We start from the raw sequence: 60,948 nt of genomic DNA, 5'->3' as shown, positions 1-60,948 counted from the left end.
CACATATGTTGCTTCTCTATCTTTTGGCTATTGTGAATAATGTTGCTAAGAACCTTGGTTCATATTTGTTCAAGTCCTTGCTCCAATTGTTTTTGGGCATATATTCTGAAGTAGAACTGCTAGATTATATAGTAATCCTATGTTTAAATTTTTGAAGAAGCATTATACTGTTTTCCATAGCAACTACATCATTTTATGGTCCTACCTGCAGGGCGCAAGAGTTCCAATTTCCTTCCCAACACTTGTTATTTTGTTTTCTTCTACTTTTTCTCTTTAAAATAATTGCCATCTTAATGGGCATAAAGTGGTATCTTGTGGTTTTGATTTGCATTTCTGTAATGATTAGTGATGTTGAACATCTTTTCATGTGATTATTGGCCATTTGTGTATTTTCTTCGGAGAAATGTCTATTCAAGTTCTTTGTGACTTGAGCTCTTTGTTTCTTTTGTTATTGAGTTTGGAACAGTTCTGGATATACAAGAGGTGTCCATGGTGTGAGAATGTGTTTTAGAGTGCTATGAGTATACTAGGAACCTTGGAAAAAGCAGTAGAAGGAAGTGAGGGTGTTAAAGAAAATTTTTAAAAACTTCACACACACACACACACACACACAAAATTAAAGTGTTACCTTTAGGGAAGACTCAAGAAAGCACACTCTGTTAGGATTCAAGGTTATTTTAGTATTGAAATTTGTCAACATTATTAAGATTAAATAAGCACTGATGAGCTATCCTTTGAACCTAAAACTATTTAAGAATACTTCTTATATTAAAATAAAAAGCCCTGTATTATAATCTAATTTATAACCAACTTTTTGGTATATAATTCATATATACACTGATGACTATGGACAAACATTAAACTCAGAAAGTATGCTGCTTGCACTAATGGATAACAAAAACAAATTATTCATATAATCTTTAAGTTGGAAATTTAATAAATTTCAATTCCCCAAATTGACTTACGTGAATCACTTGTGGGATACCATTATAAGAAAATACATATGATACAAGCTACAGAACCAATACTTAATCATAATATAATTGATAGAAACGTGAAAACAAGCTGTTATCTATAGATAAGGACAAGCATTGAGGAAAAGGAAAGAATATATAGAAATCTGGACTGTTAACTGAAGCAGTTAGAGAAAATAGTATTACTGAAAACTGGTAATAGATAACTAATCTCCAAAAGTAATATCAGGTTTAAATTACCAAAATTTAAAATTCATTTTTTGTGGTACTGGGGATTGAACCCAGGAGCTCTACTACTGAGCCACATCCCAAGCTAGTTTTGGTTTTTATTTTGAGACAAGGTCTTGCAAAGTTGCCCATGAGGGCCTCAAACTTGTGATCCTCCCACCTTAGCCTCTTGAATTCCTAGAATTATAGGTGTGCATCACTATGCTTGGCTAAATTTTATTATTCTGAAAGTAGCCATTTTATTTAATTCACAGAAAACTGACAAACTCCTGGATTCTGAATTTTTGGTAAAATGTTAAAAGACCAAGGTTAAAAAACCTATACTATAGATATCAAATGCAATTTATGTATTTTAGAACAAACATATTGTTTTGAAGTGTATTTTTGAATTCTACAATCTATATTCTCTCCACATAACCCACATCTAAGAAAACATACCATCCTCTAAAAGCAAAACAAAACAGAACTTTCATCAATTTGAAACTAAAGTGCAGCTCTCCACTTCTTGTTAGGATCCGTGTTGCTAACTGTGGAAAGAAAATCAGGGTAAAAATTTAAGAAGGTAAGTAAATTCACTGAATTTTATTTGTGGCTTGAAAAAGCCCTCAATCTTAAGTAAGTTCATTGCTCAATATAAGTTTAAAATTTTGTTTTTAGTTGTAGATGGACATAATATCTTTACTTTATTTATATATTTTTATGTGGGGCTAAGGATCAAACCCAGTGCCTCACATGTGCTCGGCAAGTGCTCGATGCCCAAGCCCCTCAATATTCAGGCTTTGAAAATCTTTTGATTTTAAGGATTTAACTTCAGTAAAGATTATTGATTTGAGAACTTATCCTAACACTAGTAAACAATCACAGAATTACTACTATGGTATCTTTGAGTTCACTACATTCACTGTTGCTTAACCTTTCCCTGGTCCCCAATCTTCCACATGCAGAATTCTTTGTGGTCTTGGGGTTTGGGAGAAGAGAAGCTATCCTCTTGATGTACTACTACTCTTAAATGTCATTCTGATGGGTGAAGACTGGAACACTATGCGAGATTCTAATTCCTGTGGGAGCTTCTGGCTCCAATTTGTAGCCAACTTGCCATGTGTTGCCAACTTTCCTAGTGCCTTTCCACCTTAATATGTTATTCAAGGGAGAACCCTCATGGGTGCTGTTTTCCTAAAAGGAAACTAGTGCATCTGTAGAAATATGTTAAATGCAGATAGTAAAAAAGTTAAAATTTGGAAATATACTTACATATTTTCCCTTCTTTTTCTAGTTTTTTCAAATGAAGCAAGACGTTACGTTCAGCCATTTTATGTAAATTCTCAGGAATATTCTAAAAGAACAAGGGTGAAGGAAAAACTTTTTCTTTTTTTAAGAACACCTTTTTTTTGGAAAAATTTAAAGAAAAACAAAATACAACATAAAAAGTTTAAGTTAACACATTTTTACATAGTTATAACCTATAAAATTTCACTTTGTAAATGCCTTGCTTTAGGATACTATATTCCTATATATTTCTATGGATAAAATACACTAAGGCCTAATAGTAGCAGTGTCTGTTTTGTTCACTACTGAATTTCAGTGTTCAGCTTACTGACACAGTAGGTATTCATTTATATTTTATGAATGAAGGAATAAATAAATGCAAAAATTCTCAGTTTTTCGACAGTTGGCCCTATAGTTTATTTATTAGGTTACATGATAATATCTTTATTCTTTGTGACATAATTTTCCCTTATTTTTGCCAAAATAATATAATAATGACAACTGTTACTTGAATGAAAATCAAAGCAAATATTCTTTTTATTCTTTAGATACAGAATATAGTTCTGAAGCCAAGCTTCTTGTCTAAATTCACTCTCTCTATTTCTCAATTCCCTGAAAATATTTTGCCAAGATCATCAAATAACTTCAGTCAAAATGCAATGGATTCTTTGCATACTCTTTGTACCTGAAATCCATCAGCTACTCTCTCTCTTTTGACGATCTCTTTTCTCATTTATTCCACTGCTGTAATAATCAGTCTTCATCTTGGATATTTTTCCTTAGACTTCTCTGTAGTATTGATGTTTACAGTATGTTGTACCATGGGTTCTTTTCTCTTTCGTACTCATCAAATCACCACCCAACAATACAGGCACTGATTGGTCCCAATCTGAACATCTAACCTCTAACTCTCCGTGAGATCCAGTAACAGGTTATATATACCAATTTGAGTTTCTAGATTTCATCATGTGAGTTCCCTACCACAGATTAATAATTGATTATTCCCAGATTACTGGCTAAAGACCAAATTTGTTTAGCTGGCAATGAGCCAGATCTGATTGTACCTCCTTTTCCTGCCTCATTTCCTGGGACTCCTTTCCTATGCATCTATATATGTAACCTGTGCTTCAGTCATGTGGTTTCTTTTTGCGTTTTCAAACACATAATGATCTTTAACTGTGTTTGAATGCAACCTTCCCTCTGTCTAGAGTAACTTTTTCTCCTCTATCCTGATACAGAAAATGTGTGCACCTTCTTCAAGGTTCCATAAGTTTCTAAAGGTTTTCCAGACAAGCATCATTAACCCTGAATTTTCACTAGGTAGAAATGATTTTTATTTTTGTGCCTTGACAGATTTGGTATAGGACTTGGAGGAAGTGTGGTGTAGAAAAATACAAGATCTGAATATTCAAAAATGTCTAAAGTCTAAAACCTTTTGTGCATCCGCACTCAGAAAGTTTCAGATTTTGGAGCATTATTAGATTAGGGATGCTCAAGCTGTATAAAGCATTTAGGATAGTGTCCACGAGCATGCAGTCATGTCTCAATAAATGCACACTAACTATTATGATAAAGCCAGTATTTCGAGTACCTGTTGAACATGTGTGTCTTCACTAAACCACAAAATCCCTAGAGGTCAGGGATCCATAGTCTTCTTTGTATCTCTGCACTTCATATAAAAGTGTTCAACAAATGCTGAATGAATATGTCACTCTAGAATACCTAATGCCATCCTATAATCATAAGATGTTTAACACTCACACAGGGAATACACTTCTGAATACACCTCTGAATGCAGAATTGACATTTGTTTAGGTCAGGGCAATTTCTTGATAACTCATTTGTGAGGGTTACAAGTGTTTTTCTATCTGTACTTAGGTCAGAAAAAAAATAAAAAGAAAAAAAACCCCATCCTTTATGTACCTATATAGAGGTTACACTCTAGAATTATGAGGAAATGAACTGTTTCATACAATTTAAATATTTACATTACTCTTTTGCAAATTAGTATTTTTTCCCTGCAGTGCTGGGTGTAGAGTTCAGAGTTTAGTACATGCTAGGCAAATGCTCTATCAGTGAGCTCTACCCACAGCTCTAGACAATGACATTTAAAAAAAATCTTTAGCTGTTTTAATCATTATCCCTCTCTTTTAGAACAAAACATGATGAGTATGAACTGTTTCTTGATGACTTAAGACTATAGGGACATTAGGTCCTTCCCTAATTCTAAATGGCTCCAGATTACATTTCTAAACTTATCTTTAGTAACAATCTCATGTATTTTATGGCTGTATTTATTGTGGAAATAAAATTCAGGTAAAAAATTTTTTGTCTCTTTTTGGTACTGGGAATTGAACCCAGGGGTGCTTTACCACTGAGTTACACCCCTCAGTTTTTTATTTTTATTTTTTAATTTTGAGACAGGGTTTCATTAAGTTGCTTGGGGCCTTGTGAAGTTGTTAAGGTTGGTCTCAAACTTGTGATCCTCCTGCCTCAGCCTCCTGAGTTGCTGGGATTATAGGCATGCACCAAAGTATCCTGCAAACTCTGGTAATCTAACTCCAATGCCTATGTTCTTAACTGCTAAGCTATTTCTACCAACACAGCAGATATCTAAAGAACATTTGCTGAAAAACTAAAAACTATTTGATTGCCACATAATGCTATTTATTCAGTGATGGGCTCAGACATCACACTCGGAGGCATGGGGCTCTTTCACTATATATAAAATTATTCATATATTTTGATGGGTATTTTTTTCCATTGTCAGCCATTGCTACAACTTCTCACTGCTATTATCTCAATATCTGTCTCTAGCAGATCACCCCACCTCCTCTGTTGCCAGTCAGAACACCAAATGATAGCTAGAATAATACTTATCAATATAAAATGGATGCAATTTCTCCTGCAGAGAAAAGTATATAAAGTTTAATTAAGATGGCTCAATAAAGTGCTTTTTGTTCTCTATGGCCAGTTTTTTTTTGTTTGTTTGTTTGTTGGATGTTCTATTGCTCTCAAGTCTAGACAGGTGGCAGTACCTACAAAGTTAACAGACTTGTCCCGACCTGGGCTGTAGTAAATTTACCTACCATTTATAGTCCTTTTGTTTTTATTTTTTGCAGTGCTGGGTATAAAACTCAGGACTTCACACATTCTAGGCAAGCACTGGTATATCTCCAGCCCTATACAGTCTATTAAGTAGATTCTTTATTCTAATAAATTTGTTGTATGTACCAATAAGATAAATGAAAATTACCTTGTAGATAATTTTGACAAGATCAGTTACTGTAAATGCTTTTTCAAAATTATCACGAACTATTGTAAGAATTTGTTCTTCTCGTTTATTTCTGTGAGAAATATATTGTAGAATTGTAGCTTCAGCATTAGGGATTACTGGGCCATGTCCTGAATTAAAGTAATTATACAAATTACTCCACCATATAAAAAACATTAAGTACAACTGAAGTTACTTCATTCTATATAAAAATACTTCAGATGATATATTGGAAAAGCATACTAACTCTACAAATACATATTATTTGGAAAGCTCTACAAGTATAAGGTGTTAAAAATTATGTGCAATCCCAAACAGCCTTAGAGAATTATATCAAAATCTAATCTATTAGATATTATTAAAAATACAAAATAGATTTTAACAATAAAGTATAGCAACAAAAACAGCAACCATAATAACAACAAATGTAATATTTATAGAGTGCTCACTATGTGCCAGGCCCTGCTCTGCATGCTAAACATACATTATTTTTACAAGAACCCCATAAGGTAGGTATTTTTATTATCCCTTTGTGATAGCAGACACTGAGTCACAGGGAGGGTAGATAACCCACCCAGAATAAAAGAACTAAGAGAGGTGGAGCTGGGATTACGATTTGGTAGTTTTTAACCACTCTGTGCTCATAACCACTATGATAAGCTTACTTATAAAGAAAGACTTGTAAAAAGGGGGAATGTAAAAAGTGGATCAATGTAAGTGATCAATATCTATTAAAAGTTCACAAAACACTAGTAGCACTTTAAGAATATGTCTAGGCTAGTAATTTAGAAATTTTGACCATAAAAATTAAATCGTACTGAATTTTAAATAATACAAATTTAATGTGTTATACAAGTCTGTAAAAGAGATGTTTCAAATATTTGGGAACAAAACATCCAGAAGCAGGCTAACCTGCTATGATGTAAAGACTCCTGGGCTTTAGATAACAGACTATCACATATTAGCTGCATGACTGCAAGGAAGTGTCCAAATCTCTGTTTCCTCAGCATTGTAATGGGTATACCATTACCTACTCCAAACAGTTTTTGTGAGGATGATAGCTAGAAAGGCCTCTGCATTGAACCTGATGGGTAGCAAGCTTTATTATTTGGTAACTATGGTTACACAATATAATTTACCTGTGAACAATTGCTGTGCTAATAGGCCAGTTCACTGCACTTACTAAAGCAAACACTCTTAAAACCCTTTGTAGGCAACTTGGCTTCAATGTGAGTGTATCCAACATCTATTGTCTTCTCTTTAAAAATAGCTATGAAGTGTCTATTCATTTTAAATCATAACATTAATTTAAATGCCCATCTCCAGTGTATGTTTCCTATTCCCTCAGATTTAGGAATTAATGAGAGAATGTCAGCACACAGATCTTTCCATGGACATTTGGTTAGGAGCAAATTAGATGGACTTGGAAAATTAAGTAACCTAATCCACTTTTCCTTCTCAGCTTTCTTATTGGGTTGTGCCTTTCTTAGCTTTTAGGATTGGAGGAGAGATTCATATTGCAGAGCAGTGCAGTGATTTCTGAGACACTAACAAGAAGTTTCTTCTTTTGGAGAATGGAAATAAAAATACCATTTTACGGTTTCTACGGAAACTATTGATTTTTTAATATTGTGAGGTCAAATGTAATCCAAAGTTACAAAGCTACAATGTGATCCACAATAGAAATCAAATTAATAAAAATGATGGGAAGTTATGGGATAAAAAAATATTCCTTTTCTAACGTAAGCTTATTTTGTTTTTAATTAACAGTTCTATCAACAGCTGTGTAGATGCTGAAAAATAATTCTCATAGATTTTTAAGAGGTTATCAATGTAACTCTTGGCCTTGTCTTTAAATTTAACTATATGGCTAAATAAAACTTAGGAATATAATTTAAGGAAATAGTTTATATGTGTTTCTTCTATGCAAGCTAAAATGAGCCTTTATCATTTGGTAAGAACAACTTTCTAGGTTAAAAAAATTACCTACCTGGATATATAATACTGGCTTTGATTTTTAATAACTCTTTCAGGGAGTTCATATAATCATAGAGGTCTTCAAATATAGTTGTTCCTTCCCCAAGAATGCAATCTCCAGAAAAGAGGGCATTTTCCTCTTCTAAGAGTAGAGCCATATGATCATCAGTGTGGCCAGGTGTGTATATAACTCTTGTTGAAAAAAGAATAATAAATAATAAAATAACAAGTGTAAACTCCTGAGCTTAGACGAAATGCTGGGAACTCAATTATTCTCTGTCCTTACCTTTGTAAAAGATACAAATAAATGTAACAATGAATTAAAAAACTTATTTCTTGTGCCCACTGAAAATTATCAACAAATAATTCTTTATCTAAATCACATCTATGACTTTAAAGTGAAAATTTAATACTTTTCCCATATTTTTAAATTTTATAAATAATAAGTACAGATTATAACAAATTTGGAAAACAGAAAAATTAAGTACTTAAGGACATAAAAATCAGCAACATTTCTATTACTTTTGTTATTTAAAAACATAATTGTTTTTGACAACACGGTGATGCAGCCTTGCAATCCCAGCTACTCAGAAGGCTGAGGCAAGAGGAAGTACAGTGCTTCTGGGTTCAACTGCTGGGTAGGCACGTGGCATGTGTGCACACACCCCCCCCCCCCCAATACTCTGTTTGAATATGATTTTATAACATCTTTAAATATTTTTCAAAGACAAGTATTTAAGTGCTTTGCTAAGTAACCTGGAACAAAGTTACTCCATAAATGATAAACACCTTATTTTAGTAGTTTATAAAGATTTAAAAGAAACAATCTTTCATTAGGATGTAAAAGAAAATAATTCCTGTGTATTCTTTCTGCCTTTGTGGGTGCCCAGATGGAACTGAGATATACATCTGTAGGTTTAAAAAAAAATGACATTTTAAAAAAATCTATTTTTCTTTTTTTGGTTCCAGGGATTGAACCCTGGGGCACTTAGCTACTGAGCCACATCTCCAGCCCTTTTTTATTTATTTTTTCAATATTTATTTTTTAGTTGTAGCTGGACACAATACCTTTATTTATTTTTATGTGGTGCATGGAATATTTTTAATAATAGTCTCAATAATGGAATGGCCTCACATGTGCTAGACAAGCACTCTAATGCTGAGCCTCAACCCCAGCCCCTTCCCAGCCCTTTTTTTTATTTTGAGACAGGATATCAGTGAGTTTCTTAGGGCCTAGATGCTGAGGCTGGCCTTGAACTTATGATCCTTCCTCAGCCTCCTGAGCTGCTGGCATTTCAGGAGTACACCACCTCGCCTGGTTAATCTATTTTTTTCTAATTAAAAAATTTAAAAACAAAGCAGTTTGGATTGATTTCACTCTATAACATGCTTTTATTTTTTATTCTCTTTCAATTTTCAATTTTTTGTTTATAATCAATATAATTGATATTGTAATCAATACTTTTAAAGTTATGACAAATTCTTTATTTCAAGAATTCTTATTTATTTTATAACTATATCTACAAAAAACTCATTAAATAAAGAACTAAGTCTAAATAATTTGTTTACAAAAGCACATAACCCTTGATTTCTGTCACATAAAGATTTAATTCTTTGTACTAATATTTCTTCTGTATTCATCTTATACTTTGGATTATAATTCTTTTACATGGGTTTCACATTGTTTTCTTATTTATCATTGAACTTCACAAGGTTAAGTTCCTGAAGGGTTGTCTTGTTCTTAACTTTACATTCCCAGTTCTGGACACTTAGTGGAACCTAATTTATTTGCATTGCTTTCTATGTGTCGGGCACTGTCTTCAGGGATTGACAGATATTACACATTTAGTACTTACATTACTTTGGGGTGGGTACTTGTTATGGTTTGGATATAAAGTGTCTCCAAAAAGCTCTTATGTTAATGTAGGAATGTTCAGAGATGAAATGACTGGATTGCAAGAGTTGTAATCTAATCAGTCCATCTGACTTTGAATGGTCTTGGTGGTAACTGTAGGCAGGTAGGGTGTGGCTAGAGGAGGTAGGTCACTGGGATTCTGACCTGAAAGGGATCATCTTCTCTGAGTCCTGGTCACCATGAAGCGATCAGTGTTCCTTTACCATGCCCTTCTGCTCTAATGCCTCACCTTATGCCCAGAGCAATGGACTCAGCCAACCATGGACCAATTCTCTGGAACCATGAAATGAAATAAACTTTCCCTCCTTTAAGTAGTTCTGTTGGGTATTATGGTCACAGCTATGCAAAGCTGCCCAACACAGTACTAGCTACCTCTCAATTTATATTTTAGAAAAAATGAATCATAGGAGATAGCAAAAAATACTGATGGAGTATAGCTTAATTATATTTAGCTTAGGAAATTAATTATTAAGTGTGTGCTGCTGCTATTTTTTTTTTTTTTTGGTATGAGGGATTGGACTCAGAGGGGCTTAACTAATGAGCCACATCCTCAGAGTCTTACTAAGTTGTTTAGGGCCTCCTAAGTTGCTAAGGCTGGCTTTGAACTTGTGATTCTCCTGCCTCAACCTCCTGAGTGGTTGGGATTACAGGTGTGTGCCACTGTGCCCAGAAGAGTATTGCATATTTATGTGAATGGAATATTTTTAATAATAGTCTCAATAATGAAATATTTTTTGGGGAAAGGGTTAAAACAAGTGCCACATTTGTATTTAATACTTAGGAACTAAACACAGGTTTTTGATTAAAGATAGTAAACACCTGTTTTCTTTGTCCTAAAACACCAATAAAATTACCCTAAAGGAGTTTTTTTTTTTTTTTTAATGACATAAACCCACAAAAATGAGAAGAATGGGAGAGGCAACACATCATCAAATATTTAGAAGCTAAAAAGAAAGATGAGTGATAAGTGACTTATTCAGCCATGAGAAAACTGAAACCTAAACAGGCAGTGGTGAAAGCTGAGAAGCAATCAGATTTATGCTGCAGAATCCCCCAAAGTCTAAGGATTTGGGACATAAGGTATCTGGAAGCTTGTCATGCTTGTCATTCATGAAGCCCTAGGTTCAATCCCCAGAACTGAACAAAAACAACACCCCTCTCCTCAAACCCAGAAATAACAACCACCCCTCTCTCACAAATAGATCTTCAGATTCTCTTCTTTGAACAGTGAGACAAATGTCTCACTCCTTTTAAGGGAAAGACAGCAGATTTATTTGAAGAAGAGAAAACAGGCACAGATGGAGGTAGTGACAATATACTAAAAAATAAATTACTTCAAATACAGGTAAATTTTCAAGATGACTTTCAACACTAGTTTTCATAGTGCTAGCAGTAAGGTCTTTCCCCTACATGAAATTAGAAGAGTCTTCTAAGTTACTTCACAAGCTCAGGAGTAAAGACTCTAAGGTAACAATGCTGGAAGTTTCTCAACTAAACAGTTCATCCAGATTACCTTACAGTGAGGCTCAAAATCCACAAAAGCCTCTCTTCTCAGAGGTCCCAAATAGCTCTATAGTTTCTATCAGATGACAATCTGTAAACATCAGAGGATAATCAGGATTTCTAGAATCTAAGGAAAGCCTCTTACATGGAAGACAGTGAATAAAAATAAGCAAAGAAATTTAGAGACAAAAGAATTATGAGAAAATCTTTCAAAACAGACAGACAAACAAAAACATCAAACCTCACAGATTATAAAGTCCTCAGTGTGGTAAAAGAACAAGAAACAAGATAGGTTAGCATACAATAAGCATTTAGGGAACAAAAAATTTCATTGAAAATTAAAAATTTGAGAACAGAAATGAATGAAAATATAGGATTAGGAGATAAAATTGATGCAGATATAGTTGATATAGTAAAAAGGCAAAAAGAAGGAAAACAGAAAAAACATGTTAGATGATGAGTGCAGAAATTCTAACAAAATAGAAGTTTTAAGTAAATGAAAGCAAATGAAAAAGAACAAAACAGATGAGAAAATAAACAACAAGCAATTTCAAGAAAAAATTCTAGGACTGAAGAACAGACTGAAAAGGCTTATCAAGGATTGACGAAGACACTTTTACGTGGCCAAAACTTTGTTCAGGCTCCTTTCAGTTTTTCTGATTATAGGGTGTAGAATATTCTACTCCAAAATATGCCACCTTGTCATACTGAGTATTTTAAGCTGAAGGAATCTGAGAAAACTGAAAAAGCATGAAATTCTGTCTGACTTCCCTGCTGTTGTCCCTTGAAGTAGGTCATAAAACAGAATTCTGACCTTCCTCCAAAATAGGTCACAAGTCCCTCATATGAGAGATGCCTTCTCCATATCCTGATGAAGGAACATCTTTATTTTTGAAGACACAGAGAAGAATATGAAAAATTGGTTTTGCTAAGTTCCCTTAGACCATACCGCCTTTGTCCAATCATGCTTCTTCATGACTATCTACTTCACCAAACTTAGCATAAAAATGCACAGGTTTTCAAGTTTCTTTTGGTCTTCATTTTGAAGACTCCTATGCCATATAAAGCTTAATAAAGTCATATGCTTTTTTCTCTATTAATTTGTATTTGCTAGTTCTATTTTCAGATCTAGCTGGGGGACCTTAAGAAGGGAAAGGAGTGCTTACCTCTCTGTCCTAATTTGAGCAAGAATCTTGCTAAGTCAGTTTAAGGAAAACCTCCTACCCTTGTTATCTGACTGCCATCAATATCTTATCACCCTATTGCCTTTAGCAATAATCCAATCTAGTTGGTTTAGGCAGAAATCCCTTTCCCATTTCTACTGTAATTTTCCATCCACTCAGCCCTACCCTGCTCCTTCATTATAAATCACTACTTGATCTTGTTGGAGTTACTGTCGTGTCTAATCCCTCTAACACACAGCAAGATTCCATTGCAATGGCCCCTGTATCTATTGCCATGGGCCCCCTTTAATAAAGTCTGTAAGTCTGTCTATGTCATCAGCAAGTATCAAGAATAGTTTTCTCCTTAAGAGGTCCCAGAACCATAAACTTGAGACATATAACTTCAGAAATTTCAGAAAAAAAAAATGGACAAGGAGAAAAAACAAAAACTACATGATAAAAAAATCAGATTTAGATTTTTCAACTGCAGTGTTGAAACTAGAATGAAATAACATCCTATGTACAAAATGGAGAAGGGAAAAGTTTCAATTCATGTTTTATACCCAGAAAATATAAATTTAAAAAATTAAATTCATTTCTCAACTGATGCATCAAAATATTTATGGGGTACCTACCATGTGAGGTTTTGATACATGTATACAGTATATAAGGTTTAAATCAGGTTAAACTTATCTATATCCTTAAACCTTTATCAAGTCCTTATGATAAAGACAATTAAAATCCTTTCTTTCAGCTGTTTAAAATATATAGTATATGATCATTATCTATGGTCACCTTATTCTGCAACAGCACAGCAGAACTACTTATTCCCATCTAACTGTAACTTAGTACCCATACAGCAAACCTTAAGTTAGATTTTAAAAAGACACATTCACCAACTGCAAGGGAGGCTGAGGCAGGAGGATCACAAGTTTAAAGCCAGCCTGGGCAACCTAAGGACCTTGTCTCAAAAGGGCTGAGGATGTAGCTCAGTGGTAGAGCACTTGCTATGAGGCCTGGGTTCAGTGCCAGAAAAAAACAGTAACAACAACAAATTAAAGTCTCAAGTCTCTTTCTATCCTTTCTCAGGAAACTTTCAGAGTGGGGTTTCCAAATAGAGGGGGTATAGAAATTTATTGATTATAGGAAATAGGTGATCCCGCATTAAAATTTATTGGTTATGGTAAATACAGAGGCAAAGAAAAGCACTCCCTAAGAATGAAAGGAACTCTGATGATAGCTGCACCAGACTTGGAGGAAAACCAGTTCACACTGGAAAGGGCAGAGGGGAAGCTGCTTCTTGGAAGATGAAACTGAGAGAATCCCTGATACATTTAAACATCCTGAGAAAAGGTTTATATAATCAGATTTGAATTAGTGATAAGTGCATAGAAAACTATGCAAATAAAACAAAGTAATAACCATAGGGAAAACAGAAAAAATAAACATAGTTTACTATATGTTTCAGCTGTATAATAGTCATAATATGTAATCATAATGCCTATAGTCATAATAATGTAATCATTGAATATATGAATCCCCTTCTTCTTTCCTTCTGCCCCTCTTTTTGATTCTCTCTGGAGATCCTTGACTACTACCCAATTCACTAATATTGTTATAAAAATATTAGCTAAAATATTAACAGAATAAAAAACACATTCAAAAATAATAATATCATGACAAAATAAAGATCCCTGAAAATAATAAAATTATAAGATCCCTGAAAATAATAAAATTATGGTGAAAACTAATAAGCTTGTTTCCATATGCTTTGAAAATGACATTTAACAAAAGTCAGTTCTTATTAATTTTTTTAAATATTTTTTTTTTAGTTGTTGAATAAGCTATTTTATTTATTTATTTATATGTGGTGCTGAGAATTGAACCCAGTGTCTCACACATGCTAGGTAAGTGCTCTACCACTGAGCCACAACCCCAGCCCCACTCTTACTAATTAATAAGTGAAATGACTACAACTTAGAGGAGTTTCTTCTTTGCCAAAAGAAAAATTAATCAAACATTTAATATTAAATGTTGAAATAGTAAAGTTTTTTAAAAAATCTGTTAAAAACATGATAGAGTTTAAGAATACAAAATATTAATTAGTGGGGAACAATTATTATTATTGTTTTTGGTACTGGGGATTAAACCCAGGGGTACTTTACCACTAATCTATGTCCCCAGCCCTTTTTATTTTGAGAAAGAGTCTCACTAAATTGCTTAGCCTCTTTAAATCGCTGAGGCTGGCCTCAAACTTATGATCCTCCTGCTTCAGCCTACCAAGTTACTGGGATTACAGGCATGTGTCACTGTGCTTGGCAGGAACAATTATTTTTGAAAGATCAAAGCCTGACCTTTAATAACCATTAGGCTTTTCTGATTTCTAAGTGTATGCTTCACATATTGCAGATAATTATAATATTATACTTGCTTCAATGGTGAGGTATTAAAGAGCTGTTTGAAATAATTTGTGTGATTAAACTTTCAACCACCTGATAATAGAAGCATTCAATGTTATATGAAAATAATTCCAGGAGGTCGTTTTCCATTTAACAAAAGTCAGTTCTTATTATACTATAAAACTTTGTCAGTGCGTGAGTGTGTATCATCTCTTATGGACAATTTCTGAATACACAGAATGCATTAATAAGCAGAACTCCATTCCTTTTAATTTGTAAAAACTCACTTGGAGCGCTACTCTGTTTTCGTCTGCAAACTGTCTTATATGTCAACACACTTGCAATACTTTCTTTATTATTACTCACCTATACCACACCAGAACTCAGCAGTTTTTTTTTTATTTTCTAAGTCGAAGGCAGTAAGGTATCTTAATCTAGGGGACTGGAAATTCTAAGTCACTTGTGTGGTTAATGTCTTAATTTGCATAAAACTGTGTTAAAATTCAACTCACACAAACAGGAGGAGAAAAGGAAATGACATCAGAGGTGCTTTGCTAATCAGAAGAAATGTAGCTGTATTGTTCCCATTCATCAGTTATAAAGTCCACTCTTCTGGACAGAGTGGACTTTATAAGGATGGCACTCAAGACAGTCATCTGGTCAACTTTTCTTTAAGAAATTAAATTTAGTTTTTTAGAAAATTCCTCATAGTGATATCCAGAGTCAAATTTTTGCCCCCCCCCCCAAAAAAAAAAAAAAATTCTAGCTTTCTACTTTTTACTACAAAAGTTCTTGGTGAATATTATCTGTGTCCTCTTGTTTTTTTTTACAAAGTTGGCATGTAGGCAAGATTAATTGGACAATGAGTACTTGAAGACTTATGCACATTTTTAACCATCTATTTATGGAACTTTTGCTTAAGAACAAATCTTCAGGCAAATACTGAAAACAACTGGGTTTTACTGACTATAAAAATGGAAATTTGAAACCACAGTCATCAAGCTTTATTATAATTGGAAATGTATATTTTAAGAAAAGATTTACCAAGTCATTTTTAAAGAATGCGAATGCTATTTATTTTTGATTCTTTGTGTTGTTTTCTTCCAATCTTAAAATAGATTTCTACATTTAATTTGTACTAACCATATATTTAAAAACATCTATTTAATGAAATTATACAATATTGAGATTTGCTCTACAAGTCCAAGGTAGTATTCAACTAAGGGGGAGATAGTGATAGGATGCTAGCCTGAGGGAGACTTTTGGGGCACTAATACTGTTCTGTTTCTTCATCTGGTGCTGCTCATATGGCTTGTTCAGTTTGTAAGAAGTCATCATATTATACATTTAGGATATGAACATTTTTCTGTTTACAGATAATACTTTAATAGAAAGTTTTAAAAAAATGTGGTCCTGCTTACTTTGGTAGTAGTTAACTTGCAAGGGCTGAATATTCTTAATATATAAGATTTGATATAGATCTAATATCTATATTCTGTAATGGGTGATAACCAGTACTACTATTCCCAAACCTTTGAGACAGAAGACTCAGTGAACCCTTTGCTGTCTCCACCTCTTTCACTAGCTGGCCCAGGGCCAGTGTGCTATGAACGAAATTCAGTATTGTTCAGAATGCTTTCTGAAGAAGTAGTAATGTTTATTCTCCTCTGATATCATGAGAAAAATTATATGAGAGCCGGGTACAGTGGCCCACGCCTGTAATCCCACTGACTAGGGAGGCTGACAGGAGGATTGCGAGTTCAAAGTCAGCCTCAGCAATGGCGAGGTGCTAAGCAACTCAGTGAGACCCTGTCTCTATAAAAGTTACAAAAAGGGCTGGGGATGTGGCTCAGTGGTCGAGTGCCCCTGAGTTCAATCCCTGGTACCAAAAAAAAAAAAAAAAAAAAAAAAAAAAAATTATATGAGATGCCAGTGTATTTTAACGACAATACTTTAGGACAACTGCCCAGTAATTAGCTGGTGTGTAAGTTATACCGTGATTTTGTAAATCACTAGTATAGTGGAAAAAGGTTTTGGCTTGAAAGTAGACACAGATACCCATCACTTTAATTTTTTTCTTATTCAACTGTTCATCTATTTGTCTCTTTATAGACATTTACTACATGTAGGATGAATGTTCAGTGCCTTGTATGTGACAGGGATTGCGATTAAAGGAAGAATCTGGTATCTGCCTAGGTTGGAGAATAGCTAGCTACTAACCAAAGCCGTTTCTTCTTTTTCCTGGACATGCAGTTGAACTAAATTTCCCAGCTTACCTATGGTTAGGGGTGGCATATGACTGAATTTACAGCCTATGCAACAGAAGGCCTGGTCCATAAAAACCTATTACATAAAAACCTATACAATATCCCTCTGTGCTCTTTTCCATTTGTTGAATTGATTGATAGGAAGAAAAAGCATAAAACATTAATAATGGACATGAAGAAGGAATAGCACTGACAAATATTTTTGAGACAAAAACTAACTTGATTAGATGTGGAAGGTGATTGCGGGAGTACAGGAATGGTAAAGGTGAATAGTAGTTACAGATTAAAGGTAATACTGAAGTGAATATTTCAGAAGAAGGGGTAAAGTCTCAAGTACAGAGAAAAGTAGATGTTTGGAGGTCAGAAGGTCAGTATAGATTGCAGGGGATAGAAGAGACCATGATTAGTTCAGTCATAAAATTATTCAGTTTGAAATACCTTTCTGAATCCCTCATGCAGGTCATGAGGGATTACAGATCTGGCCTAAAATGTACTTATTGTAGGTACGGGTCATCTTTTCAAAGTAAGAACAAGGAAAGTCCTGAATTGAAGTACAAGTAGATCATTAAGCCACCCTAAGAAGAAACTATTGGCTCTTAAAATTTAAATATTTATGTAGAAAAAAATGGTAGGATTCAAACAAATAAAAAGGATATACAGAGGGAAGTCTTCCTGTATTGGTTTCTCCAGCATCCATTCCCCCCACTACCCCCAGGATACCTCAAGTTACCAGATGTTTTTTGTATCTTTCCTGAGACAGTCTTTGAACATGCAAGCAAATAAACCTAAATCTGCCTTCCCTTCTTTATCACACATACACCCCCACCCCATCTTTCCCAAGGGACATTAACTTACCTTAGAGTGGCTCCCTCAGTCTTAATCACATCTCCATCTTTCAGATAAACATATTGTTGCTCTCCATTTCCTATAATTTCTTTTCTGTGAGGATTCCGTGGGAGTTTTTTAATACAATAGGTAGTTTCTAGCCACAAAACATATAAATATATTAGGTCATACTTTAAATGATTTAGGCTTTTAAGAGATCAACTTTAATACAGCTTATAATTGTGAATGACTACATAAAATACTCACATTAAGACAACAGAAATATGGGATGAGTTGTAGCTTATCCCTCTGGATGTAACTATTTAATATAATTTAATGAAAGAGCTTTTTATTCTTCCATGCACCTCTCATGGAAGCCTGTGTGATTTTTCTAGTCATTCCATATAAAAGTTTGAAAGTAGTTCTTCATAATCTTAGTTAGCTTTAACATTAGGACAGGTGTTAAAAGAGTAATAATACAGAACCCAAGAACTATCTCTATCTAGGTGCCTACCTACAGTAAAGAAGTCATGACTAGCAGTGGTACATGCTTGTAATCCAAGCAGCTTGGGAGACTGAGGCAGGAGGATCACAAGTTCAAAACCAGCCTTAGCAACTTAGGGAGGTGCTAAGAACTCAGCGAGACTCTTGTCTATAAATAAAATATTAACAAGGGTTGGGGGATGTGCTGTTATGATCCATGCCATGAGTATTGAAAGGGAACTCCAAACCTGAGGCTAAGTAAGTTCAGCACAAACTACTACTCACTGATATAAAGAAAATCAAGCTATAGTTGAGTGCCAATTATCTATGTATAGTGAATACAAGCACCACGACATCAAAGGATTTAAAAACTGTCATAGTGGGGGGAAATGAAACTTAGAAACAAAGACCTATACACAATGCCATTTCTTGAATGCTAAAAGGACAATTCAACTAGTAAGAGCAACAGAGCAGGTCACGGTGGTGCAGGTCTGCAATCTCAGCTACTGGGAAGCTTAGGGAGGAGAACTGTCAAATTCAAGGCTAGCAAGACCTTGTCTCAAAAAATAAGATAGAGCTGGGGATATAGCTTAGTGGTAGAGTACTCCTAAGTTCAATCCCTTGTACCACCAAAATAAATGAATAAACAAAATTAAAAAGAAAAGAAACGCAATAGGAGTCCAGAGAAAAGAAAAAATAGGAAAGGATTCACATACATGATGGAACTTAGGGTATGATTTACATGATAAGTAAGATGTATAAGAAAGACATGGAGGAATGGAGAACAGCATTAGTAATGGCATAGGAATGAGAATGAGCATGGCATACCTGTGACAACATAATGCTACCAACTTGTCTAATGGAAAACACTGGGTGGAAGAGTGGAGAAAGTGGGCTAGGTAAGATGAGCTCGATTATGGAGGGCCTTAGACTGCCTTTCTTTTCACACAATGGAGGGATTTAAATTTTACCAAGTGTGGCCATTCCACACTTTCAGGAAGACAACGAGATGGTGTTAACAGGTGGGGCAATATGGCAGTTGTAAGTGGGGAGAATGGAAGGGTGAAATCTGACAGAACCAAGAGGGGATGACTGCAATAACCCACATCGAAGATAATGAATATTAAGGTGGTAGAACTGAAAACACATGAGGGAGAAAAAGACATCCCAAAGAAAAACCAACAAGGCATAGAAATCTGGCCAGTATGGAGTATAAAAGAGATAGAAACACTAAAAAAAATAATAACAAACAGCACCTTCCCCTTCCAACCTCAAATTCCATTATTTTGTATCTTGGAGGTTGAAGCAAAAAACCAAACCAAACCAAACCAAACCAACCAACCAACCAACCAACCTGATCTGGAAACTGATACTGCATAATAAATTAGGATGGTGAGGCTTGTTTTGTTTTTTAATTTGCCTAATTAGAACTTCAGTAAAGTAGAGATTTGTTTCTAGTTATAAGACTTTGGTTGACAATCTTCATAAAAAAATCACAACTATTTTAAAATTACAAAACAATCCATACTATAACTTTGTATCAATTTTCAAATATATAAATTTTCAATATACATATAAATTTTCAATATACATAAAAGAAAACAAATATCTTATTCACAATAACCATTTACAAGAATGGACAAACATGCTGAAAACAATCATATAACATTTCTTATAATTACTTTATTGAGATATAATTCACATACTATAAAATCTGTCCTTTTAAAGTATACAACTCAGTAGGTTTTAACTATAGTCAAAGAATTGTGCAACTATCACCACTATCTAATTTTTGAAGCTCCCAAGAGAAATTCTGAACTCAATGATAATCACTCCCTGCTCATTCCCTTCTAGCCTTTGGCAACCACTCATCTACTTTCTGTCTCTATTATATAGCTCAGTCATTTGTTAAGGTTTGCATAATGGTTTATAATATTATTGGAAATGCTTATCATTTAAGCTAGTACAAATGTGATATTGTCAATGTATAATAATTTCTAATAAAAACATTCTAATTGAATAGCATAGATGCAAACATTTGAATCCTTGGGCTTAGTTGTGAAATATGTGGCAGAGACTCAATTTTACTTGGAAAATAATTAAAAATTATCAGATAACAAAATATATTTTAAAGATTTATTCTAAAACCAAACCAAAATATGTAAGCTGTGTGGGATTACAGAGTTTGCATGCCTAGCAAAATTATGGCTTTCTGTAAGCCGCTAAGAGTTCCCAAATAAGCAGATTGCTTTCAAGTCTTTGTATCTTCCCACAGAAATCTTGTAAATGGCATTTGTATTTTGGGGGTGGCCTATAAAAATATTGTAGCACTGAAAGCTATTTGAATCCTTTCTACTCTACCAATAATTAAACAAAATTGCAAAGAAGTATGGAACAAAGTAACAAAAGTAAAACAAAATGAGACCATAATGCTAATGATAAAGGATTTTGAGAATGAAGAAATAACATGGAACTGTTGGGGGAAGATTCTGGAAGGCACCTCTGTACGATTTTAATGCCCAGCATCCCAAGGTCCTCAGCAGCTTGTCTAGCTTCAATAAAGTCCAGAAACAAAGACAACAAGTCACTTCTCAATGTATTAAAATTTCAGTGGCTATAAAAAGCAGTGTCAATTTCTCCTTTAGATTCTTTACATCAATTGAATAGGTAATATACTACCTAGGTATATTAAATATTAGGTATGTCTACATTACTATAGGTAATCTAATAGTTAATATTTTGTATGGAACCCAAAACTTTAAATTTAAAGAAAATAGGTCTCACTAACAGGAGAATGAATAAATAAATTATAGTGTATTTATACATGAGACTATTACTTGACAATGGGTGAATTGTCTAGAGAAGGAAAATTCATTAGGCTAAAAAATTATGTTTTTTTTTTTTTTTTTAGCATCCCCTTGGGTTGGACAAAATGAGGAAAGATGACAAAAACATTAGGTTAATTTTTTTTTTTTTTGTACTGGGGATTGAACTCAGAGGTGTTTAACCACTGAGCCACACCCCCCAACCTGTTTTAATATTTTATTTAGAGACAGGGTTTTGCTGAGTTGCTTATGGTTTCACTGAATTGCTGAGGCTGGCTTTGAACTCTTTTTTTTAAAAATTTTTTTTAAGGAGAGAGAGAATTTATTTTTAATATTTATTTTTTAGTTCTCGGCAGACACAACATCTTTTGTTTGTATGTGGTGCTGAGGATCGAATCCTGGGCCGCACGCATGCCAGGCGAGCGCGCTACCGCTTGAGCCATATCCCCAGCCCGGCTTTGAACTCTTGATCCTCCTGTCTCAGCCTTCCTAGCCCCTGGGATTACAGGCTGTGCCATGGCACCCAGCAGAAAGGTTTTTTTTTTTTTTTTTTTAATAACTGACAGCTTGTGATAATGGGTGCAGTAGCTGAGACTATTTTGGTCTTAACTATAGTCTCAAGGCCTAAAAAAGGCTTGCAAATATTGTAAAATGCTAGTTTAACGCACATGCACATCCTTGTGTGGATTAAAGTCCTTGACCTCTTGGCTAATGCCTTGAATATGCCAAGCATACTCCTATTCCAGTCTCTTTGCTCCTGCAATGACCTTAGTCTGGCATGCAATCCTCTCAGGAGCTCACCCCTTCTTCTTACCCCCTCTTGGATAATAGCCACTGCTTCTTCCCCTTCACTTTTTCCCTTTTCTCTTTGCATAACTTTATTTTTTCCCCCAATTCCCATTACTTTCTCCAGTACAGGCTAAGTATACCCTATTTGAAATGCTTGGGACCAGAAGTGTGTAAGATTTTGGATTTTTAGAATATTTGCAAATACATAATGAGGTATCTTGAGAATGATCCCAAGTTTAACACCAAATTCATTTATGCTTGGTATATATTGTCTACCCAAAGCCTATACAACATTTTTAGAGTGCTTATGTTTTGACTGTGACCTATCATGAGGTCAGGCAGGAAATTTCCAACTGTGGAATCATGCTGGTGCTTAAGAAGTTTTGTATTGTGGGATATTTTGGATTTTTGGACTAGGGAAGCTCATCTTGCAGAATGAAAGCTTTCTGAGAGCAGAGTCTATTTTCTTCACTGCTATACTCTCTTGAGCCAAAAACAGTACCTGATACATTGCAGTCACTGGAATACTTGTTGAATGAATAAATAGAAGTATGTGGTGGTAGGATGACAAAATAAGGACAGAGTTGGCAAACAGGTTTCAGGAAGAGAGAAATTCAATGATACTTTGTCTGAATTTCAGTTTGTATTAGTAGTTGCTTTGGAATCAATTGTTATGGAAACCCTGATATCATCTGTTTAGAACATGGACAAAAGCAGCATCTTACTCACAGTACCCACATGAAATGTTGAGCAGGGTGCTTGGCACACAGAAAATGCTCAATAGTTATTAGTTATTAAGTCTGAGGCAGTAAAGGTCACAAACGACTAAATTAAAACTGTCCATTATCACAGAGAAAAAGGGGAAGGTAAGAGGGAGAAGAGGATTTAGAAATAGAAATCAGGACTGTTCCTGTCCTTTTTTTGTTAAAGCTGGGAACAGTATTTAAGTCACAAAAATAGTACTTTTTTAAAAGTGCCATTTAAATAAAAGGTATTTAGTGAATGGTCTATACCTTACATTATAAATGATTCCCAAACATAATTTTCTTCAATGTGTATTGTAAATATTTTCTGTTTACCATTTTCGATGTTTTTACAAATATCTTTTATGCCTCCAGAATGATCAACATGCCAATGAGTCACTATGATTTCTTGGATTGCTGTATTAAATTCAGCCAGAGCTTGCTTTAAACAGCTGATGTATTCTGGAATTGAGGGCTCTCCAGTGTCAATGAGGATTCTCCTGAAAATTAAGGGGAAGATAATCATGCAATTGGAACAAAGGGTTAATGTTAGCATATTTCTCACACAGATAATTTATATTAAATTTAAGAAACTCTGTAACAGTTTCTTTCAACATGCTTGGAAACCAGTTACATGTTACTTCAGCTTAACTATAGTGATAGTACTGTAAGTTCTTTGAAACAAATTATATCTAATGGAAGACTATACAAGGAATAACAGCAGTAATCTTGAATACTTACATAGTAACTGTTCCCACTGTATTCTTCCTAATGGCTATTCAAGGCAGGCATTTCATATACTCAGAAGTTAAGTTACTTCCTCAGTGTTACTCCACAAATAAATGACAGAATCGGCATTCAAACCCTGATGCCAATATATGTTTACATCTACTTAGCCTTCCAGATCTTTTACAAAGCCCTCAAAATTCCTCACGGATATGAATTTGATTCAACAGCAATTCCAAAGAAACCTGGTCTTCTTCATGAGATACCTAACTTAACACTGAAGTTTTACAATTGTACTCTTACATGTGAAAAAGGATATAAGAAAGCATAGGGGAAGGTCTGAACTGTTATACTTCATTACTAAGACAATCCCATTAGTTATATACATATATTTTCGTTTGTGGTTTTGAGCCTTTCTTATACTTTGTTTTCTTTCCTTGCTATTTTATGGAATACCCTTTCTCTCTATTTTCCTGAACAAAAGAAATCTGTGATATTTTCCTTAAGAACGAACCAATTCACAAATTTAACCCAAGCAGTTTCAACAGTAATCCTCACACCTATTTAAGCCAAGATATTAGTCTTGATGAAAATTCTGAGTCATTCATTACTTTATCAGAAACTGTTCACAGATTACCGACAACTTGCCATGTCTTTATTTCTTGCAGAAATCAAGAAAAACAACCTTGCTTACTTTCTAGAGAAGTTGGGAACAGGGAGGTGTGTATGACCAAAAACAAACAATAAAGTAACAGGTGACAGAAAAACATTTTACAGATAATTAAAATCCAATTCAAACTGGCCTTATACAAAGTTACAGTTGGATAGGAACAAGAAGTTCTAGTATGCTATTGCACAGTAGGGTACTATATATAACAATATCTCATACATTTCAAAAAGGCAGAAAATATTTTGAAAAGTTTTCACCATTTAAAGAAATTATGTTTGAGTAGATAAAATGTAGTCTGATTTGAACATTATGCAACATATATGTGTATAAAAACACGTATATATGATATCCCATTAATATGTACAATTTGTGATTTTATTAATGAATAAACACAAACTTTAGAAAAGGTCCCTCATTGGGGAGGAAGGCAGTGGGCCACAATTTATATCCTAAGTTCTGTAAAGCAGTGAATCAACTTTAGAAATACAGTTTGAACTGCCTGCTCTGGAGATGGGTACCACATGTTACACAGGTCTGAGGGAACATTGGAAGATCCTCTTGGTAGTGAAAGGAAGAGATGGTAATAAGGAAGAGATGGTTTAAAGACCTTTCAGAAGGCACAATTAATTTTTTTTTTTTTTAACAGTGAGATTTGGAAGGGAAGGGAAAGACAGATCAGATCATTTTGAGTTTCTGGGTGGGATGATTGACGTACTGTTAACAAAGACTGGAAACACTGGAGGGAATAAATCTAAGATGAGTCTGAACTGGGTCACAGTGGATTTTGATAGTATTTGTAGTTACCTTCCCTTGCTTTTTCTCCATAGCAATTATAATCATGTAACATGTATTTACATGCTTATTTACTTATTGTCTATCTCCATACTCTTTACCACTCTACAAATGTAATCCCATGAGGCAGGGACCTCGTCTATCTGGTTGAAGTGATTTATGGATTTATTTGTACATCTACAACACACTATGCGATGCTTGTCCATGTGTACATTTAGTCATACTACATTAAAAATACATAAAACTATAATACGATACTTCCTTATAATATTCTCTTACCTATAATCCTAGATTTTGGCTCTATGAATTTGGGGTTCTTTGGTGTTTATCCCAAATTCTTTATGCCCCTTAATTAGTGTCACTTGGGTTATTTTGGAGGTCTTCTGGCCCTTGAGAGGAATCCTTCCATGCTTCAGATCAAGACTTCTCAAATCTTTTTAAACCACAAAGTCCCCTAATTGTTATTATTTAAATCATTGGCTTCCCTTCCTCCCAAGAAACTCTATTTTGAAATATCTGGCAACTGAAAATCTGATCATACAGATAATATCTTATGCTGACACAGTAATTTAAACCATTTAGAGCTTTTATGTTTATTATATTTTGATCCTTAGATCAACTCTAGGTAGGGATTATTTTATTTATAGAAAAAGAAACTAGTCTTCAGAAAACAATTTGCTCTAGGTCTTACAGTCACAAGAGGCAGTGCTAGGAGGCACAAATGTTCTAGTACAAGTTTTAGTGACTTCTTCAGAACTAGGACCCTATTTCCTCTTGGACAGAAGGTGACTGTTTAGGAAAGCACCTAGAATCACTTCTCATGTGGCAAAAATAAAACTTCAGTTCTAGACTAGAACACAAAGTTGTTTCCTCCTTAAATATTTATCTCATCTGTAAAGCCTATGAAGTGTTATTGCAGATGATTAGATAGTATCATTTCTATGTGAGTTGGTTGCTTTTATTCTTCATGGTCACAGGTAATATACCTGTCTCAGGAGTTCATCCTGCAAATGCAAGTAATACTGATAAAAGGCCTAATAGAAGAGTGTAAACGAATCTATACAGGTCTATGACTGATTTATTCACTAGGGCTCAGTGCCTGACATGTAGTAGGCACGTAATAATAAGCTGCTACATAAAGAAAAAATTCTTTAACTGATGGCAAGTTAGTGGAATTAAATATTTCCTTATAGGTATTTTATATCAATATTAAGCTATCAACTGGTCTCCGTCAATATGCTGTCATTAGCTCTTCTCTGAATATCTACTATGAAACCAGTGTTATAAGAAAAACAGAAGTGATAAATACTTAATGTTGTTTTCCACATTAGTATTTTTTTTTTTTGATGTTCATAGGTTTCACTGAATCCTCAAACCATACCTATGAGGCAGGTACTATATAGCCCTCATTGTATAGGTAAGGAATGTGAAACTTAAGAGAGGTAGCTGTCTTGTTGAAAGTCACACAGCTAGTTGGGTGCAGTGGTGCACACCTGTAATCCCAATGGTTCAAGAGGATGAGGCAGGAGGATCCAGAGTTCATAGCCAGCCTCAGCAATAGCGAGGCACTAAGCAACTCAGTGAGACCTTGTCTCTATATAAAATACCAAAAAAAAAAAAAAAGGGCTGGAGATGTGGCTCAGTGGTTAAGTGCCCCTGGTTACCCCCCTTACCCCCCCCCCCCCCGAAAAAAAAAAAAGTCACACAGCTAGTAAATGGAGGTAGGATAATAATCTAGGTAACCAAAGTCCAAAGTAGTAACTCTACTTTTCTGGACTGCTTTTTCTATTATAAGGTACAATATACGACATCACAGTATGTAGTTTTGACAGAAAATGTTCAAATTGCAACTATCAGGGATTCTTGAGAAGAGAAGGAAAATTGGGCAATCATTTGTTGATTCAAGTGCTTATTGAGCACCTATAATACTAAGTATCACAGCAGGTCTATTAGTGCTTCAGTGAAATTCATTTAACATCCATGGGCTGATCAGAATGAGGAAGACAAGCTAAAATTGTGGTTATCCAGAAGTCCTAGAATAATAGTAAAAATTTAATAGAAAATTTAAAGAATGGTTATTCATTTGGCAAACATTTACTGTAGTACCTCTACTATACAAGGCTCTATGCTAGGTGCTGACGATACAGTGATTAATGTCTTCACTGAATTTATGTTCTGTTGAGCTAAGGGTCATGAAAAGTATGGAATGCTAAAACAGTGTACTACTTAGTCCAAAGGGTCAGGGAAGGTTTCCCTGAGGAACTATTTCAAATGTACTCTAAAGGATGAGTAAAGATTGTGAGTTGAAGAAGGGAGGAATGAGTTGGAGACAGAGAAGGAGGTGTGACCAGAAGCTCAGTGGCAGAAATGATACAGCTTTGCTGAACTACTGCAGAAAGAGGAGCATAGCCTACTTGAGGTCTGAGATGAGCCTAATGAGATGGGAGACAGAATACTTAAGATGTTTCAATTCTCTCTCTTTTTTGGTTTGATACTAGGGACTGAACCCAGGGTCACTCTACCAGAGTGAGATTCTAGTTTGTAAAGATACATAGGTACTTTTCACACAACATGGGCTTTAAATAGCCAATTTGTTCAGCTCATTTTTTAAAGAGAACCGGCCATCTGGGTGGGAGGAAAGTGAGTTGAGTTGAACTGAGACCGTTCATCTAACTCCAACATGGTATTCTATGAGTCTTTCTAGAGTAATTTTGCCTATGCAATTTTCATCCTACGTACTGACTTTAGAACCAATTTAAGATGACATGCTGAGACGGGAATGCCTGTGGACTATCTGGGCTTAGGGACTGCTTAATTTTTTGCCCTCCTAGATACTGGAGTTTGCCTAAGTAAAGGTCTTGTATATACTTGATCCTGCCAGTTTACTCTGGACTTAACCTCTGGCCTACTTAATTGCAAGTACTCTCAGTCCTTCCTATTCTGCAGCTTCTAAAATTCTTAGTTACCGAAAAAAGAGTGAAATGTAGTAGATACTTCAAAGGAAAACTCAAAGACCTATACTGGTCACAACTATAATAAAAATCAAAATTACTTACGATCAGTTTCTCCTTCCCAAGAGCCAGGGTTTTTTTTTTTTTTTTTACAGATTCAAGTAAGTTGGAAGCAAGAAAATCCTGCCCTCTGCTGCTGAATTAAGGAAGTGGCCTCAACATAATTGCTTTTGGGAAACTGTACTCTGGTCAAAACGCCAAGGGACTTTGGTAGTATAAACGCTTTCTTGGAGTCTTACCTCCATAACAGCTTAAACACGAACTCTGGCATTCAACATTAAGCAAAGTAAATAGGGTTTCAAAGCTTAAGTTTTTTTTTTTTTTAAATTTTATTTTTTTCACGACTTCTGCCTCGGTTAGAGAGGGTACCACCGGGGTGGTTGTAATTCAGAACTCTGGGGTCCTGGCATGTGCACGAGGGCCTGATTGGGGTTGCCCTTCCCGGGACTAGAAGCTGCGCTCCCGCAATCTCTCTCCGGGGCGAGCAGTCGTCGCAGCCTCAGCTCCGCGGTCCCGCGGGCGAGTGTACGTTGTGGGGGAGGGGAGAGACGTTTACCTGGAGCCGGTCCCCACCAGGTAGGTGTTGGTGCCTTGCAGGGTCATGGGACCCGGGTTACAGCCCAACACGCGTACTACCCGACTGGACAGCCGCTCGATGCGCTGCAGCGTGACAGACATCTTGAGTTCCGGCGGCCACCGGGCCCGTAGCGTGTTAGGCAACCAGAGCGAGGAACTAAAACGCCATCCGGATGGGCGGGGACAACAATCTCGGAACACCGCACGAACCGGCAGCAAGAGGATCAGCAGCTCAGCAGGGGCGGGGCCAGAGAAAACGTGACACTGCGCGAGCTGGGCGGGATCTGGCAGCTGGGCGGGGCCCGATGTCACGTGACGCCGCGCGGGTTGTGTAGGCGGGGGCGGGAAGCGGCCCGTGGGCTGCGTGGCTTGTAGCTGTCTGAGGCGCTGAGGCGACGCCGTGTTGTAGAGCCTCCTGCCTTTCTAGGACTTTCTAGGACCCGGCAGGCGAGTGCCTTGAAATAGATGAGAGACATTTTAACTTAGGAAATCTTGTGAGGAAGCAAGGGGTAGGCAGGTTTTAGGTAACTGAGTTACCAACTCCTAGGAAGGAGTGCCCGCAGGCTTTTAGGAAGTGTGTCGCAATAACCTGTATGTCTTTTATAGTGAATAGTGGTAGCTCATGCGTAATTAGTGCTTACTGCTGTACAGAGTACTTTTTAAAAACATGTCTTTTTCTCCTCAAAACACCCTAAGCAGTGGGCACTACTTCTGTCTCCATTTCGTATTTGAAAAACGGAGTTTGAGAGGCTTGCCTAGGTGGCAGGGTTTATGAATCGGGCTCAGTGTCCCGGACTGGGTTCCTGCCTATTTTCAGCCAACACTTTACCCAGCCACGGAGGTTGGAGGAACTTGCCCCTCCCTGTTAGCGTTACCCACTTTCCCCTGAAAGGAGAGTTGGACTTGGGGAAGAGCCTTTTTTGCTAAGATGGAATCAACTGATCTGCTCTGTAACCAGTCGTTTTGTAACTGGTCGAGTATTAACTGCCTTAGTATTAGCTACTGTTTCCCATTAAAAAATTGAGTTATAAATGAACTAAAATAAAATGCACAGATCCTATTATCAGTTCCATCAAATTAAGATAATTGAATATAACTACTACCTCCAAAGAGATGCAGAAAACATCCGTCTACTTTTTTTTAAGAAATAAATGAATAACTGACGCATTGAATGCTTAGTTAAAATTTAGGACAGGTATCTTCAGCATTTTTTTCAGAAGAAGAGATTTTTTTTTTAAAGTCTTTTTTTTTTTTTCCTGAAGAAAGACAATCTGCTTTTTGCTTATAATTATTTTACAAAGAAGTAATTTAATATTTCAGATTGGTTGAAAGACACCTGTGTTATGTGTGAGAAGTTGTGTCTCAAAAATGCACTATTAATGGAAGTGTTTCCAAAGATATTACTGAAATTGTCATATAAATGATTGTGAGATAGATAAGCGATATATCTTTTAAAAATGTTAGTAGACTTAGGTAGGCCCTAAGCTACTTAGACCCTGTCTCAATACAAAAAATAAAAAGGTCTAGGGATCTGGTTCAGTGGTTAAGCTTCCCTAGGTTCCCTGAATGCCAAAACAAAACAAAACAAAAAACCTTGCGGTAACTATCAAAATCTTCACTTAGTCATTTTCATTCTACCCATGTTTACCTATTGATAGCAATCAATTAATGGTCATTCAAATGGGAAGCTACCTCCATGCTTCCTTTTTAAGAACTGTGCTGGTAAATTTGGAGAAGAGAATTATAGTGGTTTTTGGATCACAGTGCTTTTCCTGGGACTCTGGACGACAACTCCCTCATCTTTCCCGTTTTTGAAGACTAGATTATCTCTTGTGCTTTCCATTTTGATTTCATTAATCCATTTCCAAGTTTCTCATTTGGCAGATGAAGAAATGGGCCTAATAAATGATTTAAATGTCAAGTGACATGTATAGGGTTATACAATAGACAGTAGAAGAGCAAAAGCAGAATAGATAGTGAACATGGTTTAGATAAGATGAAGTTGAGGTGATTGTGGGATATCCAGGTAAAGAATTCATAGACAATTGGATATATGAATTGAGCTCTGAAAAGAGATCTACACTAAAAATACAGAAGTGAGTCTTTGTGGATATATTTAACAGTGTGAATTATGGAGTGTAAGTTTCTCTTCAAAAAATAAGATCAAAGGTGTTACAGTCTGTTTAGTTATATTAAGTCATTTGTTACCTGCCTACAACATGCAAGGTACTGTTGTAAACATAGTGAGGAGATGTTAAAAATTATATAATTTTTGCTTTCTAGAGGATTGTAACCATGAAGGAGACATACATGATATTATTTTAAAGCATATGTTGATAAATCCTAGAAGTATAGTTAAGGTGATGGGATTGCAAGGAGGAAGGGGAGACTCATTGTTTGGGAAGATTTGGAGCTTAAAGGTTGTGGGTTTAGAGCGTTTTTCTTTTGTTGTTGTTTTGTACTAGGGATTGAACCCAAGGGCACTTAATCATTGAAACATTTTCTCAGCTCTTCCCCCTTTTAAAAAATATTTCAGACAGGATCTTACTGAGTTGCTTAGATCCTTGATAAATTGCTAGGGCTGGCTTTGAAGCAATCCTCCTGCCTCAGCCTCTGGAGCCCCTGGGATTACAAGTGTGCACCACTGAGCCTGGCCAGAGCTGGTTTTTAAAGGAATGGCAGAATTTCAAGAGATAGATGGTGGTTATTGTAGATAGTAAATATCTTTGGGTAAAAAACTTAGAAGAAATGTAGTTCTTATTTTGGGAATTACTTAAATTTGGATCCCTTGGATCATGCATTAGAGACTTCATTCTCAGCCTGTAGTACTATGGGAAGTCGTAAAACTTTACGAGGTGAGGCCCACAGGGAGGTCTTCAGGTCACTGAGGGCATGCCCTTGAAGGGGATTGTGGGACCCTGGTCTCTTCCTTGCCTTTGACTCCTGGTGGTATGATGAGCACCGTTGCTCTGCCGCACAACTCCTGCCATGAAGAGTTGACTCCCAACTCCCAGCATAGCAATGAATCCACAAGATCATAGACCGGAAGCTCCAAAACTGAGCCAAAATAACCTTTTTCTTTTTTTGTTTATCTCAGTAGTTGTAATAGGAACTGAAAGCTAGAACAGTAATAGAGACCAACATATTCTAAGGGCATGTATATGTTCTAAGGGCATAGTGTTTGAGAAGGTATATAGATTGAGAAAAAGTAGGTAGGGCTAAGTTAATAATACTTTGTAAATTCCTTAAGTGAGTATTTCAAATTTAAGATTCTCACCTTGATATGTTATTAAGCTTTTCATATTTTCTTAATATTTGTTTGGCAAATACAATGAAAGCTTGGAATCTAGTCAGCGTACAAAGGAACAATGTTATTTTTTCCTCTCAATTAGGTAGTTATATAGAGGTGTACTGTATTCATGATGATACATACTCTTATCACTAGATTATAAAATGTCACATGTGTCTAACTGGTGATTTCAGTTTCATTTTAGTATTCGATCTTAAAGGATTATATGCCCTTTAATTTTGCTTGTTTTCAGTGGTGAAGAAATAAATTATTCACAAAATGCAGATTTTCCAGAAAGGACTTTGAATTGAAGAACGCTCTTAATATTTGACAAGTAAGTTTTTTTAATGTGTTAAATTTGGCTGATAAGTGAAAGTTTCCTAGTTTTTATTTCTTCAGAAGTCTGCTTTAATGGGAGGAGATCATGTACAAGGGCAAGGGTTATGTTTTTGGCCGGCAACCAGGTACCCATAGCTATGTTGACCTCTGAATGAAATTGGATTGGTACTGTTAGGTCAGTTAAGTGTAAGAAGTCCCCTGGAAGTCAATTTTGTAGGTGGTATTATTTTTCCTAAGGTGGTATTGGAATAGTGATCAACTGTAGAGGTAGAGATGAATAAGTAGTTATTGAAAGAAATGAAAGCTGTCTTTTTGAGAATTATTATCTTAGCTTGCCATGTAGATTTCTTTCCTGTTGGAATTATGTTTTTGTTTAACTATGGACATTCATTTTCATTTTCAAAACTTTGAGATCAAATCAGTAATTTTTCACTTAACATTTTATGTAAAGTCAGAGATTGCAAACTTAGATGCTTACAGAGGTCAGATAGGCATGCAAAATAATAATGATAACATTTCTTGAGCCCTATGTGCCAAGTAGTTTTCTAGATTATATGTATCATGTGCATTATCTTTCTTAATCTTCATAACAACTCTCTAACGTATATAGTATTATTTGTATCAGATTTAAAAAATAGGGAAGAGGGCAGAAAAGAAAAGGTTTAGGACACATTGTGAGTAGATAAGTGTATTAGCACTGAGACCCAGAATTTGAAATTACTGAAGCAGGCCAAATGGCCACTATGGTAAACTGAAGAAAGCATGCCCCATATTAAGGGCATACACTGCATGAAGAAATGGTAATGTAGTATTGCACATCTTTCAGTTTTTTTTAATTGCAGACAGAAATCTGGATTTTTAAAAATGAGATGTTGGAATTAATTAGAAAAACAAAAGACACTTAAGTCAAACAAACTGTGTCTACAGATTGCATTCAGTACATGTTTATAAAATAGGGATGTTAGTATCTACTCCTAAGTTTGATGTAAGAATCAAATTGGAGCATTTTATATACAACATTTAGCTCAGTGCCATGCACATAGTGCTAAGTATATGTTAGCTCTTTTTAGTAGGATAAACATTTTTTCTAGTCATCAAAATTCCTCTTCAGTATCATTTATTGTCATTTTTATCTTAAGAAATTGTAAAAATAATATATGAGTGCATGAGTGTGTTGTAAAACCTCAACATGGAAGCAGAGGGAGCAAATGATTGAAGTTGCATTCGTTTTTTGTTCCCATTCCCAATTGCCTTCCCCTCCCTATATGTAATTAAAAGCCACAAATGCTGTATTTATCTTTCTAGTACTCTGTTCCCTTTTATACATCTTGGAAATCTTCTGAAGTAATTTCAAACAAAGCTACATCATTCTTCTCAAAGGTTGCATGATTTATCCTTTACTATGAATATATCCTAATTTATTAAACTAGGTCTCTCAGTTTAGGTAGTTTTTAGTTATTTGTTGTTATAAAAAAGACTCTGCAAGGAGTATGTATGTTTGGGCTTATTTGTGAATACTTCCCTATGTTGAAATGTTGCATGGAATTTCCGGCTAAAGGAATATTAAGAATTTTCAAAGTTATTGTGCCTTTGTTAAATATATATTTGTAACTTTATAATATTCAATTTTATGAATCTATCTTTATTTACTTTACTATTTCCTTATGATGACACATTTAGGTTATTTCCATTTTCTTGCTACTATAAGTGATCTTGCAATAAATAACCTTTGTGAGTAGGTTATATTTTAAAAATATAAACACTTCAATCTGAGAGGAAGTTTTCAACTAGCAAGTATATCTCCGAGACTTTACTTTCCAAAAACTATTTTAAGAACTATATTTAGTGGCAATATATTATTATAATTTTATTTGGTAATATATAATTTTTAGAAAAAAAATAGAGCTTTAATAAAATCATGGCCCTGTCTTTATACTTAGGATTTTTAGAAACTATGTTTTTGTTTCATTTTAGGCATTGTCATCTGTGATGAAGATCATCGTGAAACAGAAGATTGAGTTGGGCCTTGTAACTTTGGACCTGGATTAGAAATTTAGAACAGAGAGTTAAAATTAGTCACTTTTTTGTATTCCAATTTCATATTATTTATTTATTTTAATAAGTAGGTTTAGAGTGAAGAAATTAAAATTCATTGCTATACCAGAGGATGGAATAATATTTGTTCTGGTATTTTTTTTCCTTTTTGTATGAAGAGAAGAGAGTAGATAGCCAAGAGCTATAGCATTCATAATGAAATACACTAAATGCAATTTTATGATGTCAGTTCTTGGCATTATAATCTATGTAGCTGATTTAATTGTGGACATCTGGGTATCTGTCAGGTTTTTCCACGAAGGACAGTATATTTTTGGTATTTTAACATTCAGCTTTATGCTTTTTGGAACACTTGTGGTCCAGTGTTTTAGTTATTCTTGGTTCAAGGCTGATTTAAACAAAGCAGGCCAAGAAATTCAGCATTGCTTTCTTCTACTTCATTGCTTACAAGGAGGAGTTTTTACAAGGTGAATATGTGCTTTTGATCACTAACATTGTTTTCCTTTTACCCAAACAAGCTACCTTTTTTCTATGTAAGTAGTCAGATGTACAAAGGTTCCCTATTTTCAAGGAGCACAAAGGTTACTTGCTCCTCACTGTGGGTGTGCACATGAGTCATTACTGTGCTGTCAGAATTTCCCAGATTCATTTAGCTAATTAAGTTGCTTTTTTGGGTATGTGCTAAGTTTTGTGTTCTGTGTATATTGTAAGCCTGATAGTGCAAATGTAGCTTATCACATGCACCTCTGAGAGAGTACTTCACTTATTTATGCTGATTTAACTAGATGAAAAAAGCTTTACTGTAATAATGCAGTAGCCATGCAGATAGGTAGGTATAGAAATAAAATCAACGTTAAGAATCATGTTGTTAAAACCTTATTTTATAGTTAAACTAGAATCTAAATAGGGTCTGAGAATTCTGTGATTCTCTATATATTTGATTTTATATGACATTTTTACTATTATCTTAAATGATTTTATTCTGTTAAGACAGAATTTTTCATAAAAGTAAAAAGAAAAATATACCTATTAAAAATAATAATGTATTACTATTATTTTTTGTGGTGCTGGGGATCAAACTCAGGGTGTCATGCATGGTAGGCATTCTGTCATTGAGCCATATCCCTAGCCCTGTACTTTTTTTTTTTACAGTTATATTTTGAATTTGGTCTATTTTAAGATAACATAGAGATTAACTTTTTATTTGTTAAGAGGCAACAAATTCATGGTCATTAGTTGAAAATACTAAAAGAAATCTAGGCTTTTATATTACCAATGATGCCATTACATTACTGTAGAGATTTAGTGTTTTGTAAATATTAGCTTTTATTTAGTCTTTTCAAAGCTAGAGTTATTAGTTATAATATGTAAGAGGAACTAAATACAATGAGAAGTTTTAAAGTCTTAGGAAATCTGAAAAGAATGTACTTTAGTTGTTGATATTGGGAGTTAGTTTTGGCATTGTACAAGATGAAAATGTATAAAGGAATGTGGTAAAAGTGTTTTTTAAAAGAATTTTACACACACATATACATCTACAACAAATATATATATATTTATTGTGGATGGACACAGTACTTTATTTAGTATTTTTTTTTTTTTTAATGTGGTGCTGAGGATCCAACCCAGCCTAATGGTGCTACACAAGTGCTCTACCGTTGAGCTACAACTGTGGCCCGTGAAAGTGCTTTTAAATAAATAGGAGTGTAATAAGTTTTAATGAATATTCTGTATGAGCAATAATGAAAATTATATAGTATCTGAAGGAGGATAAAAATTACTTTGTAGAGAATTTAAAAATATAGTATACATGAGTTTCTTTGTTATTCTCTTAAATTTTCACATTTCCCAATTATTTTCATTGGTGTTTGAACTGATGACTCAAGATGTTGATATTGAAAGTTTGGTCCTTGTCCCTGATGCTGATCAAGGTTTTGAAAAAAAGTAAAAAGTTTTACTGCTTTTCTAGCAAAGGAGAAAGGCAATAGATTCAAGTCACAGAGGCTACCATTCAAACTACTACAGAGGGCTTTATAAAGGGAAGTATAGGCCTATTTTCCAGATATTGTCAGTAAATGTGATGAACGTTTAACTTTGTCCTTAGGAGAGCTATTTTTCCATTCCAGGTCCAGAGTTTCTTTGTTCAGGTTGGCAGTAAACCAAAGGACAGATAACTTAGGCAGGGAAGAGTGTTTTTGTTTTCCCTTCAGTTATGGATAGGAAAGGAGGAAAGGAAAAAAATGTCAGTTTTAAAAGAAGTTTCCAGCGATTGAGCAGCAAGGTTTACATTCAAAACATAAAGTGGGCCCCTGTTGCATGAAAGGGACCTCCTCTGTTAAAATATTGCAAGATATTGTATTATAAATAATTCTCTTATAAAAGAAGGCAAAATTGAGCAGGGTGCTGTGGTGGTGCGACACTTGTAATTTCAGCAGTTGGGAAGGTTGAGAGAGGAGCAGCATAAGTTCAAAGGTAGCCTTAGGAACTTAGTGAGGCCTTTGGCAACGAAGACTGTGTCTCAAAAATAATAATAAAAAAGAACGGGCTCTGTGGCTCAATGGTTAAGTACTCCAAGTTTCAATTCCTGGTACCCCATCCCGCCAAAGAAAAAGGCAAAATTGCTTTGATGTTCATTGTTTCTTTATCAGCATAGTAATTTTATCATTTTATTTTATACTTGACAGTAAAATGTATTTTGACATATTTTATATATATATACCTATATATATATATAGAATACAACTTCCCATATATGAACATAGGAAAGTAATGTCTGATTCATTCTACTAATTTTCCTATTCCCAACTCTCCTCCCTTCCCTTCATTCCCCTTTGTCTAATTCAAAGTACTTCTATTTTTCATTACCCCCTATTATTGCAAGTTAGCATCCAAATATTAGAACATTTGTCCTTTGGTTTTTTGGGATTGGCTTATTTCACTTAGCATGATAGTCTCAAGTTCCATCCATTTACTGGCAAATGCCATAATTTTGTTTCTCTTTATGGCTGAGTAATATTCCATTGTGTATACACTAATTTTCTTTATCCATTCATCTGTTGAAAGCTGCTGTAAACATTGATGTGGCAGCTTTACTATAGTATGCTGATTTTAAGTCCTTTGGGTATACCAAGGAGTGGGATAAATGTGTCAAATGGTAGTTTCATTTCAGTTCTTCTGAGGAATCTCCATTCTACTTTCCAGAGTGGTTGCACCAAATTGCAGTTCTTCCAGCAACATATGAGTGTATCTTTTCCCCCATATTCTCGCCAACATTTATTGTTGCTTTTATTCTTGATAATTGTCATTCTTACTGGAGTAAGATGAAATCTCAGTGTAGTTTTAATTAGCATTTTTCTAATTGCTGGAGATATTGAACATTTTTTTCATATATTTGTTGACCGATCATATTTCATCTTCTGTGAAGTGTCTGTTTAGTTCCTTAGCCCATTTATTGATTGGGTTATTTGGGTTTTTTTCTTTATATATCCTGGAGATTCAGGCTCTATCTGAGATACAGGTGGAAAAGATTTCCCCCCATTCTTTAGGCTGTCTCTTCACATTCTTAATTATTTCCTTTGCAGTGAAGAAACTTTTTAGTTTGATACTAGCCCATTTGTTGATTCTTGATTTTACTTCTTATGCTTTAGGAGTCTTGTTAAGGAAGTCGGTTCCTAACCCAACATGATGAAGATTTGGGCTTGCTTCTTCTTCTAGCAGGTGCAGGGTCTCTTGTCTCATGCCTAGGTCCTTGATCCACTTTGAGTTGAGCTTTGTGCAGGATGAGTGATAGGGATTTAATTTCATTTTGCTACATATGGATTTCCAGTTTTCCCAGCACTATTTGTTGAAGAAGCTATCTTTTCTTCAGTGTATGTTTTTGGCGCCTTTGTCTAGTATGAGGTAACTATATTTATGTAAGTTTGTCTTTGTGTCTTCTATTCTGTACCATTGGTCTACATGTCTGTTTTGGTGCCAGTACCAAGTACTGTTATTATAGCTCTGTAATATAATCTAAGGGCTGATATTGTGATGCCTTCTGCTTCATTTTTCTTACTAAGGATTATCAGGATAGTAATTTTTGATTAAGTGTCATAAAATTATAGAGGCTCTGGACAGTATGACTATCCTTTTTCTCTGATGGGCATTTAGAATAATAAGTCTGTTTTTGATTTGCCTTTGCTTCTAGGGTACAGCCTCCAGGGCATTGGTAGCCTGACCCCAGATATTCTGAATGTTTGTCTGTTTCCTTGGCACTATAAGACTACTAGAAACTTTGTTTTTCAAAAGTGTTCTGCTTAACCTTTACTCTCTCTTATGGTTTCAGTGTTTGGCAAATGTCTTGGGGGAAAAACTGAGTTTGAGGTCCCACAGTTCTGTCAGATCTCCAAAATCTCTGCTAATTTGTTTCTTGACAGCCCGTTGCCTAGTCAGAATCCAGAATTTCAGCCTCTTATCCGAGTAACAATCAGCAAATACCCCCACAAAATGAGTATCTTTGGAAACAGCTTCCCAGTATCTAGTTTCTATAGTAGTCTTGGCAGGACCATTGTTCTTCTCTAATATATTATTATATCCACCTAGAAGTATAGTCCATAATGTGAAGTTCTAAGTATAAAGTAAAATAAAACCTCTATGGTTCACATGGATAATAAAAAGACCTCAAAACACTTGAATCCCATTTATCATGTTCCCAACTTATATATTAATGTTTTTGGCACTTTAATTCCTATTTTAAATCCACTAGATGATATTATTACTGCATTATTAAGTTGTTTTATGAAGTTAAATTTTATTAATTTTGTTAATAAAATTTTTCATTCCTTCTTGACTCTTAACCCTTTTGAAAAATACTGAACTTAAGGGCCCTTCTGAAATTATGACTTCATGATAATTGTTTTCTGCATCCCATATTTCCTCATACTGAGAGTAAGGCTGGAGAGCTCCCTCCCACTTCTTTGGGGGATGCCAGGACCCTAAGAAGGAGATTGGCTCTTACCGCAGCCTGATTGGCACATGCTAACTAAATTTATGTATGTGTAGCACTTGGCTTTTGTTTCTATGTATTATAACCACTTCTGTGGGACCAGTGGAGTAGCAATCTAGCAGCTTTTCTTCAATTTGATCAAACTATATAAAATTCACTTTTTCTTTATGTCAGTAGGTGACTGAATCAAGCTAGCTGGAGTCCAGGCAATATTCCAGGGCTAGCTGATAAGATCTTGCCCAGATCACTTTTTTTTCCCTGCCTTTCTGAGGTCTGTCTTTTAGAATTTCATCCACAGAGGGTGTGTTGGTGATATCATCTCTTAATTTTTGATTGCTTGAAAATTGTTGAAAATTCTATAGAATTTTCTGTTGAATTCTAGATAAGTAGTTACTTTCAGTGTATTTTATTCTATTGTCTTTTGGTTTCTATTTTGGCTTTGGAGGAGTTAGATTTCAGTTTTATTGGATTCTTTTGAAAGTATTTTATCTTTTTCCTCTTTGGCAACTCTTAGGTTTTTTTTTTTCTTCTTCTTTTTTTGTATTGGGGACTGAACTCAGGGGCACTTATCCACTGAGCCACATCCCGAGCCCTATTTTGTATTTTATTTAAAGACAGGGTCTCACTGAATTGCTTAGCGCCTAAGTTGCTGAGGCTGGCTTTGAACTTGTGATCCTTCTGTTTCAGCCTCCCAAGTACCTGGGATTACAGGTATGCATCATTGTGCCTGACAATTTTTTTATGCTTTAATTATTATATATTTAGGAGAAGATTTCTTTTTATTTCTCACTTGAAACTTGCTGGTCCTGTTGATTCTGTCATTTACTATCTTCCACCATTTCTGCACAATTCATAGCAATTATCTTTTTAACATTTTTTTTTTTACTACATTTTTCTCTGTTTCTTATGGGGATCCAGTCAAATTTAAGGCAACCTTTCTTACAGTATGTAAAATGACTCTTACATGTTAGATTTTTAAATTTTAAGTTTTATACTATATTCTACAGTCTGCATAATTTTTTGAACTTTAAATAACTTCATAAGTGTTCACTTTTGTTGTGGTCAAGATATTATCCCATTCAACCACTGGGAGTTTTAAATTGGATTATTTTTAAGAAGCTCTATTTTTTTCAAGTCTGCTGTGTAACTTTTATAGTTTCCTGTTCACTGCAGATATTTTCAGATTTGTCATTTTTAAACATAGCAAGTGTAGTTGTTTAATTTATAATTGTACTATCTGAAGACTTTTTAGGTTTATTACTATGGGCTCTGATTCTGCTATTGAGTGCTCATACTGCCTCATTTTTCTGTAGGCCTGGTGTCAATAATTATTTCCTGGTTATCACTTGAAAAAATAATGTGTGGGGCCTTCTCCAAGTCTTTCCTAAAGGCTTTGAGGTTGTTTCTAGGTGATGCCTGGAGGTTCTCTCAAGTGCATTCTATACTTAATTTCATGCCTTGAAGTTCATTGGCCTACATAGGTCATACAGGATTGGGATGCAGATCTGTTCAAGGAAAATCTTGTGTCAGTAATATTTCAGTTAATTTTTAAATAAATGACTTTTATTGAGGTATAATTTTATATACAATAAAATGTACATGTTTAAAACACGGAGTTGCAAATAAAATCTTAAAAATATTGATTCTTCTAATCTGTGGTGTTTTTCTCTTCATTTAGACTTAATTTCTCTTAGTAATGTTTTCTAGTTTTTGTTGTAGAAGTCTTGTATGTATTTTGGTATAATTATCCCTAAGTTTTTTATTTTTGGAGGCTATTATAAATGGTATTTATTTTTAATTTCAATTTCTAGTTGTTTATTGCTGATGAATAGAATTGTTTTTTTTTAAAATTTTAATTTGTTTAATGACAACAGAATGCATTACAACTCATATTACACATATAGAGCATAATTTTTCATATTGCTGGTTGTACACAAAGTAGAGTCACATCTTTCATGTCTTCATACATGTACTTCATACATGTAATTCCACCATCTTTCCTATCCCTATACTCCCTCCCTTTCCCTCCCTCCCCTTTTCCCCTTTGCCCTATCTAGAGTTCATTTAATCCTCCTATCTCCACCCCACCCCACATCATATTAAGCATATTATGAATCAGCATCCTTAAATCAGAGAAATTCTTTGGCATTGGCTTTTTGGGATTGACTAATTTCACTTAGTATTATATTTTCCAGCTCCATCCATTGACTTGCAAATGCCATGATTTTATTCTCTTTTATTGCTGAGTATTGTTCCATTGTGTATAAATGCCACATTTTCTTTATCCATTCATCTACGAAGAATACCTAGGTTGGCTCCACAGTTTAGTTATTCTGAATTGTGCTTCTATAAACATTGATGTGCCTGTGTAGTATGCTGTTTTTAAGTCCTTTGGGTATAGACTGAGGAGTGGGATAGTTGGGTCAAATGGTGGTTCCATTCCCAGTTTTTCAAGAATTCTCCATACTTCTTTCCATATTGGCTGCACCAATTTGCAGTTCTCCCAGAAATATATGAATGTGCCTTTTTCCCTACATCCTTGCCAACACTTATTGTTGTTTGTATTCTTAATAGCTGCCATTCTGACTGGAGTAAGATGAAATCTTAGTAGTTTTGATTTGCATTTCTCTAATTGCTAGAGATGTTGAACATTTTTTTCATGTATTTGTTGATTAATTGTATGTCGTCTTCTGAGAAGTGTCTGTTTAGTTTCTTGGCCCATTTATTGATTGGTTTGTGTTTTTTTTTTTTTTGGTGTTAAGATTTTAGAGTTCTTTATACATTCTAGAGATTAGTGCTGTATCTGACGTGCAGGTGGTAAGAATTTATTGTCAATTAGTAGGCTGTCTATTCACCTGATTGTTTCTTTTGCTGAGAAGAAGCTTTTTAGTTTGAATCCATCCCATTTATTGATTCTTGATTTTAATTCTTGTGCTATAGAAGTCTTATAAAGGAAGTTGGGGCCTAATCTGACATTATGGAAATTTGGGCCTACTTTTTCCTCTAATAGATGCAATTTCTCTGGTTTATAGATTTGGTTGTTTATATACTGATCCTTTAGCATATGACTTTGTTAAGGCCACTTATTCTAGTAACTTTTCTGTGGACTCGATAGGTTCTTTATGTAGATAATCATATTATTTGTAAATAAAGACGCCAGATTGTCTTGATTACTGTAGCTTCATAATATATTTTACATTTTATACTTTTTCCTCTTTTTAAATAGAATACTTTTTTAAAGGAGTTTTAGGTTCATAGCAAAATAGAGAAAAAAGAAGAGAGTTTCCATATAATCTCTACCCCCACATACTGCACAGGGTCCTTATCAATATTCTGTCACAATAGATGAAATTACATTGACATCTTTATTATCCAAAGTCCGGGGTTTACATTGGGGTTTACTCTTTGTGTTGTACATTCTATTAGTTTTGATAAATGTATAATAACATTTTCCTTTCTTTAGAGTATCATACAGAATAGTTTCACTCTCCTAAAAATCACCTGGGCTCTCCCTGTTCATTTTTCCCTCCTTGCTAACCCTGGGCAACCACTGTTTTTTTTTTTTTCTTGGTACTAGGGATTGAACTAGGGTGCTCAACCACTGAGCTGTATCCCCAGCCCTATTTTGTATTTTATTTAGAGACAGGGTCTCACTGAGTGCCTTAGCACCTTGCTTTTGCTGAGGCTGCCTTTGAACTTGCGATCCTCTTGCCTCAGCCTCCCACATTGTTGGGATTACAGGAGTGCGCCACTGTGCCTTTCCTGTCTTGTTGTTTTTTACCTTTCCCAGAATGTCATATAGTTGGAATTATACAGAACATCACCTTTTCACATTTGTTTCTTTTACTTAGCAATATACATTTAAAAAGTTCTTCCTTTTCATGGCTTGATAGCTCATTTCTTTTTAATGCAGAATTCCATTGTCTGGATGTACTATAGTTTGTTTATCCATTCACTGCCTCAAGAACATCTTGGTTACTTCTGAGTTTTGACAATTTGAAAGCCTCTGTAAATATCCGTGTGCAGGAGGATATTTAATCATTTAAACACCAGGAGCAGGGTGGCTGAATTGTATGCTAAGAGTACGTTTAGTTTTGTAAGAAAATGAAAGGAACCACCATTTGACCCAGGTATCCCTCTCCTCTGTCTATACCCAAAGGACTTAAAAACAGCATACTACAGGGACACAGGCACATCAATGTTTACAGAAGCACAATTCACAATAGCTAAACTGTGGAGCCAACCTAGATGCCCTTCAGTAGATGAATGAATAAAAAAAATGTGGCATATATACACAATGGAATAATACTCAGCAATAAAAGAGAATAAAATCATGGAATTTGTAGGTAAATGGATGGAGAAGATAATGCTAAGTGAAGTTAGCCAATCCCAATCCCAAAAAGCCAAATACTGAATGTTTTCTCTGATATAAGGAGGCTGACTCATAGTGGGATACGGAAGGGTAGCATGGGAGGGATAGACGAACTCTAGATAGGGCAGAGGGGTTGGAGGGGGAGGGAGGAGGCATGGGGTTAGAAATGATGGTGGAATGTGATGGACATTATTATCTAAAGTACAGGTATGAAGACACAGATTCATGTGAATATATTTTGTATATAACCAGAGATAAGAAAAATTGTGGCTCTACATGTTTAATAAGAATTATAATGTGTTCTGCTGTCATATATTAATAAAAAATTAATTAAAAAAAGAAAATGCCAAAATATCTTCTAAAGTGACTGTATAATTTCTCACCAGCACAGGAGATTTTCTATTACTCCATATCGTTATCAGCATTTGTTGTCAGTATTCTGGATTATGACCATTCTAATAGGTGTGTAGTGGTATTTTATTTTGGTTTTAATTTGTATTTTTCTAGTGACATGTGATGTGGAGTATCTTTTCATATACCTACTTGCCACCTCTGTTTTCTTTGGTGAGGTATCTGTTTGAATCTTTTATCCACTTTTTATTGGGTAGTTCTTTTTCTTATTGTTAAGTTTAAAGAGTTATTTGTATATTTCCAATAATAGTCCTTTATCAGGTATATCTTTTGCAAATATTTTTTCCAGTCTGTGGCTTATATTTTTACATTCTTAATATTATGTATATATATATATATATATATATATATTTTTTAATTTATTTTTTCTGTGTTGGAGATTGAACCCATGGCCTCATAATTTGCTAGGCAAATTCTCTATCATTGAGTTATACTCCTAGCCCTTAGCTTTTTAAAATTGTTGAGTTCTATTTGTAGATATTTTGTTAAGCATTTTTGTGTCCATTCTCTTGAGGGATATTGGTCTATAATTTTCTTTTCTTGTAATATCTTTGGTAGGGTTTTTTTTGGGGGGTGGGAGCTTGAACCCAGGGCCTTGTGCATGCAAGACAAGCACTCTACCAACTGAGCTATATCCCTGCCCTCTTTGGTATGTTTGAGATTAGTTTTACATTGCTTCATAACAGAAGTTAGAAAATATTGCTTCATTATATTGCTGAAGAATTTTGTATAAGATTTGTGTCATTTCTTCCTTATATGTTTGGTAAAATGTATTGGATGATGTGAATGTTGTATGAAGATTTTTAGGAAAAATTTAATTTCTTTGATAGATTTAGAAGCATTCAGATCTTCTAGTTGACATATGTCAGTATTAGTAAGTTATATTTTTTAGAGAGTTTATCCGCTTCATCAGGGAGTTTGCCCATTTCCATTTTATTGGCATGGTTTTTTTCTAATATTCCCTTGCTATAGTTTTGATATCTATAGGATATTTAGTGATGTCTTCTTTTCCATTTCTGATATTGGCATTTTATATTTTCTTCCTCTCATTCTCTCCCCCTCCTCCTAAATGCAAATGCCATGATTTTATTCTCTTTTATTGCTGAGTATTATTCCATTGTGTATATATACCACAATGGTCTTAGTAGAGGTTTTTCAGTTTCTTCTATCATTTCACAGAATTAGATTTTGGCTTTGTTAAATTCTATTGCATTTTCTTCCTAGTTTATTTGATTTCTGCTTTTATCTTTTTAATTTCCTTCCATATTCTTAGGATTTAATTTGCTTTTCTTCATCTATTTCATTTTTGTAGAAACTTATTACTATTAACCATTTCTTCTTTTTTAATGAAAGCATTGAAACTATGACTTTCCCATTAACCCTTGCATTAGCTGTATCACAGACATTTTGATATGTTTTCATTATCCATAAGTTCAAAATACCTTTTAGCTTTCCTTGTGATTTCTTCTTTTACCCAAGGGTTAGACTACTTAAAAAATTTTAAAATAATTAGATGTTTTTGTAGATATTGTTAAAAAATATTGATAATTTAACTTCTTTGTTGTCAGATAACATTTTTATGATTTCAGTCTTTTGAAATTTATTTATACTTGTCTTATTGCCTAACATACAGTCCATCCTTTTGAATGCTTCATGTGCACTTGGAATGTGCATTTCTGCAATGATAGGTTGTAGTAATCTCTAAATGAAATTTAATGAGTGTAGTCAGTAGTTATACAGGCATTATGTGGACTTACTGATTTTATGCTTAGTTGTTAGTGTTGGGAAAAATGTGTAGAAATAAAATATGTAAATTATAATTGGATAATATTTTTTCATATGATGGTCAGGCTTAGGCCGTCTTTACTATGGCACATAATTTGAAAGAGTTTAACCTCTTCTGTAATGGAATTGAAATCTTCAGAAATATATTGATATAAACATAGAGTTGGGTGCTGGGAGAATTTTAAAATGTTGCAGTTTATGTCTTCAGTCTCCCACAGTCTTTGATGTGACATAATAGAAGATCTAATTCCTTCTAGCCAGAATATAGTCTGAAGTGATAATGTGAAAGAGTTTTGTTTCCAGAGTGGTATTTCTTTTTCCCCTAAATCCAAACTACAAGAACAAGAGAACATTTTTTCTGTACACCATATAAATACACCACAGATTTTTTTTTGTTTGGAAATTAACTAGAATCAAATAGAAAGTGATACCCAGGGTCCTAGGGTTGTAGTTCAGTGGTAGAACACTTGCCTAGTACATGTGAGTGCACTGGGTTTATCGGCACCACATAAAAATAATAAAATAAAGGCATTGTGTTCATCTACAACTAAAAAAAAATATTTAACAAAAGAGAAAGTGATATCCAGTGTATGCAGTATGACACCATAAAAATTTGATTAATTTTGGAATTGGGATAGTTTAATATATCATGTTATGGCTATATTTCTAGGTAGGATACCAGACAAGTAGATAAATTTCAAATGAATCAAATATCTAATATCAAAAATCATAGAAGTACTTTTATAACTTTGGGATGGGGAAAGCTTTTCTAGCCATGACTCAAATTCTAAACTTTAAAAAGGTAGATCTGACTGTAAATGAAGTTCATGTCAGTAAGCAAAAGCAAAAACCACTGGACAGAGACAAAAGCAAAGTCAAAAGAAAAACAACAGGGAAAAATATTCATACCTTATAGCAGATAAAGGACTTGTCCTCCAATGTTTAAAGAACTTCTAGAAATCAAAATTAAAAGACCATCCATTCACTAGAAAAATATGGGGAAAATAAGGATAGTTCACACAAAAGGAAAGACAATGATCTTGAGTTGTATAAAACATGCTAAGCCTTATACATAATAAAAATGCCAATTAAAACTACATGGAAATATTATTCCTTATCTACAAAATTGGCAAAAATCCCAGTGATAAAACTCTGTCTTTGTAAGGCATAGGAAAACAAGTATTCTCATACCTTGCTGAGTATGGGTTGGTACAATATCTGTGGATGGTACTTCGATATGTTGCAAGAATATAATGTACTTTTAATCATAGAATGTCCTCTTATAGAAATTTGTCCTACTTGCATACATGTAAAATGACATATGTACACAAGTCTTTAATTGTACCATTACTTTTAATAGCAAAATACTGAATACAATTTAAATGTCCTTTCATGAAGTTTTGTTATATCTATGCAATGGCAAACTTCTAGCAATTATAAAAAATGATAAAGTACTTTATATACTGAAATGAAAAGATCTCTAAGACATATTTTTAAGTGTAAAGATAAGATGCAGACAGACCTTATTTATCTCTGGTAATATTTGATTTGAAGTCTATTTTATGTGTGTGATGTTAATATAGCCAAATTAACTTTTTTGTGTATGATTTTCTTTCAAATTGTGTCTTTATTTGAGAGGGAATCCTTTGCTAAACACATAAAGTTTATAGCTTGCTTTTTAATTGAGTTTGAAAATCTCTGCTAATTGAAATGCTTAATATATTTACATTTAGTGTAATTATTGATTTGGGTTTCTTCTGGATTATGTTATTCCTGGTGAGAGATAGTCAACTTTTCATTGTTTTTCTGTGAGAATGTGTCTTTTTTCTTTGTTTTAAATATTTTCTCTGTATACTTGATTTGTGGCAATTTAAGAATGATGTACCTATGTTTTTGTATCTGCTTGGGTTTATTGAATATTTTAGATCTGTATGTTTTGGTTTTTGATTAAATGTGGGAAATACTTTTTTTTCCCACCATTATTTTGTCATAATTTCCCCCTGTTCTCTTTTTCTTCTGTGATTTCAATTATACATTTGTTACTGAAACTCTGTTCCTTTTCTCCCTGTATTTTTCTGCATTTTTTTTTTTTTTTGATGATTTCTATTGTCTTAGCCTGGTGAGGCTGTTATTACAAAATAGAGTAGACTGGGGGGCTAAAACAAGAGAAATTTGTTTCTCACAGTTCTGGAGGCTGGGAAGTCTAAGATAAGGTACTAGCAGATTCAGTGTTTAGTAAGTTCCTGCTTTCTGATTCATAGATGATGCTTTCTAGTTGTGTCTTCACCTGATAGAAGGTCAAGGCCCTCTCTGTGGTCTCATTTGTAAGAGCATTCATCTAGTTGTCTCCCAAAGCCCCCTGCTCTACCAGATACCATTACAATGGGGATTATGTTTCAGCCTATGAATTTGGGATAGGGTACAGGAATTTCAATCTATAGCGTGCATCTTAAGTTCACTGATCCTTCCTTTATTTGTGTCCAATTTGCTATTACTTCCATGGAATGAATATTTGATTTTACATATTGTATTTTTTTTGTCATAAGACTTCCATTTGCTCTTTTATTCCAGTTTTCATCTCTTTCCTGAATTTCCAGACTTTACAATCTTTACAATTATTACATAATTTTTTTTTTCTTAGAGATTTAAAAAATTATCATGGTTAAAATTTTCACTTACTAATTTCCTTTACTAATTTCAGGATCTGGGTCATCAATAGGTATGTTTCTTTTAACAGATTCTGTTAACTTTTTAAAAAATCTTTGTTGTGAGTCTCATATTCCTGTTTATTTGTATGTCAAGTAATTTTTTATTGTGTTGTAGATATTATATGTAAGTGATAATTTGTAGAGACACAGGTTTTTCTTTATCTTCTGATAAGAAAGAAGACAGTTAAATTAGTGGCAAATTCCTTTGATGTTTTACAGAGGCTTCATATAGAATGTAAAAGGGAAGGTCTTTTTTGCGTTTGGCCTTAGTCTTAGGGGAATATCTCATGGTTCTGAGATATGGTTTTTACTTCTAAGACATGGCAATTATGAGGTTCCTGAGGAATGCCTGAGATTATTACTAATCCCCTTAAATTTGCTGAGATTAAAATTCTAAACTACCTATGGTAGATAACTGGTTAAATCTCTGCTAAGATTCCTTCTGTTTCCCTACTCCCCCTCAATTTCTTTAGTCTTGCTTCACATATGCACAATAAGGGATTAGCCAAAGATTTGAAAAAAGTATATGCAGATTTTGGCAGTCTCTATTCTGTGACTCCTTGTTTTGGAAGATTATTCCTTAGTTTCTAACCACTATGGTAAACTCAAACTCAGTCCTCTAACTCTTTGGGCAAATAAGGTTATATATTTCCTTTGTGCCATTTAGATTGTGCTGTGCCTTTAGAAGAAAAGCTAGACAAATGTGCAACCTCATGTAATATGGTTTTCTTCTTTTAAGTGTTGAGTGCCTTCAAGTTTTGTCCTACTTTCAGTTGTTCTTGTGTACCTTTGAAAAAAATTTTGTCCAGAATTTATTGTTTCATATCAGTAGAAACTTTTGCCTGATAAAAGATAATTCGTCATTCCTGGATGTCGGAGTCCAGCTCCAACAGGGGGTCTCAGGAGAGAACGGATGGTGAGGAGTCGGTGAAAGGCGGGTGGAAAAACAACACAGACACCAAAGTGAAGGTGCTGATCCCAATCTTTACTTGTGAAGTTGATCATATATACTTTTCATTTTGGCAGGCTCACAGTACTTTGTGGTTACAAAACAGGAATCATTATTCAAAGAAACAAAATATTACCTAGCTACAATTAGATAAGAAGAATGTCTCTTGGCTTAGGCATAAGCAAGCATTTTTCCTTTCAGTTCGAATTTTGCTTTGAGCTGTTTCTGTTTAGTTAACTTTTAATAATAGTTAGAAATGTCCCAGACTATTGGCCTATACCTTGACTATTCTTTCTTGACTTATTGACTAGAACTGGTGCCATGGTTACGGCAAGTGGTTAACTTGTTATTAATTTTAATCAAACAAGAGTAAGAGCACAAACCATTGTGCACAGGAACAAGAACGAGTTGCCCAGTACTAAGCACTAATCTATCTTCTTAACATTAATTCTTCTTCTCTAGATTTTAATTTAATTTCTCAAAAACTTCCTTGACAGGAATACAGGGAGTTTTTCATTTGACATTAACAATTTATATTCCACAGCTGAATCATTGCATTTAGAGCAAACAGATCTATTCTTTAGAAGTAGTTGCATTAATTGGGAAAGTCATGTTTTTTTTCCTTCATACTTAATGGTCATATGAGAAGTTGCAACTATACTTATTAAAGGAATACAAAAACAAACCAGCCCATTCCCAGAAACATACTGCGCTCCTCCAGAGGATGGATGCCTTGCACCATCCACCTCAGTAGGGCCTTGCCATTGCCTGAGTCAGGGGAGGGGCGCAGCACCTGGATGCTGTTAATTTTTTGTCTCAAATAAAATAGTATGTAGGGATAAACAATGCTAGGTAAGCACCCTCTGTTTCTTTTCTTTGGCTTGTTCACCATTTGTCCCTGAAACAATGCTCTGTTGATTAAAAAAATTATATTCATATTTCCCTTCCCCATGAAGTTATCCTCAGAAAAGCAGAACTTCCTGTAGATTTGCCATTTATTATTATGATGTTGGGCTAAATTATTCCCTGAAGTCACTGGAAATTTGAATGTGAACATTTGTAAATAGCCCAGTTTTGTTTTTAAATGAACACTTACATAGTACTTAACTTGTGCTATGTCTAAGCATTTTATATATAAATAAATTAATCCATTTAATAATCTATCAGTCCAGTGAGAGTGGATATGATGATTAGCTCCATTTTCCAATTAGGAAACTGAAGCAAAAAGAAATTAAGCTAGGAAGAAGGAAAGCCAGGATTTGAATCCAGGCATTCTGGTACTATTAGAGTACTCTTTTATTACTTACTTTTTGAGATGGGAGTCTCCCTGTGTTGCTCAGGCTGGTTTTGAACTCCTAGATTCAAGTGATCCTTACACCTCAACCTTCTAATTATCTAGGACTTGAGGCACATTTCACCATCCCTGGCGGTCTGTACTCTTTAGCTACTGTGCTCTGCTGCTTCTTCTCCCAGTTTATGCTGCCTATACTAATTATTCTCTGGGTATGTAACTGTTAATATTTATGAATTTTTCAAAAATTTTAATAGTATCTATCTGTTGGTTTATAAACCATATCAAAGAACAGGAATCACATATTCTCTATTGTGATATATGCCCCCAAAGACTTAAGCACAACTTCCCCATAAATCTTGCGGATAAATACTAGACAATATTAATCATTTTTCTTCTTTTTTCACAATATTGTATTTATATTTCTTAATCAGTACTCATTTCTTCTGCCTTGTATTGCAACTAGTATTTCATAGATTTGGCATTCCAATTAGGTTGTAAGATCATTGAAATAGAGACCATGCCTTCATCATTTTTGTAGACATTTGTTTCTACCCTGGCATCTAGCCGATACCTAGTAGATTATGCTATTCCAAAAATGTAATGGCAAAAATATACTTTTATTTGCCAGCTTAGAATCTTTGTATATCCATATATGTATGTACATATTTTGTTTATAATAGGAATAACTTGTTTTAGTGTCTTACTTTTACTTTGAACGTTCCACAGTCCTTCCATACTTACTAATTTCTTCTAATTTTTAAATTTATTATGGTCATTAACCCATATTAATTATACAAATTCATGGGATTCACTATGATATTTTCATACAGGCCTATATTGTGCATTCACCTTTTTCTACCTTCTCTCCCTTCCCTCTCGTTCCCTTCTTAGTTCCTAATAATTTCTCTCTTACTTTTAGATCATCTTTTTTTTTTTAGTTTCCACATATAAAAGATACCATGTGATACTTGGCTTTCTGTGTGTGACTTATTTCACTTAATGTTGTGATATCCTCCAGTTCAATCCATTTTTCCTGCAAGGACAGAATTTCATTCTGTAGGGCTCTATTGTGTGTGTGTGTGTGTATGTATGTGTGTGTGTGTATGTATGTGTGTGTATATATATATATATATATATATATATATATATATATCTCATGTTTTCTTTATCTGTGCAACTATTTATGGTCATGTAGACTGATCCAATATCTTGGTTATCATGAATAATGCAGCAATAAACATATGGTAGTTCTGTTTTTTAGTTTTTTGAGGAAACTCCATATAGTTTTCCACAGTGGTTATTATAATTTATATAATCTCCAATAGTGTAGATGGCATTTTATTTTTCCACATCCTTGCTAGCATTTGTTTGTTTGTTAACGGTCATTCTCACTGGAATGAGAATATATCTTATTGTAATTTCAATTTACATTTCCCTGATGGCTAAAGATATTGAGCATTTTTATATATTTATTGTCAAAATTGTATTTTTTATTTTGAGATTCTGTTCAAATTATTTGTCCATTTTTTGATTTGAGTACATTTTGTTATTATTTTTTTAGTTCTTTATAATATTCTATTAATCCTTTGTCTAATGAATAGCAGGTAAAGATTTTCTCCCTTTCTGTAGATAGTTGCTACTCTGTTGATTGCTTTATTTGCTGTGTAGAAGCTTTTTAATTGGATGCAATCCCATTTGCCAATTCTTTTTGCTTCATGTGCTTTTGGAGCTTATCCAGAAAATTATTGACTGTGCTGATGTCTTGAAGCATTTTATGTTTTTCTCAGTAGTTTCAAAATTTGAGCTCTTACATTAGGGTTTTGATCCATTTGGAGTTGGGTTTTGTATAGGTAGAGAGATAGGGGTCTCCTGTATATGGATATCCAATTTTCTAAGCACCATTTATTGAAGAGAATGCCTTTTCTTCATGTGTATTTTTGTCAAGAGATCAGTTGACTGATCAGTTCTTTCTTTTGCTTCATTGGTCAGTGTTTCTGTCTTCATGACAATTATCATGTTGGTTTTATTAATACAACTCTTGTGTCCTGAAATCTGGTATTGTGATGCCTCCAGTTTTGTTCTTTTTTTCAGTTTTGCTTTGGCTATTTTCTACTGTCTTTTTATGGAAAAAGTGTGATGAGCTTTCATTTATTCATTCAGTAAATGTTTTAGAGCACCTGCCACGTGCCAGGTATTGTTCTAGTTGTTTAGTTTGTATCAATGCACAAATCAAATTCTCTCTTTTCATGTAGATTACATTTTTTGAGAAAGTAAAGATAACAAAAATAAATATTGTGTTGTGGTATTACAAAGAAAAATAATAAAGATATAGAATGTGATGGAGAGTACTATTTTAGATTGTGTGATCTGAGAATTCTAAGAAGAAGTGATAATTGAATAGAGACCTGAATTTTTATAGGATCTGAGGAAGTCCCACATTTTTGTCTGAACAACCTGGTGAATATTTAGGGAGGAGTAAGAAGTTTTTGTGTACTATTGCATGGTAGAAGGACTATAGATAACACTAATGTACTTTATATTTCAAAAAGCTAAAAGAAAGGTTTTGAATGTTTTCACCATAAAGAAATGATAAGGATTTGAGGAAATGATATGTTTAACCTGATTTAAACATTATATAGTGGTATATTTTTATTGAAATACTCATGATACTCCTTAAATGCATATTTTTATATTTAATTTAAAATAAATTTAAATTTATAAAAATGTATGATTGAAGTTAAATGTTCATGTTTACTTTACAGGTATTGGTTTGCCTTGAAAAAGGGTTACCATGTGGCTTTCAAATGTAATAGCAAAACGAATAGCTTCACCAAAGAGCAAATTGATCAACATAAAGAAGTTATAGATAGAGTGACTGATTTGAGCATGCTCAGGCTATTTGAGACCTACCTGGAAGGCTGCCCACAACTTCTTCTTCAGCTCTATATCTTTCTGGAACATGGACAAGCAAATTTTAGTCAGTGTAAGTCTTTATTAACACCATGTTAGATGTTGGATGCCACTGAAATCTTATATCAACTATATAACTCTCAGGCAGGTTTTAGAGTTTTCAATCCTTTAAAAATTGTTTTTTGAAAATTAAATTCAGTAATATGGTTCAGATATTAAAAAATATAAAGATATATTGCCTCCTTTTCTCTTCTTCCTATTCCTTCCTTTGTCTGCCAAGAAAGGAAATCACTGCTGAAGGAAGGCTGACTGTATAATGAGATGTTAAGATCAGGCAAGCTGACTGAAAATTCTAGTCATGCCAATTATTAACATCAGTAATTCAAGAAAACCTTGTAAACATGTCCCCCTATGTTTAACCTAGATGTATTCTTAACTCAACTTTTCCTTAGATCCCCAAAATGCCCAAAGCCATTTCAGTTTTCTAAGGCAAAATATGAGGAGTGTAAATTGGAGGAAGAGACAGGGAATTTATCAACTGTAATTAAAATGCCTTATTTGCAAATTTTATAAAACTATGGCAAAGTGAACACATTGCTAGGACTTTGCCAGGCTTGAAGGAGATTGAGCAAGTGAGGGTCCTTGAAATTTAAGTTTTACTACCTTTGTGATAAATCCACCTCTTAGGTAACAGTATTGATCATCTTTAAACATTTTTTAAAAATTTTTATTGTTGGTTGTTCAAAACATTACATAGTTCTTGATATATCATATTTCACACTTTGATTCAAGTGGGTTATGAACTCCCATTTTTACCCCGTATACAGATTGCAGAATCACATCAGTTACACATCCATTGATTTACATATTGCCATACTAGTGTCTGTTGTATTCTGCTGCCTTTCCTATCCTCTACTATCCCCCCTCCCCTCCCCTCCCCTCCCCTCTTCTCTTCTCTCTCTACCCCCTCTACTGTAATTCATTTCTCCCCCTTGTATTTTTTCCCTTTCCCCCCACTTCCTCTTGTATGTAATTTTGTATAACCCTGAGGGTCTCCTTCCATTTCCATGCATTTTCCCTTCTCTCTCCCTTTCCCTCCCACCTCTCATCCCTGTTTAATGTTAATCTTCTTCTCATGCTCTTCGTCCCTACTCTGTTCTTAGTTACTCTCCTTATATCAAAGAAGACATTTGGCATTTGTTTTTTAGGGATTGGCTAGCTTCACTTAGCATAATCTGCTCTAATGCCATCCATTTCCCTGCAAATTCTATGATTTTGTCATTTTTTAATGCAGAGTAATACTCCATTGTGTATAAATGCCACATTTTTTTTTATCCATTCGTCTATTGAAGGGCATCTAGGTTGGTTCCACAGTCTTGCTATTGTGAATTGTGCTGCTATGAACATCTATGTAGCAGTGTCCCTGTAGCATTTTTATGTTTAATATGAATACTGTGGTTTCTAGGGAAATCATCAAAGAATAATATCAGAGCATATCATTGAAGGATGTGGGTTATTAAGTTGAAAGGTTGAATAGAAATGGCTCTCCAAGCTCATTGTTATCATTTCAGCAAAGCAAAGATAAAATTGTAGAAGATTTGAGAAGGAAAAAAATGATCACTTACTAAAGATAGAGAAACCAAATGGCATTAAACATTCTTAACTGTAACAGTTGAAATTGGAATAACAGTGACGATTTCAAAGTTTCAATGGAAAAAAAATCAACTTTTTAATTCTATTTTTAACAAAACTGTGTCTCAAGAGTGAGAAAGGAGGGGCTGGGGTTGTAGCTCAATGGTAGAGCACTTGCCTTGCATGTGTGAGGCACTGGGTTTGATTCTCAGCACTGCATATAAGAAAAATAAAAAAATAAAGGTTTATCAACAACTAAAAAGAAAATAAAATAAAAAATAAAAAAAGAGTGAGAAAGGAATAAATACTTTTTGAGCCATAACATGGTCTCAAAATACTTAGCTTTTGTGCAACATAAGAAGGAATGAGAATCAGGAAATAGGACATCAACACAGAAGAGAGGTGAAGGGAAGTTCTGGGATGATAGGAAGCAAGCCTCAAGAATAATCAGCCTAGGGCTCTGGTTATAACTCAGTGGTAGAACACTTGCCTAGCATGTGTGAGGCCCTGGGTTCGATCCTCAGCACCACATAAAAATAAATAAATAATAAAATAAAGGTATTAAAAAATACAATAGCATTATTAAAAAAAAAAAAGAATAACCAGCCTAGAGCAGGAGGATGGTAGTAGAAAAAAATTGGAGGGGGAAATAAAGGAAAAGAAATGACAGATGTATACATAGAGGTTTTCTCAATCAGTTTGAAGTATTTGCTAGGAAATAGGGATAGGGTAAAAAAAAATTAAGCAAGTGAGCAAAAGCAGAGTTTACTGCAGAAAAAAATGTAATGTTTTAAAGAAAATAAAATGTAATCAGAGTGACTGAGCAGTTAAAAAACCAAGACCAAATCAAACCAAAAGTCCCTGTATACTTATGTAGTTGTAATAAAGTAAAATAAATATTGATTTTACCAAATGTTGTGATGTTGCTCTTTTAGAAAGAGATAAATGGAGGCTATGTGGAATGCACATGTATACTAAAATGTCTTCTTTCTAAATAGGAAATCAGTAAACAATGTTTAAAACAGATAAGTTAAACATAATGCATATTTTAGGTAGAAATAACTACCTGTCACAGTAGAAACTTAGGAGAATTGATAGTGATTTCTTCTGGGGATTTAAATTAAGTGGTAAGGAAGGGTAGAAAAGGGTACTGCCGTTTTTCTAGTAAAGTTTGTAGAAATTTTTAGCTTTTTAAACTATGTGTATGTATTAATTTGGTAGAAATTAAAACCAATTATAAAAATAGCTCATAGGGCAATTTAGGAGAAAGTAATGTTTTAACTCAAATGTTTTTGAATTAAAGAAGAAAAGAAATCCTACTAGTGAGGTCCATTGTGTCATGTGCCAAAACCAAGAAAGAGTATACAGAGACATTTTTCAGGTCCTGTTCTCATTATCCTCATCAGTAGATAAATTGTTGTAAGTCTAGCTATCATGTAGACTTCCAGTGGGGCTTAATTAAAATTACTAGCACTCTGTATTCTCTAAATTATTTCATTTTAGTTTTCTGATGCTTTGCTTTTGCTTTATGGAAGTCCCTTGCTTTAACTGTGGGGCTAATAATAACTTGCATTTCCAAAATAGTAATGAATTTATTCTTCTGTTCCTTGTTAGGGAAAAATGGAGTAAAGATGTCAAACCTATAGAAGTTTGGTTTTAGAGCATATTTGTTCATTTGAGTCATTATCTTCAGGATATGAAAACTTGAGCTTGTTAATGTTTTATACTTACGTTAAATTTTCTTTTTAACTGCTCCTCTTCTTTGCACCATGAAGCTGTACCTTGTGAATTAGGTATATATTCAAGGTCAAAATTAAAATGTCGAGAAAACTTAGGATTATACTTGTTTTTAAACAACCAGAGTATGCAGTTCCCATTATTCCAATTGCTTAATAAAATTTGTTCAGTGAATTATTCAGAAGCACTTCAAAGCAGCCTGATGGTAGTGGATTAGTATACCAACTTTGGAATCAAGAAAATTTAGATTCAAATTTCAGTTCTATAATTTTTTAGTTATGTGACTTTGACCAAGTAATATATTTTGTCAAGCTCCAGTTCCCTCACATGTAATATGGGAATATTATCTCCAAGGATTAGATAAGTAAATTGCCTGAATGTGTTTGTGAGACTCTGTGTATACAGATAAAGCATTTATGGCATCTAGTAATATAATATTGCTATTACTATTCCTGTAACAATAGGTCTTTTTTATTTTTTGTTTTGTAGATGCAGCTATCATGCTTTCTTGCTGTGCCATTTCTTGGTCAACTGTTGATTTTCAAATAGCTTTAAGAAAATCCTTGCCTGATAAAAATCTCCTTAATGGATTCTGTCCCAAAGCCACCTATCTCTTTTACAAGTTGTTTACATTATTGTCTTGGATGCTTAGTGTTGTACTTCTATTGTTTGTAAATGATAAGGTTGGATTATTTATGTTGTTATTACTTTGGATTGTAGGTTTAATATGGGCATGTAAAGAACAAACTCAGTTTTGTAATTCCAAAAGTATGGAATTCTTATATAGAATTGTTGTTGGATTTATTCTTGTCTTTACATTTTTTAATATTAAGGGACATAATACTAAATGCCCAATGTCTTTTTATTATGTTGTAAGAGTGCTGACCACACTGGGTATATTGATTGGGTTCTGGGTTTATCCACTTTCTATTTTTAATTCAGATTACTTTGTACCTATCAGTATCACTTTAGTTCTTTCTCTTCTCCTTGGGATTATTTTTCTTATAGTTTATTATGGGGTTTTTCACCCAAATAGAAGTGAAGAAACAAAATATGATGAAACTGATGGAAGATATGTTCAAAGAGATTGTAGAATGAAGTATTTCCTAATGGAATAAGCTATTAATTTATAAGATATGTTTTATTGTTATTTGTTTCATTGGTTAGTAAAGAAAAATATGTGTTATGTGTGTATTGTCTCTTTATTTTTGCTACCTTTAATTTGAGAATGGTTCTGGTACATTAATTTTGAATGTGAGAGAACATAATGATATTTTATTATTTAAATTATTATTATTTGTGTTTTTTGTGGCTCTGGGGATTGCATCCTGGGCCTTGTGCATGCTGGACAAAGTATTATACCACTGAGCTCCACCTTCTGCCCTCTTATTTGGTTTTGAAGGTCTTGAGTACAAAGATGTTTTCTTACTGTATCTGGTAAAGCTACCATCTTGAGCCTGAAATGGAAGAAATAATCTAGTTCCCACAAAGGCTGGCCTTGAGGTATTCTCCAGGTTTTCTCTGATTGTTCCTAAAATTGCTCTACCTGTTGTGGAGAACTCCAAAGGGAACAGAAGAGCAGAACACCTTATTCTTCTTTTCTTTACTGTCTTGATTCATTGCATGTATTTTGAGTTGGGGACAGACTAAGTAGAAGAAAAGGGAATGGAGGGAAGGTGAAGAAATTAAATCCTTTTTTATTTTTTAATATTTATTTTTTAGTTTTAGGTGGACACAATATCTTTATTTTATTTTTATGTGGTGCTGAGGATCGAACCCAGTGCCCCACGCATGCCAGGCGAGTACGCTACCATTTGAGCCACATCCCCAGCCCAAGAAATTAAATTCTTAGTGAGCACCTACTTTGCTGCTTTTCATGAATTTCCCAATTCAGTAAATATGAAAGAAAATTTGCATGCATTTGAGAGGATTGAAAATTTCATTATTTACTTATTTTTTAGATTTTCTGAATAAAACTAAAATAATTTTTACTAATTAATTAGGTATGACAGCAGAATGCATTTTGATTCATTGTACACAATTGCAGCACAATTTTTCATTTCTCTGGTTGTACACTATGTAGCATCGCACCATATGTGCAGTCATACATGTACCTATTAATTTTATTGAATATATACCCCAAGGTGGGTTTGTTGTATCATATGGTAATTCTGTTTTTAACTCTAAAGAAATATTCATGCTGTTTTTCCTAATGGTGGCCCCGTTTTACAATCCTGCCAACAGTGCACAAAAATATTGATTTCTTTGTATCCTTACCAACATTTGTTATTTTCTGGTTTTGTTATTATTTCTCTTTGTAGTGTGATTTGCCTTTGTCCAATGATTAGTGATGTTAAGCATCTTTTCATGTGTTCCTTGTATATCTTCAGTAGAGAAATATCTATTTCATAAGGGTTAATATCTAACATATAAAGAACTAAACCTCTAGAATAGCAGCAAAACTCCAAATAACCTGATTAAAAATGGAAAGGTGTAATCCCAGCAGCTCAGGAGGCTGAGACAGGAGAATCATGAGTTTGAAGCCAGCCACAGCAATGGTGAAGCGCTAAGCAACTCAGTGAGACCCAGTCTCTAAATAACATAAAAAATAGGTCTGGAGATGTGACTCAGTGGTTGAGTGCCCCTGAGTTTCAATCCCTGGTGTGCGCACGTGTGCGCACATACATACACAAAATGGAAAGGACTTGAGATAACCAAATTATATTTTATTTTAATTAGTTTATTTTTTGGGGAAATGCTGAGAGCCATAGCTAAGTAGGTACGACACATGGCAATTTCCTTGTCAGCCTACCCCATGTTGCTTAGAGGAAGGACTCTCCATTGTGGACCCAGGTCATTTGCAGTGACTTTGCATGAAAGGTGACCTTGCTCAAGGACCAGGGCGGATCCGGATTTAGGGTGGATCAGGGTTTAGGGCGGATCAGGGTTTAGGACGGTTCCAGGTTTAAGGTGATTCCTGCTGGGAATAGGGCGTATCCTGCTGCCTCAGGCGCCTTGAGTTCCCGTTGAGTTCTCGCAGGATTCAGAGAGTATTTGGGATTCAGAGCCTGGTGGAAAGTGTGGATTTTGCCCAGAACGTGCGTGTAGAGTGCAGGTGACAGTACGGGAATAAGGAATTGCTGTTTGAATCTACAAGGCTGTGAGTGGCTCATGATTTTGTGCCCAGCCAGACTGCGGCAGGGAAAGATGAGTTTTATTGAAATGCTACAAAGTAAATGTAACCTCTTAAAAATGGGAAGTTAAGGGACATCTAGGTGGTCTTCTTTGTCTGTGACCCATTCTCCACATATCAGAAAAGGGACTTCATTTTGAGAACATCCAATACCCAACACAATATAGAGGTTAGTTGTTGAATTAATCAGTGAGTGAGAGATGAATTGGATAGGAGAGAATGAAGCGATAGCAGAGGCTGGGAGTATTGGAGCAGGCTAAACATGTTAGAGTGATCAAAGAAGGGAATTAGGTAGAAAATCAACATGTTCAAGTGTGCTGGACTGATATTTCTAGCAGCTGCTGGTTCCCAGGCCAGAGTGGTGGGCCTCAGTTTGCTAGTGGGGGTGCCCCTCTAAGTGAGAACATGGCAGGGCCCACATGGGCTGGTTTATCACTAAGATGCAGAGAAAGGCCATTTCTCTGTTGGGGACTGTATTTCCAGGTGTTGTTGATGTCAGCTTCTTTTTCTTCTTCCTCCTCGTTTTCTACTTTGTTCTCTTCCTTCTCTTCTTCCTCCCTTCCTTGTCCACCTCCTTTTATTTCATTTTAAAGATAGGTGCTGATCACTTGCTTTGCTTGGATAATTCTAAGCAAAAGGAAGATTTAATGACAATCATTGAGAGCAGCTGTAAACTTCAGACCTGAGCTTGAAAGATCATATTGCTCTATGCTCTGGAAGGTCTGTCTCCAGAATTCATTACCATTTTCAAGTCTGTAGTTGAGTAAACTTCCCTTTTAAAAATTTGTTCTAATTAGTTATACATGATAATAGAATGCATTTTAACACATCAAACATAAATGGAGTATAACTTCTCATTCTCTGGTTTTACATGATGTAGAATC

At 34.5% G+C, this 60,948-nt stretch overlaps 2 protein-coding genes and 1 non-coding gene across 3 annotated transcripts; 2 read left to right on the top strand and 1 right to left on the bottom strand.

The window, feature by feature from the left end:
• Positions 1–659: 659 nt before the first annotated feature.
• Positions 660–28,598, bottom strand: Lactb2 (lactamase beta 2). The gene is made up of 7 exons (XM_046460493.2): positions 28,387–28,598; positions 22,968–23,131; positions 17,822–17,948; positions 7,733–7,911; positions 5,725–5,873; positions 2,454–2,535; positions 660–1,729 (listed from the first exon to the last, which is right to left on the bottom strand). Exons 1-7 carry the CDS (start codon positions 28,506–28,508, stop codon positions 1,686–1,688), a joined length of 867 nt encoding a protein of 288 aa, XP_046316449.1. The 5' UTR covers positions 28,509–28,598; the 3' UTR covers positions 660–1,685.
• Positions 8,548–8,630, top strand: LOC124103914 (small nucleolar RNA SNORA31). The gene has a single exon (XR_006855317.1). It is a non-coding gene; the product is annotated as a small nucleolar RNA SNORA31 (small nucleolar RNA).
• Positions 28,599–31,884: 3,286 nt separating the features above from the next.
• On the top strand, positions 31,885–58,039 carry Xkr9 (XK related 9). The gene is made up of 4 exons (XM_046460492.2): positions 31,885–32,029; positions 34,009–34,556; positions 53,355–53,575; positions 57,361–58,039. The coding sequence occupies exons 2-4, from the start codon at positions 34,285–34,287 to the stop codon at positions 57,987–57,989; spliced, it is 1,122 nt and encodes a 373-aa protein (XP_046316448.1). The 5' UTR covers positions 31,885–32,029; positions 34,009–34,284; the 3' UTR covers positions 57,990–58,039.
• The last annotated feature ends 2,909 nt before the right edge of the window (positions 58,040–60,948 follow it).

This window comes from Marmota monax, unplaced genomic scaffold (assembly GCF_021218885.2).
Source record: "Marmota monax isolate L192 unplaced genomic scaffold, Marmota_monax_Labrador192_F-V1.1 WCK01_AAM20220418_F8-fsc00063, whole genome shotgun sequence".
Lineage (NCBI taxonomy): Eukaryota > Metazoa > Chordata > Mammalia > Rodentia > Sciuridae > Marmota > Marmota monax.
The sequence above is the reverse complement of the archived record's forward strand: the minus strand, read 5'-3'. Positions and strand labels throughout refer to the sequence as shown.

Coding starts and splice junctions, on each gene's coding strand:
- Xkr9 (XM_046460492.2), top strand. CDS start 34,285: ATGAAATACACTAAATGCAATTTTATGATGTCAGTTCTTGGCATTATA. Junction 34,557..53,354: donor CAAGGAGGAGTTTTTACAAG/GTGAATATGTGC, acceptor TTTACTTTACAG/GTATTGGTTTGCCTTGAAAA. Junction 53,576..57,360: donor ACAAGCAAATTTTAGTCAGT/GTAAGTCTTTAT, acceptor TTTGTTTTGTAG/ATGCAGCTATCATGCTTTCT.
- Lactb2 (XM_046460493.2), bottom strand. CDS start 28,508: ATGTCTGTCACGCTGCAGCGCATCGAGCGGCTGTCCAGTCGGGTAGTA. Junction 7,912..17,821: donor ACTGAGGGAGCCACTCTAAG/GTAAGTTAATGT, acceptor TTTTTCAACAAG/AGTTATATACACACCTGGCC. Junction 5,874..7,732: donor AGCCAGTATTATATATCCAG/GTAGGTAATTTT, acceptor ACTTTAATTCAG/GACATGGCCCAGTAATCCCT.